This window comes from Pelmatolapia mariae, linkage group LG1 (genome assembly GCF_036321145.2).
Source record: "Pelmatolapia mariae isolate MD_Pm_ZW linkage group LG1, Pm_UMD_F_2, whole genome shotgun sequence".
Taxonomy (NCBI): Eukaryota; Metazoa; Chordata; class Actinopteri; order Cichliformes; family Cichlidae; genus Pelmatolapia; species Pelmatolapia mariae.
Window position 1 is genome coordinate 26,325,977 of NC_086227.1, and position 53,944 is coordinate 26,379,920.

A 53,944-nucleotide genomic window follows, 5' to 3' on the forward strand; every position below is an offset into this window, starting at 1 on the left:
CACCTGTTTACAGTTAGCCATCAGTCTCCTCAGCGTATATATACCTGAATTTGTTCTTCTTACCTGCCAGAGTGTGTTGTCTCCTTCAAGCTTTCCAGTATTCCTAGGGTTTTTCATGCCTTTTTGGTGCTCGTAGTTATTTTCTGGACTTCAGGTACTTTCTGTGGAGTTTGGACTTTTGTCAAACTCAAAACCATTCTGCATTAAAGCGATGGTGCTAAAATGCTGCATGCCCTACTGCCCTCATTTCAAACATGCATTCACCTTAAAATGAAACCTCAGTCTTGTTTACAGCCTGTGGGAGTAGAGTTTATATACACACACATTCTCAGTCTGCCACTAAGCACTCAAACACAACATATTTTTATACCAAATATTCTTTATTTCTCAGGGTATAAAACGTCTGTACAAATATATCAAACACAAACCAAAGCCCTCGGTTAAACAGAGAATTGCAGCAGTGTTTTTATATGCAGAGAAAATGAAAACACTGGCGCTTCACACAGGCTCAGTGGACTGGTTTCCTAAGAGAAGCTTTCGGCTGGTGTCTCATGTGAGTGAGCTCAGGTGTCCTCTAGGGGGTATCAACCTCAGTAAAACAATCGAACCTCAAAAATGAGACCTTCTGTTGGCAATGCTTCTGTTTACACTCACAAAACCACGTGGTGCAGTCTTGTGCAATCAGAAATTAGGTCAACATGGGCATTTAGTGCCCAGTTAGGTCTAAATGTGCATGAAGTTGCACATTTAGACCTAAAGTAAACAGAGGATCAGTTCTTGTTGTAGTCTGACTCAAACATTTTCCTATTGGATGACTTTAACTTGCTATCCAATAGCACTACACAAGTTACTTATTGATAAGTGTCCTCAGCAGAGATAATTAGGTCACTCTGGAATCCAGTTCCAGCACCAAATCTACTGATCTACTGAACTCAACCACATCTCTGAAAACTCATAGCTCAATAACACCTATAAAACTCCTGACTTTGGACCTGCTCCAAACACAGAACATTTCTGTCTTAGCTTTAGAAGAATACCAGCACACCACATGTCTTCTCTGACTGTCTTTAAACACTGTTCACTTCCAGAGACCGATCTGTTCTACATTGCAAAGCCTTACATCCATCATACAGTGCAGGGTGCATGCTGCTGTTGAACACTTAGGGGGGGAAAGCAGCTAAAAGAAGTAAAACTTAATCTATGCTGTTTTCTGGTAGCACAGTCATAGTCTTACACATTAAAGGTTGTATCACATGACAGCAGTTTGAATTGTAATATCCTATTAATCAGTCAGTCATGAACAGAGTGGCATAATTTGCATGCTTTATGGAGTCACATTTTAATGTATGAGGAGGAGAAAAAAAACATCAAGGAGGATTTACCCTGAAATCCAACTCAGACCTATGTAAGAATATGTTGATTTAATGTATTTCAATAGGTATACATTTTTTTACTGAAAGACTGCAGTGAGCAAACATCCTGCTTTCCAGAAATTTTAAACTAGGTAAAAGCTGATAAAGGGAAACACAAGCTATGATAAAGACTCTGCATGACCTTTAGCCTACTTTACTGCACCATCAGCCAAGACTGCACACAAACAGCAAGACAAGTAACCTATTATGCCTTTTCCCCTGCAAGAAACAATGCGTTTGCTATCAAGCCTAAAACACCGTGAAACAGTGAAACCATTCAGTCTCCACTGTAACATCTTCAATAGAAAGCTACCAAGCAGCTCTAGTAAAACCCATTCTAAAGCTGATCTGTTTTGCTTTTCCTTATTTTCTGTTATACATCAACTGTTACACTCATGGATGCTCGTATTAAACACAGCCAAATTTTCAAATAATGACATCAGAGATCCCTGTGAGCCCAAAGGCTGAGGCTGTTTTTTTTACTCTTGGATCTTTATGATGTCACTGAGAGGTGATGACTTTAATATGGTAATTTCTGAGCACAGCTCCACCCACCTGCCAACCTGTTCAGACCTTCTGTTTACAAGAGGAATCCAAAAAAGGTTGAAAGGGCCTAAAAACAGTTTGTTTCAGACAGAAGATGACAGAAGGCCCAATGCAAGAAACATAAGGATTATTTTGAACTGTGACTCATGCAAAGCTACTCTAGAGTCCAAGAATAAATATGAAGCTGAAAATGAGCACAAGAGTGTAATTTACAAATTGGCTGAAAATATGCAACTCTGACAGAAAACACTACGTGGATTCCAAACTGTGGATATTTTAATCTAAATAAAACATTTCTTATTTTTCAAAGTTTCATTATTAAAATGAATTGAACTTCCCAGGCACAACATGGCTTACTCTGTTTCACACCAGTAAAGAACCCAACAGCCACAGATTAGAAAATGTGATGCGGGGTAGTTCTTTGGGGGAAAATGCTTATTTTTGAGAACTGTACAAGGTTTTCACGCCACACTTAAAAGCCAAAATACCTGTCAGTTACATCTTACATGGGCCTGATGTCATTGTAACTTCACACATCCACAGCCTCAGTTATTTTTATGTCACTAATAATACAAGAAGCAAAATATCTCATTAAATCAAATCTTTTAAACAATTTTAAGACCCTGAGCTTTAAACCATTTGCCCAGGCCATCCTTTTTGGTGCCTCATTGGTGGATATGTATGCTGGCTCTTGTATATATTTTTACTGTACTATTTACTCTGTGCTGTTTAGAATCTGGTCTGTGATATGTTTTATGAAGGCCGCAAGCTGAAATGCGTCAGTCAAATAATAAATCTGTTTTTCATAATATAATTATCTTTTTTCTAATAAATTCTGACTTTTAACCGGGAAGTGAGATAAAACTTCCAAATTTTAAAATGCAGCTGTGACAGTGTTCATGTCTGATCTCTATGAATAATTGTGTTTTATGCTACAAAATGGCATAACAAACATTGCGCCGTTTCCTGTCTGCTGCAGTGACTTTAATACAATGAGCCTTTTTAGACGGAGACACCGAAGAAAAATAAAACAGATCCTGCTGGTCTGTGCTCTCGGTTTAGTAACTATGGTGTACGAAGGAAGGTGTGGCAGCTGAGTGTGTGACAGCCACATGTTTTCCATCTTCACTTTTGTTTTTATTGCTGCTTAACAACACATAAAGCTACATCTATTTGAGAGAGGACAGCCTGCAAGCACTATCACAGAAAACAGTAAACACAGGGTTGGCTATAACAGTGAGGGCAGAAAAAAGGATGGTTAACATTGCTAGTACAAAATTCAAACTTCACAGTCTTAATTGCATTGAAGAGAAAAGGTGAAGTCACTTTCTTTTTTTTCTTTTTTTTCTTTTTTTTTTGCAAACCTACAGAAACAAGCACATGCAAAGAGCACTGGGTTGGTTTAATTACATTATGTGCTCATAGTTAAGGTTGTTTAAGTGTCTGCAAAGATAAATCAAACCCACATCAAGCAGAACAAATATCTAACATCAATCTGCTTTTATTTGCCTGCCTTGCAGCTTGTGCCTGTAGATGATTTAGATCGAATGTCTCAGTTTTAAACTGAATTCTTCATTTCCATGTGAAAAGAGCCACTTGAGTACTGCACTGAGCAACGTTCTCGTTTGTGGAACAATGCGATCATGAATTACAAAATGTCCTCCTGCCCGATTAAGGTCAAGCACCAGTCACCAGCACAGTGCAGAGATTTATATTTAACCACACCACACTGGTACCACTCTATTTTAACAGTTTGTTCGGTCTTTCAGTAATAATGGGGGCTAGATGAAGATGATAAAATACCACAGCTACCAGTGGAAACCCAAAGTGGGTCACTGAGTCCTGGATCCAGGTTGTATCTTCTTGACTAAAGATACAACTTGCTGTTAGAGAGCAGTGGACATGCTTTTTAACATATTATGATTTTTTTTTTCATTATCTGGCTCCTTATTCTTTGAAATCTCACTTTTGATCAAAGCACACGAAGAAAGACGTGATTGGCACCTATCCAAAGCCTAAGCCTCACCAAACCTTTTGCTGTCAGGACATGCTGAAAACTATGCTTAATTTCATGCCAGACCTAACAGCATAATTGTCCAGATCAGCACTGCAATTAAAGGGGAAACCCTGATCCAGGTTATAGACAAAACATGTGTGTCACCAGGAAATACTTAACAGTTTAATAAAGGTTTTTTTTTTCATTATGAATAACAATGGCCCCAGTTATAAAAAGCAGCTCTAAAATTAACTGAGGGTTGGACTTGTTCTGACTATAATTATATCCACTGATCATTGTCTGGGTCAGAAACTCCAAAATGACAACGTTTGGTCTGGTCTGGTCTATTTCAGTCAGCAGTTCTTTCTAATCATGGGCATCTGAAACCAGACTAAATTTAGAAGCAAGTTAAAAAAAGGACTAGGAATTGGACGCACAGTTTTTAAGCCACCAATAATAACAATTATATTCTGAAGACAGTCCAGTTCCCCTCCAGGGTACGTAACCAGGCTGCATAAATCCATTATAGGTTGGATCTAACTCCAGAGAAAACACATTTCCAAGTTCCTGTTCAAATCTGTACCAGTCTAATCCTGAACAATATTATCACATCTTCTGCTAGTCCCACAATAGAACTGGTTCATGCCAGTTTAATTCCAGGAGACACAGCACCACCTTCTCCTGCAGGGAGGCTCAGTAGTAAATCTCATCCAGAATCCAGAATGGGGGCTAAAAACAAAATATTTTACATCTGTGACACTTCCCAGCCGCAGTCCAGGAGAGGTCCTGTATCCATCTCCTTTTAAAGAGAAAACCACCTTTCTGTGCTTGTCAACTAAAACCCGGCTGAATCAGACAAGAATAAAGTCTCCTCTAGGCCACACAACAATACCTTCTCCACCACGACTTTGACAGACTTTTCATCTTGTCCGGTGTCTGTCTTTGCTTTTTTCTGCATTTCTTTTTCCCCCTTTGGTGCTTATGGGAGCTGTAGTTCTGCAGGCTGGCCAATATGGCTGTGTCAAACACTTCCTTGAGATTTTTTTGGGTCAGCGAAGAGCACTCTAAGTAGGCCACAGCTCCAATCTCCATCGCACAGTCCTGGGCATCCACTGGGTCCACAGGTCTTTCACGGTACTTCGCCAGATCAATGAGGACCTAAAGAAAATTACAAAAATATGAAATAAATATACTTACTAGTTTAAGCAAATAGCATCACATCACCCCAATACTATTTGTCTTAGAATTGCTTTTTACATTTTAATTGAGCCTTTTAAGGTATATCTGGATCTGACTTTAAGTTATATCTCTTTCCCCCTTGGACGCCTATTATAGTCAAATCTCATCTTTATGGGGGAAAGACATACAGCATAAAAGTAGATCCAGGTGTGGCCCTTGTGGCTGTTTTAAAGTCAAGAGGGTGACTGCATGTTTGCATCAGCACCGGCCTGAGGAGATCCTTCTCACAGAGTTAGTTATTGTTTTCCCTTTTCGGTCCTCTTAATCTGTATTGCCTGCTTTTAGTCTTCCTTTTTATATTTTTTTACATTTTTGCCTGTTTTGTATGTTTTTTGTCTAACCTCTTGTTTTTCTCTTTTTTTAAATGAATTAGTCTTATCTTTTTGCCTGTCTGGCAATTGCTACTTGCTGGAAATGGACTGACATTTGTACTGATCATTCAAAGTGCTTTAGACTACAACATATATATACATATATTTATATATATATTCCAACCCAGCATCATGGAAAAACGTGTAAGCAAAAACGTGAAATCTACGAGAGTCAAAATGTGAAGTGGACATGAAAATGGACATGGTGGACCAGCGTGTTTATTACACGCTTTGATATCAGGTTGCATCTTCATACTTTCATTAAGGGTAAATTGCATCCATGGTCAATTTTAGAATTGCCAGTTAAACTCACATATCTTTTTACTGTGGGACGAAGCCAGAAAGATTAGAATCTGACAACACTGACGTACAGCAGGAACACATTTGCAGGAACCTGCTTGCTGTAAAGTGACAGTACTGACCTCAGCACACAATCAGTTGAGGAGACAGGAAAGATGCATCTGTACAGGCTTTAGCGTTTTTATGCACTGGGTAAGTTGCACGAAAAGGTTTTATAATCCAAACAGCTACAGCCCTTGAGTATACATCCATGTGCTTTTTCCTACAAACACATTATGCAATGCCAAAATTGCATTTGGTCATAATGTCGAAAGTTGCAACATTACCAACTTGTGACATTGCGACAACTCTTCTCTGTGGTCACAAAAAAACATCTAGACAGCACGGAGACTTGGACATTTACGAGGCTCCAGTTTGTGGTGCTGCTGAACGATGCTGTGTTTCTAATATTTACTCTACCCTGACTGATTTAAATGGAGCAGACAAAATGTATAAACCTCGACAGTGGTATAACTAAAGCTGCCAAAATGACCATAAAGGTGAATAAATATTTCTCTACAAGAGAATCAACACCAGCTGAATGTCATAACCTTCAAAATGTTACAGTTTAATTCTAGATTCACAACCAAGCTGTGCAATAACTTTAATAACGCTTCCATTTAGTTTGTGCATGGTGTCATTGGTTTACACAATGATAAGAATGATAAGAAAGAGAAACAGGCAACAGAATTACATAAATCATGATTTATGTACAGGATAAAAATCAACACCTTGACATCCTCTCTGAGATCACACTGCGTCCCGACAAGAACCAGCGGCGCAAAGGGGGCGTGTTTCCGAATCTCTGGTACCCACTTCTCAGGAACGTTCTGAAATGAGGCAGGGCTGACGACGCTGAAGCACAGCAGGAACACATCTGCACTGGTGTAACACAGAGGGCGCAGCTTGTCGAACTCATCCTGGAAAGGTTGTGAGAGATCGAGTGTTCACACAGAGATACTGTGATTCATCACTGCCTACCTCTGCTTCAAGGCAGTGGTTCTTGAACTAAAGGGCGGGCCCCACTTTGATCTCCAACTTTATCTTTCCTCTCTCATTCAATGTTCCACTGTTTTTGAGGGCAGCTGATCATTGTAGTGATAATCTACCATATTATCCCAAAAGTGCACTTTGCTCTATAAGTGCAGGTTTAACTTTTGTTTCTTGAGTTTCCAGAATTAGAATGGGAGGACCTATCAGCTATCAGGACCCTCTTCTGTTGGATTTATGAAACAAGCACTGTCTCTAAAGTTTGATTAAGCTTCAAGGTTTTATTTTTGACACGGCATGCTATAGCATCCCCCTAGTTATGCTGCTATAGGCTCTCACTGGTGGCAGACTTTCCACGAACAGAGCATTTTCATTCTCCTCTGAGATGCATTTTTTGTTTGTTTGTTTGTTTGTTTGAAACTGTCATACATGAATTCATGAAACAGTGATGACCTCTAAGTTTCCAGGTTTTTTGTTTGTCTGTGAACACGGTTATTTATCTGTCTAGATTAACCCATTCTTTATGAAATTAGTCATTTAAATTTTCAAAGTAAAAAACAAAAAAGAAATTAAATACAAATGTCTACATTCAGAGGCTGAAGGGAATGGTAGTGAAATGAATCGTTTTGCCACTCACACAAGACCACACTTTGAGTCATACACATTATAGATATTTTACTTTTCTTTTGTCTAATTTTAATATGTAATTAGTTGAAAATATGTTATAAATAATCATTAGAAACTACTTGATAAGGTGTATAAAAAGATGATGGTTTGGCTTCCTCTTCTTTTTAACCTCCATTTTCTCAGTTGCCACAGTGATGTGTTCCCACTGTAGCATCTGCACAGCAGAGACCTGAAATGTACTGTAGTGATTAGTTTAACAGTTAAAGAAAAAAGAAAATCATTTCCATCAACGTGGACAAATAAATGACCTTTTTGTGATTCTTTTACCATTTGCTATAGAACCAGGGTGATTGTACAACTGATGATGCTACATGTCATTAATGTTTGTCTTTTCTCTCCCAGAGTTTGTATTTTCTGTTGTTTTTTGTTTGTCTGCTCCTCCTTTCTCCTTACTCTTCTCTTTCCCCTCATTCTTTATCTGGTTGTACCAGAAGGCTACCACTTTCACTGGCTACTAATCAGATCTAGGTTCCATTTTAAAATTTTTGTTTTAACCTTTAGAGCACTACATGGACAGGCCCCTCCCTATATTGCTGATTTGATTCACATATACACCTCTTCACGTAACCTCCGGGGGACCACAGTGGTCCCCCATACTCGTTTCAGAGCTTAAGGGGACCGATCTTTCCTTGCATCCAGACTGTGGAATGCACTTCCTATATTTCTACAGCGTTCGGACTCTGTGGAGACCTTCAAAAAGCAGCTAAGGACATTTTTATTTCAAAAAGCTTTTAATTAGACCAGGGCTTTTATGATGTATTTATGATTGTATTGAGTTTTTGTTACCTCTCTTGTGAAACACTTTGTGACATATGTCTGTGAAAAGTGCTATATAAATAAACTTTTACTTACTGATTTACTTTACTGCTTCTCTTCCTGCTAAAAATAAGTTATTTCTCCCCATTGTTACCAAATCCTTTCTCATAGGGCATCAGCTGATGGTTGCAGTTCCAGATACTACAAACTGTCTTACATATAAATACAGCTGAGGTGAGCTGAAAAATAGTGAATAGTTTTTTTGAGACTCTATTTACAAGACTGTGAGTTGACTGTGAGTTAAAATGTTTTTTTTTATTGTTATACCTATAGTAACTTTCCTAAATCTTGCCTCAGATTATTATTATTATGCCCTCAAAAATAATACTTAAAAAACTAACACTGAAACTAATAAAACATAAATTAAAACTAAACATTTTTGAACAATAAAAACTAAACTGAAATAAGAAAATCCACTCTGGAAACCTACTGAAACTAAACTGAATTAAAAACAAAAAGTCAAAATGAAGTAAAAATAAAAACTCATTAGAAAATTAAAAAAAAAAAAAACTATAATAACTCTGGTGCATGATTATGTGATTATACTGCATGTGTGGTGATTTTTTTTTACCATATTTGTTTTATCTCTATCAGCATATACCCTCTGTTTGATGTTTAACCAGTTGTAGCCTATCACAGTGTTCTAGATCTTCCACTATCTTCAAACAAACATCTACTCCTTCGCAAATGTAGACAGAATTACATCACTTCCTGTGTGCCAGAGAGTTATTCCAAGGAAAGACCTAGAGATACACAAAACACTGATTTATTTTTAGTCTGTGAGTCCTAATCTATGTTCCTGTCATCTATGAAACATCCCTGCAATGTAGAACCTAATGAACTTCATGTTTTAACCTGTTTACATGTTATCCCACTGACTAGGGCTAGGATGTGCATTGTCCTGTTTCAATGCAGCCTTTTCAGCACGTCTTACCCCTCTTCCCTCCCATTTCCTTTGTAGCTCAGGCAAAAAAAAAGGCATTTGTCTTACTGGATGCTACTCAGACAGGCAAGAAAGAAAGAAAGAATAATTTCCTTGGGAGAGGCATTGTGTCCAACATGAATTTTTTTTAAAAAAAAAACCCAAAAAAACAACAGGAAACACTGCTCTGTGAGTGTCTAGTGTTAGTTTGTACAGAGATCACTGACCTGTCCAGCTGTGTCACAGAGTTGTAGTTTAACTGGCTGCCCGTCCACTGATACCACCGCTACACGCACGCACACACACGCACACACACAGACACACACAAATCATCTTGAGGTTAGTATCACCAATGTAAGGTTTACTGTTGTAATAAAATGACAAACTTTGACTTTGATGACAACACAACACAAACTGGCAAAAAAAGTCAGTATGATAAAAAAAATTAAAAGAATATGAAAAACTGAATTTTAATATATTAAATAAGTCAAGTAAACACATAAATCAATCCCTTGAGACAGCTTCTAGGCAAAACTGTGACTGTGTGAAATATGATCATTAAAGCCAAAGACATTATTTCTAACACTTGATGAACTGAAACATAGATCATTGAATTTATTGGATCCTATGAACCATGTCATTAGTTTCTCCTCTTTTTTACCTGAGAAGTTGTCAAACGCAGTCGGAACGTACTCGGTTGGATAGCCGTTGGTGGTGTAGCTGACCACCAGGCTGGTTTTCCCCACAGCCCCGTCCCCGACCAGGACGCACTTCACCCGCTTCTCCGCTGCTCCGGCTCCCGCTGACCCTGCCGCGGATCGCCGCGTCCTGCCCGAGCCTCTGTCCCGGCTCCGGACCCTCCGCGGGGGCACAGGCGGAGCAGGGGACACCGGTGCCGGCTTGTAGCAGCCATCGCCCCGCTGGGGCATCTGGCACGGAGAGGAGGGTGACATGGAGCCCGAGGAGACCCGGGCGGGAGGTTCAGTCTTGTTGAGGGCCAGTTTTCACTCCGTCCATTCTTCCGTTAACGTCCGCCACAGTTTGTCAACTGACTTAATGTGGTAGCCGAAGCCCTCTTCCTTTTAGTTACCATGGTTAAATCACCAAAGTTGGACCCGAGGCTCACCTAACACAGCCCCTTTAAGCGTCATGATTTATTAAATTATTAATGAGAGTCCGATACAAAGAGCGGAGGATGAATTAACGTTGGCCGCCGGTCTGAGTCTATGTCCGTCCAGACGTCCAACGGACAGACCCGCCGCTAACTCCCCTTCAGTGACATCACGGTGCCTCTGTGTGTGTGTGTGTGTGTGTGTGTGTGTGTGTGTGTGTGTGTGTGTGTGTGTGTGTGTGTGCTTGGATTACAGGTGTTGTGGGGACACATAGCGGTTGCACGCACTCACACTGTATGGACTTCGGAGGACAAACTATGTCTTACAAATCCATTAAGGTTTAGATTGATGTTGGGGTTAACTAAGTAAAAAAAGTAGTAGATGATGGTTTCATAGACTGAAATTTGATTTATTTTTCCTTCCTTTTTCCTGTTGCTTTTTTTTCTTTGTTTGAAAATGCTCTGCTGCTTTCATCAAGCATTATTGTGGCGTTTTCTTTGTATGAAATATCAGCATTATTGTCTAACATCTTTATTTTTATTTTTTTAAAGTGAAAACCATGGTATGTGGTTTTCTCTTCTTTTTGTCTGTTCTGGAGTACTTACTGCAAATCACATACCACATCTTATCACACCACAGGAACGCTGGCTTACTGGTAGTCTATTATGTACTTTACTACTGGAACTTAAAAACAAACTGAAGTCAAACATAGAGGAACAAAAGATCCCCAGTTCACAGAGACACAAATGCCTTGTGGTTTGCATATATATATACACATGGATATACAGTATATGAGGGGAAAAAGAGTTTTGTCCAATTGTAATGAGTTGAAAGTCAATATTTGGTGTGACCACCTCTATTCTTCAACACAGTCTGAACTCTCATAGCCAGCTTTCTTGTGATTTCTTTAAGTAGTCTTCAGGAATAGTTCTATAGGCTTCTTGAAAGACATTCAAAGTTCTTTTTTGGACATTGGCTGCCTTTTGTTCCATTTTCTGTCAAGACGATCAAGTGATGCTGAACCCTCCCTTATTTACGTTACAATAAGTCTAAGCTGATGGGGGCTTCCCACGATGTACTGAGCATTTATTTTTCGCTCATCTCTTTTCACTTTCTGTGTATTGATACACCACTTTGGATTTAATCATTACTTATAATTAATCTCTGGCTCATTTCCACAGTGTGTCTTTTGTCCTGTCCCCTTCCTCTCACCCCCAAACGGTTGCCCTTCCCTGAGCCTGGTTCTGCTGGATGTTTCTGGATGGAGTTTTTCATTCCCACTGTCACCAAGTTCTTGCCTATAGAGGGTCATCTGATTTTTGTTGTTTCCTTCTGTATTATTGTAAGGTCTTCGCCTTACAATAGTTATAAAGCACCATGGGATGGCTGTTGCAATTTGGCGCTATATAAATAAAATTTAACTGAACTGAATGATCCCACACTTCTTCAGTAATGTTAGGGTCCAGGTTCTGGGGAGACAATTGTGTGTTTTTCTATCCAGGTATGCATATGCTGCATTTTTAGTATGTGTGGGATCATTACTATGCTAAAAAAATAAATGAACTGTAGCTGCTACCAATCAGATGCTTTTTAAAACTGATGGTACTTTTCTGCGTTCATAATTCCATCAATTTTGACAAGATCCCAACACCAAGGCTGAAATGCAGCTGTAAAACATAACAGTATCTCCACTGTGTTTTACAGTTGGCTGTAGACACTCAACTCTCTTGAACTCCTCCATTGATGATGATTCATCACTCCATCAGACCCGCTGCTACTGATTTTGAGTCCAGTTCTTGTGTAATTATTAATACCTCCGCCTTTCCCCCCCTTATTTCCCCTTCTTAAGAATGAGAATGAATGAGGCATTAGTGAACAGTGCGTGGAGGAAAGGCCAGACACAACACTGATTCATCCCCTGAATTCTGTTGTTTTTATGCTTGCCTGACTCATAGGGCAGTGTTAAGTAGCTTAACAAAAAACAAAAACAAAAAAGCACTCCTGTGAATATAGTCAGGTACAAGGTCTGTACTGAAAATGGGTGAAAACTTTGAAAGACCTCCAGAAAACCCGGAGAACTGTGTCTTAAGAACATGGATGGGTTACTGGCGTTCTGGGTAGCACTGTTTCTTTTTGTATGGAGTTTTCATCTTTTTCCCCCCTCTGCCTCTTGTCTTATGACAGCTGGAATAGCCCCAGCTGGAATAGTCCCTCCAATTCCAATTTAAAGCAAAATATAAATATTGAGGGGAGCCTGCAGCTCTACGCTTCCGTACTTTTGCATTGTAATGTTGATTACTTTTACTTCATTTACTTCGTTACCTCCCATCGCCCTAAGAGGTAAATTACAGAGCACCACCAGAGTCCATGTGACTTCTTGTAAAACTTTTTAGACTACGGGTGTGACATTTGCGCCATCTGGTGGACACAACAAAATACAACTAAAGTTAAATTGCTTATTAAAACATATTAAAACTCTACTTGTAGAATAGCAGTCAAACGTGTTAATTCAAGCCACCAAGCACTATCATAAATTTATGAGTATTTACCAACAGAGTGACAGTTTCGAGGCCCACGGAACTAAAGTCTGGACTGTGTTTCCTCACGGACGAGTTTCAGAACTGTAGCAGCATGTGTTTTGGTTGTGAGATGTAGAAGACCCTCCGCTAGTGAGGGTTAGAGTCTGTTCGTTAAATACTGTTCATTAGATATTCTGTAATACCAACATGTCCTCGGCGGAGGTAGTTCTGGGTTTCCTGGAGGATGCGGAGCCGTGGCGGCTTCGGTCTCCTCAGTTCCCGAGTAAAGTCGGAGGGAAGCCGGCGTGGCTCAGCCAGAGAGGCCTGCCCTCTCTGCCCGGACTGGAGTGTGAGATATGCCGTCTTCCTATGGTTTTCCTGCTGCAGGTGAGCCTCCATGTTATCCTACCTACTTCATAAAAATATTTACTTCACTTCACTGTACTGTACTGTTATAAGTCTGAGGTATAGAGAGATGCGCTGACATTATAATATAAAGACTGGAATAACTTGTAGACTACAGCTTTGGTGTCCTGTATAAAGAGTTAAACAGTAAACATATTAACACAACATTTTTAGCAGCATAAACACAGAGAAAGGAAAGTGGCACACATATCATACATTTGTATTTTGTAAGCCTCCTAAAAAGGTACATACTGAAATATATCCTTAATGAATTAGAACCCCCCCCCCCCAAAAAAAATATATATATATATATTTAATTGCATGGTTTAGGTACTAGACCTTCATTAGCCGGCTGGTTATTGATATATATTCTGATATAAGAATCGGAACATATTACCCAGGTGGTGTACAATGTGTGAGTATTTTTCAACTTTAATTAAGTACTTTTTACAAGCCTGATCTCTCTCTCTCTCTCTCTCTCTCTCTCTCTCTCTCTCTCTCTCACACACACACACACACACACACACACACACACACACACACACACACACACAGAACCTATACCTAAGTGCACACATACTCAAATCTGGGTCAACTCCGATTTAACTTCTGCATCCCACCTCAGCCTTACTCACTATAAATAAATAAATAAATAAATACTAGATTTACCTGAATTGTTGCAGGTGTATGCACCAATATCCGGTCAGGACAGAAGTTTTCACCGAACGCTCTTTCTCTTCTGCTGCAAAACTCCAGAGTGCTACACGCGAAACGACAGCCGCTGCATGAAAGGTAGTTCTTCACTGTTTGATGTCTGTCACTTCCCAGGGGTGGTGTTGTGAGATGTTGTCTGATTCTACTCATTTTTCTCAATAGATTTTGCAGTATTTCTTAAAAAGCTGTGTTTTCCTTCATGCCAGTTTTCAGAAACCAGTTACAGAGGAGGAACGAGTTCTACCCCTATGACCCTCCACCAGGTTTGTGAATTTTTGCTGCCTAACTCTTAATGAAGTATTCAAGATTCAATTTCTGAGTATTTGTAGAGGAAGAAGAATATGGTGGTGGTAGCATCATGCTCTGGGACTGTTTTGTTGTTAGTGGTGCTGAATGAAATAATGAAGGAATGGAATACCAGCTAAACCATTTGTCACACTTGGATGTTCCTTCCAGCTACCAAAAGTTTCTGGTTGAGGTGCAATTTGCTAAAGAACATTTAACAAAATATACAGAGTGTGTATGTATATATTTGAACCTTATACTATACTTTTGACCCTGTGTGGATAATAAAAAAATCCAAGAATTAATACAAACTTGTGCAGCAAGTTCTTGTTTTTTACTCTCATTAAAGATGTTTGCTGTACAATCCTTCCACTGTGGAAAAAGAACAATTTAAAGAAATCATTAAAAGCCCCAAATTACCCTGACACTCATGCCCAATGTATGTGAACCTTTGACCACAACTGTATGTCTGTTTGTCAACAAATATAAAATATCATCTTCCCTTTAGAGGATGAACCACCCTGCGATGCTGAGGAGGGCCAGAGTGTGTTGCCCGTTTCGGGAGTTAAACTGTGTTGGGTGTGCGGATGCCCCGGTAACAAAGCCTGCTCTCGGTGCCACACTGTGACCTACTGTGGAAAACACCACCAGACTTTCCACTGGAAACAATCTCACAAGAAGGAGTGTTGCAGCCAAGGTGTGTGTGGGATATTTACTGGAGCTGCAAAAATCATAATCACATTTTTTTCACTATTGAGTTTAATGATTGTGTTCATTAAACTTTCCAAAGAAGAAATCTGTTTCTGAAATTTAAATAAATGAATACATAAAATTAATTTAGAGTAAAAAAAAAATGAAAGGAGTGAATTTGGATTTTTATAAAGAGTCAAAAGTAAAGAAAGGTGAAGAGTTCAAAATCATAAAACAGCACAATAAACCTTTTATTAATTGATTGAAGCTAAGGTTGTAATTGAAAATAATATTTGAGTAATTTCACAGCCCTCGGTACATTTAGATTAATTGGTGATTGTAAAATGGGTGTCAGCGCGTGTGGTTCTCTCTGTGTTAGCCCTTTAATGGGCAGCCGATCTGATCCAGAGTGTATCTATATTTAGAAAAGCGATGGATAAAAAGCTAAGTGGTCCATAATCCTTTTCCCTGAGTTAAGAGAATTATGACTGTCATTTCTCATCACTAGAAAGACTAAACTTGTCCGTCTCTGTCTAGAAGGGTCTCCTGTTACACCCTCCCTGCTCCTCTTTCCTGAGACTGAGCTGGTCACTGAGCCAGAGGAGGAGGAGAAAGATGTCAAAGAGGCTGAAGGAGAACAAGAAGAAGAGGACGGTGGAGGGATCATTACTCAGAGGAGTGTGGATTGTCCCGCCTTGGCAGAATGTAAGGTTAAAGGTTAAAGTTTTTCTCAGTTTTCAATTGAAAAGTGAACTTTTATGTAGAAAAGTCCAGTCTTAGTGATGTATATATTTATTTCATTATAATTTGACCAGCACCAATCCTGACCTTCTGTTCTCTATCAGCCCTGGCAGAGAGCGACCTGGAGGAGATGGCAATGCACGAGACTGAAGACAGTAAAGTGTTCCAGAGGTTTAAGAAGAAGATCGCACCTGAACCTCACCAGGTAGAAAATGGAAGAGCTAAAAAGATCCAGACGGTTGTTTTCTTCTGTCCATATCTCACAGTGTTTGTCATTTCTAGGTGATACGTTACAGTCGAGGGGGCTCTCCCTTGTGGGTCTCCTCTCAGCACATCCCTTCAGATGAGGATATCCCACCATGCACCTGTGGTGCCAAGAGGACGTTTGAGTTCCAGGTAATCGACCTGCTGATCTGTTGAAGACCTGCTCGGGTCTTTAATCTTTCACTAATGACTGATTTATTCACAAGTTTGTGCTGTTGCTATCCTGTGTGTGTTTAGGTGATGCCGCAGCTGTTAAACAGTCTAAGCGTGGACTCGACTGGAGCTAGCATTGACTGGGGGACTGCAGCTGTCTACACGTGCTCTGCCAGCTGTGAACGCAGCGACCAGTACTGCCCCGAGGTCATCTGGAAGCAGGACTTCAGCTCAGATCAACACACGCAGACTGAACGAAGATGATGGGCGTCCCTTGTTTCATGCATAGCAGGAAAAGCACAGGTGGTGCTGATTTCATTAATATGTTTAGGCGACTCCGTTTCAGTGTGTTCGTTCACCCGCGTGGCTTGGTGGGAGACCTGATGTTGACATATCCAAATGTTTCACCTGAACTTGTCATTCAGTCAAAAAGCTGCGTGGTGCTGCAGGTAAGAGCTGACTACTTATGCTGACTGAGCTAATCACATGGGAGTAATGCTGCCTCTCCCTATTAAATGGACTGGAGATTTAACTAATCATAAACTTTGTGCAAATATAAACATCAGTGTAAAATGCCATCTCCAAATGTATAAAAGACGTGTGTACAAAAAGACGTGTGTGTTGCATCATTAAAAACAAATTTAGCAAAACAATGTTTAAAGAAACATCTGGATTTTTCCACTAATCACCTCACAGCGGCTCACCAGCGTCCACCCCCACAGTTTCATAACCACAGCAATAAGTCACCAATTGGGACAAATTTTTTTTAACACAGCAAATTCTGGCATTTACCAGCAAGACTCACCTCAAGTTACTGACCACGAAAAAAAAATGGTATTTTCCCCATCTTTCAGACTCTACATATTCATAGTTCAGGTTAAGTATCTTAGCCAGAACATTTAAGTAATTAAAATGTATTTAGATACAGAAAACTGAATGTTTTAATGAACGAGTCTGATAAAGGGCTGCACAGGAAAAATACATCAAATACTTGATACCAGCTACAGTATGCTATGATGCATGCTCCTCCACTGCTATATCATATGAAACAAGGATGAATGAAATGCATAGTGTTTGATTTATTTGTAGCCTGCACTTTGCAAACCCTGGCCTAGAGGCTTTGCATAGTTCAAACCCATTTAGACCTCTGGATTTAACCTAAAATTAGTTCCATATTATCCTAGTAAGAGCTCTTCCCTCTCAAACTGCTGGCTCATTTGTGGTTCCTAGAATTTCCAAAAGTAAAATGGGAGGCAGAGCCTTCAGCTATCAGACCCCTCTGTGGAACCAGCTCCCAAGTTGGGAATCAGGAAACCCTCTCTACTTTTAAATCTAGGATTAAAGCTTTTAAAGTTTACAGTTATGGCTGAATTGAGTGACCCTGAACAACACTACGCAGTTACGCTGCTATAGTCCGAGGCCCCTCCCTGAGCCTGGTTCTGCCAGAGGTTTCTTCCTGTTAAAAGGAAGTTTTCCTTTCCCACCATCACAAAGTGCTTCCTCATAGTAAGTCATGATTGTTGCTTTTGTATTTTTAATATTGTAGGGTGCTTAGCTTGCAATATTAAAGCACTTTGAGGTGACATATGAATAACATTGAATTCAAAACACAGGGGTTTAACCAAACAAAAATGGTGCTTAATCCAACAGAAGACCCAGATCCAACAAAGGAGTCCGTATGTACATGTTTATTAACGCACTGAGAAGTACATTAACAGTTTAAGAACCATGTAGATGCGACAGGTTCTGATTGATTTCCATACATACAGTCGAGGCTTAACTGAACATGTGAACCAAACGATCTGCCAATCAAATATTCTGAACTGGTTAAGAACTACATGTTAACACTGGTGTGAAGGATGTGCCCAGCTGAACCTGCATGAGATACACAAGCACATCAAAACGTGACCAGAATTTAAACACATTTAAACGGCTTTTTTTCCCCAGCTGTGTGTCTGAGCACAGCTCACCGGTAACCAGGACAGTCATATTTTTCTATGCTTGTAAAAAGTACCTAAAAAAAACTTTTAAATATAGGTTTGATTAGCCAAAAACAAATTATTAAAATTAAAAATAATAAATATGCAGCAACGTGATGCATATTTTACCTGCCATCAATCACTAGATGTAAATTCAGGATTAGGTTGGCAGCCGCTTCTTGTACTCAAAGCTAATAGCGTCTTTCTTGCAGGTCACATTTCAATCCTGGCTAAACTTAAATGCCAGTGATCTTACAAACACGCTGTCCTGTTAGTCAAAAAAACAAAAAGAATATCTGCAGAGCAGCATCCCCTTCAAGGTCGGAATCACTTATTTACAGTAGAAAAAATATTTCTCTATGTACATACACATGAAAGTTTGAGCATTAAAACACTTCTTTCAAAAATTACAACATGTTATCTGCTCCCGAGAAAATTTTACACCGACTCCAAACAATCAAAGAATTAAGCAGGATTGGAACAGGAAGCCAAACTGATGAACTACTCAACTTCAGCTGTAGGATTTGGATCAGTTCAGTTCAACTTGACGTGTTTCAAACTTTAAGAGAATTCACCGTCAAGAACTGAACTTACCGGCCTTAAATTTAGAAAGAAATCTACCTTTGCAAAGTGGGCCAATTCGGTTTTGAAGTCTCTCTCTGATTTGGGGCTTACAGAGCTGATTATGTCAAAATAAAATATGAGCAATTAATAAAAACCAGAAGTAGAAAACTAACTGCAAAAAAACAAAAAATAAAACAAAACAGTCCAGGACTGCCCCTTTTCTAATTAGCAGTTTTTACACTTTCTTACAATCTTATGTACAATCGAAAGAGGACTTAAAATGTGTATGAAATAAACTGACTTTTAAATATAGAAACTTGTGGGATCATAACACAGAAAAGACAATCCTTAAAACCCTGCTTATAAGACAACTTGAAATACTGTAGGGACAAAAAGTAAAAGTGAGGAAATCACTTCATTGTAGCACATCTCTTACAGAGGTCCACATGAGAAGGTCAGCGTAAGGCTGATGCTTGATGTGAAGCTTAAAAAAGAAAAAAAAAAAAGTTAGAAACAGGGTTGTGGGGACAATAAAAGAAGAGATGCAGGGTCTACGTTGTCTTCCGAAAGCCTTTGAGGATGGGGTATATGTTTTCAAAAGCTTCGTAGATCTCTCCTCTCACTTTGGCACCTTAAACAAAAACAGGGAGTATAGTAAGTTACAAAAGTTAATTCACAACAATCATTAACAGAGTTTAAAAACTGAACAAACTGCCCCATCGTGGACATCCCATCTCGCCTGTCCAAGTGCTTCAGGAAATGCAATTTACTTAATCTCAGTCTTACTTTTTACTAATATTTAACTAAAACTTTAAAATGTTTGCACCCTCACAGTATAACGTCCTCACTATGCACTGTGGCACTTTAACTATGCTGTTTGTTTATTATAGATTTATTGTATTATTTTTATCCCTTACCCCTTTAAAACAATTTCCTGTTATGGAATAAAAAAAAAGCATCTATCCATCAATCTTTAGTACTATTATAGTTTTTGATTAACATGATAATGGGATCAAGGAGGTTATTTAAAGATATTTTGTCAATTTGATTTTCCCCAACTACACAAATCAACTGACTGGAACTCCCTCAAACGTTATCATTTACGACTGGAGAAGCTATTAAATCAAATCCTTTCTGTCTATCCGACAGTCAGTATATGTTGGACAGACAGTATAATTTAGAAAAGCAGGGTCTAAACAATGTGAAAATCAGACTAACAAACTTTAACTTCTCCTCCTGTGTTTAATACACACAAAAAGAAAAATGTTTTGTTTTTTAAGCAGACAGGATCTTACCTGTGAGTACAACTTTCCCAGACACAAAGATGAGCAGGACAATTCGGGGTTTGATCATTCTGTAAATGAGTCCTGGAAACAGCTCCGGCTCGTAGCTGCAAAACACAAGTCGGTTATTTTAGTTCTTAAAAAGCAAAGAGTCCAAAATCATTAACAATCATTTTTAATTTTGCAGTTCACGTGCTTTCAGTCATTTTAAAACAAACAAAAACTACCTGCTAAACTGCTGATGTGTGAGGACCAATCCCTCCAGCCGAATGGGGAACTTCACGTCACAGCTGCCCACCATGTTCTGAATCTTGAAGTCCAGGAACTTGGCGGGAAAACCGAGCTTCTGCACAACACGCGCATATTTTCTGGCTGCTAACCTCGACTGCTCCTCACTAGAAAGATAAATGTCCAGGGGAGTGGTCAAATATTAGTAAAGTAAAGCAGAAAGACTTTTTTTCCCCCTTTTTTAAAAATAAAACAAACAAAATTAACGGTAATCTGACCTCTTGGCTCCTGTGCAGACCATCTTTCCAGAGCTGAAGATCAGAGCAGTGGTCCTGGGCTCTCGTATTCTCATGATGACAGCAGCAAAACGCTAACGAACGGAGACAACGAGGCTGACCATTATTACAGACATTACTTTTAAAATACAATAATTTCTGCTTGAATTTGATCCAAGCTGGGATTTTAATTCTATATAGATATTTGAGTTCGGTAGAGGAGACATGTTTAAATATTTATTTTTTTAAAGTGAGTTAAACAGGGGGCTGAAGAAGAAAAGATGTTGAGACTAGAGCTGTGTGCAACTAGTCGTCTACAAGAATAAACAAGAACACAAGTCTGTTAACTAGTTTTTCAGTTATGACTTCAGTTTCAAAAGCAGTTTAACTCTCCTCCCACCAGCCATCTCTTACAGCTCTTCTAGAGGTGGTGGCTGACTCAGAAGAGGGCATCCCTGCTTAGACTGCCGCCCCTGAGTCCCACACCCAGATCACAGGCAGAAAATGAACGCTATGGACAGCTGGATGGATTTACAACACCAGATAACCATTAGTTGTAATATGTAATGACATCACTTTCTGCAATATCTCTATGTGATGGGAAGTTGTAAACAGGGTGGAAATTAGATAGCTGACAGCTGTGTGTAGTAGTGCAAATCTACACGACCAATCATCTGAAGCATTGTGCAACAAAATTTACCTAACTGTTTCAGCTGGCTCTTAAAAACCCACAGAATATATATAAAGACAGTGCACCCTGTCTCTTTTGACCATTTTAGACTAATCAGCTGATGAGAGTTTCTCTCTCTGGTTTATTATCTAGTACAGTGTGGGTCGAAGTAATAACAGAAATTCAGTTTGAAATCACTCACAAGTATTTACAGTTACATATTTGTATTAATGAATTTAATTATATAAAAATGAATTAACACTGGAAATATGAGGTAGTTCATTTGTTATATTAATCATTACACTGACCTTAATTTACTCCTCTTGTACTGAAGTTTGTGTCACTTTGCATATGATTGGGTAGCATTAGCAATTTATAGCCAACAGCCTGTGTTGTTTAGTTTTTGAATACAATTATCAAGGAAATACGCCACTCTGTCTTTTATTTTGATTAGAGTGGAGATTTAAGATTTGGTGGGCCCTGTCAGAATTCCTGGTTTTCAAGTGGGCCACAGCACTCTTGACTTTGGGATAGCCTTTCTAGTAAATTAATTACCAGGAACATCCACAGTTTGTAATTTGTAGACTGCAGCCAGTAAAGTCACATCAGTAAGCTGTAGAGCAATAAAAAGCCAAGAGCCTCACCTTTGGGTTGTACTCTGCATTTCTGGCTCTCAGGGCAATGGTCTTCAAATCCAGTTTACAGCCTAAGTTTACAGTAGATACTATATTTCTAAAAGTGAAGAGGAGAAAAGAACAAGAGAAAACAACTGAGTGAATAACATACAAACAATTAAAAATTTCATTCCCTTAAAGTACAATTTGGTTCAATATATGTGCAGGAATTTCTTTCCTTTTAAAGCAGTTATCACCAAAAATTGGGGTGGGTGGGATGAGATGTGAAACATACTGTAGCTGCGGTACTATGCCAGAGGTTTCTGAAGCAGGGGTGGCCGGCGTGATGGGGGTCATGGGGGTCAGCGGGGTGGTGAAGAGGGGAGTGTTTCCTGGCAGTGCAGTTGTGGTCGAGCCTCCCACTGCCTGGGAGTGGAAAAGTTGAGGGGTCTGCCCCGACGTCCCTGCAAAGGGAAAAAAAAAAAAAAGTGGTTATTTATGTGTAACCGGAGATTAACTTCCACCACGGCTAAATAAAACCAAGATTTCTCATAATAAATGTGGAAGATAAAAAATGACAGCTTATGGAGTACCTGAGCCGGCCTGTTGTGCCTGTTGTTGTGCCTGTTGCTGCTGTTGCTGAGCCTGCTGTTGCCTCTGCTGTTCCTCCAGTATTGACAAACTGTTGGTGTTCTGCACTGGCTGGGGTGTCAGACCAGAGCCATATGGCATCATGGGGCTGAAGAGCGGCATGCCTGGGGTCATGGCTCCCTGCATGGGGATAAGGCAAAAAGAAGGGCATAATGAAATAATGATGAAGCAGAAACTAACTACAGAGCAAAGATATAAGACAGTTCCCTCAGTGTTAGTATTCTGGTTTTTAGGTCTGACTCTTCTCTTTACACAAATAAAACAAAAAATCTAAATGACAGCAGTCTCTCGACTGACTTTAAACCCATGAAGAATATGTTGGTTCTGTTGGAAGTACAGCCATTTCCAACCAGTGAAAGAACAGAAAGATCACAACTGTGTCAGCTCAAGTTGTCTTTTTTTTCATGACATAAAGACGTAACTTTAGAAATAAATCATATTCAGTAAGGTTGGACGATATGTAAAAATTTTCCAAACGACAATCGTCGGTCAGATAAATAACGATATGTAATATATTCACGCAGGTGCAGGCTTTTTGATGGGCGGAGCGATGTAATGTAATCTGATTTGTGCATTTAGAATTTATATGTTTTGTTTAGAGGGAATATTTCACCTTCTTTTCTTGTTTGTTTCAGTATTATTATAGCTACTTTTTGAATTATTAGCCAGTATCGCTTTGTTTCCCTCCCCACCATTGTGTGTGGGGTTTTTTTTAATTTAAATATGTTTGTTTTTCTTCTTCTGAACATAGGCTACTGCCCTTCTTTCTTTCTATTATGAGTTTGAGTAAATGAATCGCTGCATTTGGGCGCACTCTGAGGAGGGTGCCGTTAAAACTATTATTTTTTCCGTTGACTGCTTCTCTTAGCTTTAACCAACATCATTAGCAAACTTATTCATAGGCAAATAAATAAATCATTCTTGTAAAAATGATCGGTGAAAGGCTCAGTCAATAGTCAATATATTCGTCCAATCACCCAACCTTAGTATTTAGTAACACATAAGATGATTTAAGGGGTGTTGACACAGGGAGGAAATTACTCATCATCCATCACTTTGTCGCTAATGGTTCATCACTGGAAAGCAGGCTCCGGTTGCATAAGTAACATACATTCATCAGCAGTATCCCTCATTCTCATTTGGTAGTCACTTCAATCAGTCGCCTCAAAATTGAGAAAAGTAAAACTTTGTGTCCACCCACTTTGCATCACCAACACCCATTTCACCCTGTATCGATTTAGGTCTTTGAATATCCCTGATTTTATATGGTCTTAGGTCATCACAGTTATTCACTTCCTGCAGAGGATGGATCTAGACCTTTTCCCTTCACCACTGATTTTCAATCCAGTTCTTGTGTAATTTGTCGTACCTCAGCATTTCCCCCTCCAGTTTCCCTTTCTTAAGAAAGGCTTCTTGACCATAATTGTTCCACTGAGACCATTTCTGATGAGGCTTCAGTATACAGCAGATGTATGAATGAAGTGAAGCACCAGACACAACACTGGTACATGCCTTGAATTAGGTACCTTTTTAATGCTTTAATGACTAATACGTCATTTTAAGTGGTTTAACAAACAAAAGAGATTCCTATGAAAACAGGGAATGAACTGAAAATGTGGAGAAATGCACCCATTTTTAAGAACTTTAGAAAGCCTGAAGAACTATTGTTTAAGACCACTTCAAAAAATAGAAGAAAGCTTGGCTCCTTGGATGCATAAATATAAAGAAACAACGGATGTCTAAAGACTTTAAAATCTGTGACTTAATTTTCAAAAAGCCTTAATGATGAAACACAAAGCCCATGTTACCTGAGGGGAAGCCACCAGCCCTTGGAAGGCTGGTATGCTGTTGTTCTGGTCCATCCCTTTAGATTCCCACGTTACTTCACTGCCACCCAGTAGAAGGCAGTAAAAGCGTGATAACTAACCCAACAGGGCTCTTTAAACCTCCAGCCTACAATGTCAAACACCAGACGCAAACACTGCAGACTCTTCTTTTTACCCCCGGCAGTAGCGTCTTGGCTGAAAAGATGACAAGAATCACACTTTACTCAGATAAAACTCAAACAAAGTGGCGTAAACAACATGCAAATGAATGAAACCAAAATCGTGCAGCAGCAAGCGGTGGCGCGAACTCATTTAAATAACTTTAACCTTTTCTAACATTACTTTAACTCTCTCGTTCATTTCTTGCCCAGTACATGAGGTGTCCTTTAACCAGTTAAGTGTGCAAAATGCCGCTAATAAAGTTACCAAACATTCCTCGCACAAAATGAAATGTGTAAGCACACGGGCTAGCTGAAGTTAGCGGCAGTTAGCATTAGCAAATTTAGCAATCATGAATCTGCAAACTAAACGTTTAAAAATTTCGGTTTTATGCGGTAAAAACAACTGCAAATAACTCAAAAATCTGTCAGCATGAACCAGAAAATCACTCTTTAGCCTACAATCAAGGTGTCGCTGTTAAAATCAACACACGAACAGCATAAATTCAGCTCCAGCTCCGTAACTAGCCCGGACTTCTTCTTGGGCGCTCACGACCTACTTCCGGAAGCTTCTTCTTCTTCCGTCGTGTCACAGTTCACCACAGACACAGCAAAGATGGCGTCGCTGAGTGACAAATCAGTTTGGGATGAAGTGGAGGATGGGATCGGCGAAGAAGTGTTAAAAATGTCCACAGAGGAGATAGTTCAGCGCACTCGTCTCCTCGACAGCGAGATAAAGATAATGAAGAGCGAAGTGCTGAGAGTAACCCACGAGCTTCAGGCTATGAAGGATAAAATTAAAGAAAACACGGAGAAGATAAAGGTGAACAAAACGCTGCCCTACCTGGTGTCTAACGTGATCGAGCTGCTGGATGTGGACCCCAACGACCAGGAGGAGGACGGGGCTAACGTGGACCTGGACTCCCAGAGAAAAGGAAAGTGCGCAGTTATCAAAACTTCAACCCGGCAGACCTACTTCCTGCCGGTGATCGGGCTGGTGGACGCCGAGAAGCTAAAACCGGGAGACCTCGTAGGTGTTAACAAAGACTCCTACCTGATCCTGGAGACCTTACCAACCGAGTATGACTCCAGAGTCAAGGCCATGGAGGTGGATGAGCGCCCCACAGAGCAGTACAGCGACATTGGAGGTCTGGATAAGCAGATCCAGGAGCTGGTGGAGGCGATAGTGCTGCCGATGAACCACAAGGAGAAGTTTGAAAACCTGGGCATCCAGCCCCCAAAGGGAGTCCTCATGTATGGACCCCCTGGCACCGGGAAGACCCTACTGGCCAGGGCATGTGCCGCTCAAACCAAAGCCACATTCCTGAAGCTTGCAGGTCCACAGCTGGTGCAGATGTTCATTGGAGATGGTGCCAAGCTGGTCAGAGATGCTTTCGCCCTGGCTAAAGAGAAAGCCCCATCCATCATCTTCATAGATGAGTTGGACGCCATTGGAACCAAGAGGTTTGACAGCGAGAAGGCTGGAGACAGAGAGGTGCAGAGGACCATGCTGGAGCTGCTCAACCAGCTGGATGGATTTCAGCCAAACATGCTGGTCAAGGTAAATTTGCCTGTTTACTCTTGAATACAGCAAAAGTGCACCACAATTCTGCTACCACTTCATTGTTATTTAATGTTCAATACTGATAAAACATTATAAACTACATCTGAGTAGATCTGAGGCACCTAAAGTGAATTTATACAACAATTCATTAAGAAAAACGTTAAAATTTCGTCAATATCCAGACCCCCACATTAATACTTTATGATGACTGGAGTTTAATTGCAATGATACTGTCTTTATTATTTAGGTGATTGCTGCCACCAACAGAGTGGACATCCTGGATCCTGCCCTGCTCCGTTCAGGTCGTCTGGACAGGAAGATCGAGTTCCCCATGCCGAACGAAGAGGCCAGGGCTCGCATCATGCAAATTCACTCTCGTAAGATGAACGTCAGCCCCGATGTCAACTATGAGGAGCTGGCCCGCTGCACCGACGACTTCAACGGCGCCCAGTGCAAAGCTGTGTGCGTGGAGGCCGGTATGATCGCGCTGCGCCGCGGAGCCACAGAGCTGAACCATGAGGATTACATGGAGGGAATCCTGGAGGTCCAAGCTAAGAAGAAGGCTAACCTTCAGTACTATGCCTGAGGACACTACCTGTGTCTGTGTATTTGTGTGTGAGAGTCTTTGATTACTATTAAAAGCTGTTGAGAAAACACATGTTATGATTTCTGATTATCTTGAGTCAATAAAATAAATAAAATGCCTCGAGTATCTTTTGTTATTTCCTCTAACAATTTTAAAAATAATGTAAGGGTACCTGGTGCTATTTAGAAGCTGCACATCTGGAATTGCATAGTAGTCATAAATTTATTCTTAACTTAAAGCAGTTAAAGTTAAGAATAGATGGCAGGGTTCAACATACAGTTGTGGTCAAAACACACACGCACTAATATTTCGTTTAATGTTCTTTAGTATAAATTCTGGGGGAATTTATACTAAATAAATTCTGGGGGAATTTATACTAAATTCAGGGGGAATGATGTGTAATAATACGACAGATTTTTGGAAAGAGGTGAAAGCTCAATAACTGTAAACCATCTCTACCATCAACTGTTGAAGGTGTTTCTGGGGCAGATAACATTGCTGCATTATGGAGACAGCATTACAGTGCGTTGTTTAACTGTATAAAAAGTGATCCATATGAGGACAATTTTGACATGAGTAATGACACAATAAGTGTAAGGACACATGAAGTATATGAAGCCATTCATAGGTTGTCTGATAATAAATCCTCTGGTTTGGATCACATCACTGCAGAACATTTAAAACATGCTAGTTTAAGGCTAGCTCCTCTTCTAGCACTCTGTTTCACTGGGTTTATGATTCATGGCATATTACCAGGCTCAATGCTGTGTATTTTATTGGTACCAGTTATGAAAGACAAAGCTGCAAAAGTGAGCTGTTTGGATAATTACAGGCCGATTGCACTAGCCAGTATTTTATCTAAGGTGTTAGAAAGAATCTTGTTTGACAGAGTTAGTGTGTTCATCTCTTCTCTGGATAATCAGTTTGGCTTCAAACCAAAGCACAGCACTGACATGTGCATATATGCACTCAAGGAAATAGTCAGTTTGTATAAGGCTAAAAATTCATCTGTCCTCATGTGTTTCATTGATGCCTCTAAGGCTTTTGATCGAGTGAACCATAGAAAACTTTTTGATAAATTGAAGAGACGGGGAGTTCCTCAATACATCGTGAGGATTCTCTCTTACTGGTACGCTCATCAGAGCATGCAGGTTAAATGGGGAAGTAGTATTTCTGCCCCCTTTGGTGTCAGCAATGGTGTCAGACAGGGTGGGATTTTGTCTCCAATTTTATTTAATCTATATGTTGATGATTTGTCCATACAGCTGAGAGCCTGTAACACTGGGTGTATATTAGGTGAAACATTGATAAATCATCTTATGTATGCAGATGACCTGGTTGTTTTTAGTCCAAGCAGTGCTGGGTTACAGGATCTTCTTAATGTCTGTACTGAATATGGTGTGCAACATAGAGTACAATGCTGCTAAAAGTGCTGTTTTGATATGTAGAACCAAGCAGGATAAACAGCTAAATTTCCCTTTGTTTAAACTGGCACAAAAAAACTATTGAAGTTCATAAAAAGGTGAAATACCTCGGTCACTTTATTACTGAGCAAATGAATGATGATGATGACATATACAGACAACGATGTAAGCTCTATGTGCAGGCAAATACTATTGCACGCAAATTCAGCTTTTGTTCACTTCCAGTTAAAGTGGCTTTGTTTAAAGCGTATTGCACACCGCTATATACTGCCCCCTTGTGGTCATCCTACAAACAATGTAGCATGCAGAAGCTGCATGTTGCATATAATGATGCGATGAGAATCCTTTGCAGGATACCTAGAAGTGGTAGTGCCAGTCAGATGTTTGTAGCTGTGGGTGTTTGGACTTTTAAAGCACTTTTAAGAAAGTTAATGTACAATTTTAGAGAACGACTGGATGGTTCGAGTAACAGTATAATTTTAGCACTTACAGATCCGACAGTGAGTGGTTCCCGTTACTCATCCAGTCTGAGAAAGCACTGGTTAAAGTGTTTGTGTATTTATCGATTTATTTTAAGTAATTGGGTTTTATGTATATTATGGTTTTATATTTTTTACAAATGTTTTATATACTTATTTATATACATATATATATATATATTAAATGGTTTATACCCTGTGTTGGGGGGGGGAGAGAAATGTTGTGTGTGTTTCTGTCTTGTTTTTATGGACATGAAGTCTGCCAATAAAGATTGAATTGAATTGAATTGAAATGGTAGAGTTCATTTATATTGGTTGGTTTCCGGTCAATTGACTTGGCTGTTAAGCATAGTCCAGAAATTTTCAAAAAGGTTGAGACTGGAGTTTTGGAAAGGCCATTTCAGAAGCTTAGCATTAGCCTGCTTTATCCTTTCCTGAATCAGTTTTAACATGTTTGGGATCATTGTCCAACTGTGTCCAAGTTTCAACCATTTTGCTGTTAATCTAAGGTGAAGTGGAAGAATTTGGAGGTAGTCCTTCATTATTCCAACAATTTTGTACAGTCGACCCCCGTATTCCCCGGGGTTAGGGACCACAACTCCCTATGAATATCTGAAATCCACAAATACTCAGTACCCCCTCTAAAAATGCTAATAACTACCTATTTCAATCTTTTCGGGATCTTTGTGTTTGGAATTTGCGCATCTTTTGTTAAGAAAAAAAAAATCAATTTTAATGATCTTTTGCTGTGTTTACATTAATATTCAAATTTGAAAAGTAAATTTTTTTTATCATAAAAAAATGTATTTAGTCAAAAAAATTACATTAAAAATCCATGAAATAATCTGCAAATATTTTGGAGTTGCGTTCCACAGAAGAATCCATGAATACCGAACCCTGGATCAACAGGGGTCGACTGTATACCATAAGTGGAAGAAAATGGATGGATCAATGAATACATGCTGACAGTTCACATTTTTGATTTTCTTTTCCTATACACACTTGTTCTGATCACGACATGAGTCATGCTTTTAATTTGACAACCATATAGATTCACACTGAGCGCTCCAACTGTTCTACAGCAACACAACCCTTTTATACATCAGCCTACGATGATGATGTCATACATTTCCTTGAAATACTTTTATAAGTACTTAATGTGACAAGCTCAGTTTATCTCCGTCAAAGTTGACCTAATTCATTTTACTGGTTTCAAGCACATCAGTTTCAATAGCTGACTGTTCACTGGGTGCCTCATTTATTTTAATATTATACAGTCACATGAGATCACTTGGGTTGTACATAGCCAACAAACTAAAATGATTTTAATCCACTGATGATGTGTATGAATTATGTATTCCTACTATGCTAACCGATGGTTCTAAATGGAAAAAGCGAAACAAAACAAAACCAAAAAAACAAACCAATTTTATTATTTAACAAGATATTGTATTAAGATACTGTTTTCATTTGTTTTCTTTTGGTCATAAAAGACATGCACAGAGGTCTATCTGAGGTGGAATGTGCAATGAACAAGCAGAGCAGACTTTTAAATTCTTTACATTTATTAAGAATGTAAAAAGAATAGCAGAGAGGATCTCCTTCGAAAACATAATGAAAAATCAGAACAGAGGCAGGGTCTAGGTATGGGCGAGTGAAGAACTTACTTCTCAGAATAGGAGTGCTGATCCAGGATCAGCCTGCCAGACCACATAAAAGAGCATGTGAACAGGAGAACTGGAATATCTGGGAAACAGGGGAAAGAAAACTAGCTCCCCAGTTAGCCACTAAGGTGGCTACTTGAATCAACACTCCTGTTTTGAGAAACCTGACGTAAAGGTGCCAAAGCCATAAAATGAATGTGCACCAAACAGAAAAACTAGAGGCAGATGGAAACAACATGTTTCCTCCTCAGTCTTTCCTCAGAGGTATAGTCTCCTCATTAATGCCCTCCTTAGTGATGACACAGATCCGAAGGGCATCTCCGGTGTAGACGTCTCTCTCTGCGGCTGAGATGAAGACGTCTTTGACCAGCTGAACTGCCTTATCCTTAGTCAGAGGAACATGCTCGACACCCTCCATGTTCTTGAAACCAATCTGTGGAGAGAGAGAGAGAAGACCGAGTCCTGTATTTGTCTGTGTTCTCAGTAAAAAATTGTTTAGTTGATTCTTTGTTCAGAAAGGACCCAAGCACAAAAAAATCTCGATCTCGATCGAGAGAGAGGGTCCAGAGGCCAGATTAGGCTCCCTTCCACCTGCAGTCTCTGAGCAGGTCCACCCTTACCATCCACCAGGTCACCAGCATCCTGTTTAGAGTTAAGTTCAGGTTTGCCTTTACCCCTTTATACAGAATTTTTATTTTTTCCATATGGCATACCTCAATGCAGGTCTTATAACAGAATAACTGGAAGGTCGAGATTCTGAAACGTAATATGTGGCTACGAAGTGGTTTGTCATGACCTGGTGGATGCTGGGAGGCTAAATAAGCTTAAAAATACACACCCAAGATACAAGCACGTGAATATAATAATGTTAATATGGAAACATCAGTTAGTACACGCGCATGTTTTAAAAACCTGGTTATCTAGTAGCGGCTGTAGCATGGCGCTGGCTGATCCTCCGGCCTTGTAGGTGTCTCTCTGGTAGGAACCCACTGGGTCAAAGCTGTACACTGCTCCCTTACCTGTATTACAATTACACAATATTACAAACAGAAACAGGCTTTTACATACAGTAACACAGTAAAATCTTAATAGTTTTAAACATAACACAAACTAACAGTATGACACAAGAATAACATTAAAAATAACACCTCAAGCACCCAGCACTACACTACACATGAATTATTTTATTTTTTGTAGACTGTCACCTCTTTGGGATCACTGTCATTTTTTTTTGGGGGGGGGGGGGGTTGCCCGTTTGTTCTTATTATTTTGTGCATGTTGTCATTAGATTATAGTGGTGGATTAGAGAGAATAATAATAAAGTTGTTAAATATGAACACTAAAGTAAGTAAACCTTAAAGTTTTGGTTAAAAAAGTGTGATCAGATCAAAACCTCCCTCCTTCTTTGTCTATCCTGCACGACATGTTCATTTATCAGTTTAACTGAGAGAGGAAAAACTTACGTAACTGTATCCTGTACCTTTTACCCAGTTCATTAGCACAAATTATCATAATAGCCTGTCCACTCAAGCTTTAGCTCGATTATTTTACCTTGTTAATAAAAGTTGTTTAATGAAGTCTCTTGGCAACTTTTAGTTTGTTTCCCAAAGTTGTTATACAAACTAATGTAGTCTCAAACTTTATTCACTTAAATTTGTCTTCTGCACAAAAAATAATCTATAACCATAGCAAGAAAAAAAGATCTGCAGCCCAAACACAGTTTAAAAAAATGTAGTCATCATAATATCAGCACCCACCCTCTTCATCCAATCCTCCAATGATGTTGTAGACGTAGTAAGGAAAGAATCTTCTGCTGTACAGGATGGTGGACAACATGGCTGCAATGGCTCCGCTGGTCATCGTCTTGTTGTTCGAGTGTTTGTACATCTGAAAGGAGAGAAAACATTAGAACAGCTGTGTTTTAGCACGACGATGCTGACTGAGAGTCCTGAAGTGGGTGTGGATGACAGCCTGTTATATTATCCATCATGCAATGTGAAAACAAAAGTCTTTCTGCACCACTTCACCTTTAGTCTGGCATCAATTATTTTTGTCAGAGTCAGGCAGTCGCCATGGAAACCGCTGCAGCCAAGTACAGTTGTGTCTGTCCTGTAAGAGGAGAACATTCTGATCAATATATTATTTATCTGGTAGCTTTATCCCCAGAAAACAACAGCTGCTTTGTGGCACAAAAAAGAAAAAATATATAAATTTACACACTATTAAAGGCCTCACAGGGCTCTACCCATAATTCATAACCTGTTGTTTCCCAGTGGCTTCACAGAGAGATGACAGTGCACTTACAGCTTATAGCATTTTGGGGAGTCCCGGCTGTGGATTGAGTAGCCTTCACTCAGCCTGGTGTCTGAGGCTACAATGGCAAAGTCTTCTCCGGCAACAGCCAGTACAGTTCTGAGGAAATACACCACAGAGGTCAGCCTGTTCACCACACAAGAGCGGAAAAAAGTCTGCTGCACCAGGAAACGGCTAATGCCAGCTACAGGCTACTGATCCGAAACTGAAACTGTAGGTTTAACTCATCTCTAACAAAAATCTCTGGCTCATAATATAACTTTTTTCCACTAAGGTTAGATAAATATATAGGTATACAGTTATATCGCAGACAGGATCAGAAACTTTTCATTATCTCAACAACTGCTTTGTTGACAGTTCATTTTCGGAGCGGGTTAGCTTGAGTCCAATGTAATAGGATGTAAACGTTAGCAAAGAAGCAAGCTAACTACACAGGAATTGAAAATAAGCTCTCACCCTCCGTTGTAGGCGTATGGAGAGAACTTGTGCTCTACTGGACCAGTATAGTGATAATCTTTCATCTTCCCAGGATCCCCGAAATGCTGAGAAGAAAGCATATTTGAAGGAAAAAGCCGACGGTGCTGAAGCTTCTTTCAGATAAACTCGCTGTATCACTGCAATATGGCAGCCTCTTCTTTTACGGTCGTCACAACCGAGTCTTCAAAGCGCCTCCGTGTGACAGCGTCTCCACAGGCCGCTCGAAGTAATGCACACCACACGTTTAATGCGTTCGCTAGCCGAAAAAATATCTCCGAAATTGAAGAAAGAAAGACAAATTGTAATCGAAAGATCAAATTTGCTCCGTTTTTTTCCTGCAACAAGATACTTTAGAATCCTAGAGTCTCAACTGACTTGAAGCGCATTTTTTTTGAGCAATTACAGAGTTTTAGTTTATTTTAGGCTTGAAATACTGGGGATACTGGCTTCTTGGAACTTTTGTGCATCACTTGCATATTAATGTAAAGAAACAGGAAGAAATTAATAAGAATCTAAAATCAGCTGGAGATCTGACCCATATTAATATACATGGCAATGCCATTAGACAGCTTATAATGTACAAATACTCAGGGGTGCAAATTCATAATGCACTTACCTGGAACATACATGTGAAAAGCGTATGTGTCAGAGTTCATCAGCAGCTTCATTTTCACTGGAGACTTTGAGTTTTTGGGGTCTGCTGCAACACTGTGTCATTTTTTTTATAGAACTACTACAAAGTTTGTCTTAAATTTATGGCATCAGCAACTGGTTTGGAAATTTACCACTCAAGATCAAATTTTAATTTGATTAAAACGGCAGGAGAAAAAAAATCACAGCAACAACACTCCTCAGTCACCAAGATATTTTTGTACAGTCTGCTGTTGAGCAGGCTACCAGGATTTTATCCGACCCCTCACACGTCCTGTTCTCAGAGTTGATGAACTCTGGCAGAAGGAACAGAGTCCCCAGTGTAAGTATAACTGTTGTAAACATTATTTGTTCCACTGTCAATTAAACTGATAAATGAGCAGCTCATGAGTGAATGACAGAGAAGTGTCGACGTTTTTGAAGTTAGTTGTTTTTTAATTATCACCTATTCTTAAGTCTGTGTGTGACTTTTTAGTGCAGCAGTTGCCTGATCCAGGATGATTTTCTCTTATGGGAGAGTTAAAAAAAAGTTATCCTGTATGGTGCTGTGGCAGACCACTTTCTCCAACATGGCTCAGTGGATGAATCAGATTACTTCAGCCTCATCACACTGCTGAACTGCTGTGAGCATGTCTCAAATTTATAGTGTTTCTGCACAAAATACCTAAATTAAAATCACGCTTAGCGATAAAAGCACGCTTGTTGGTACATACTGAAACTTTTATTAGTAATATATGAACTATGGATATACTTCTCTATAAATAATGCAATGTACACAATGTAACCTTACAGTATTAACTAAATTGCCATCTGTCTATGCAGTGGTAAAGCCGTTTGGCTCTGATATTTAAGAGATAAAATAATGCAATGCTGAACTGAGACCGTTTTTTCTGCTCAGCCTGTGAAAAAAATAAATGGAAAGGTAAAGCAGGAGGACGTGACTGACAGGGACTCCTTTTAACATCACAAAAAACTGATAGAACAAAAGATAAACTGTTCTTTTTTTAAAGCTTTTATTTAAAAAAAAACAAACAAACAAAAAACACATTTAACTTCAATAACCAAAGCATTATATTCAACAACAAATACCCCGTTAACAACCTGCTTATTGCAGGACAGCAGAAAAACTTTTCAAGTTGATTGCAGAAACATCAATTAACCATCGAGCTGATGGACGCTAAATTCAGTGTAATCACAATTCAATGTAATTACAAGTGGTTCCATTTTTCTGAGCCTTTGTTTCGTTAATAAAGACTCACTCCCAAAACCTGAAAACTCCTGCAGCTATGAGGTCTGACAGCCAGTGTCTTTTACATAAGCACCATGTCGTTATTCACTTGAATAAGATTTTACTGGCCCGCCTCTGTGAATCACACATCATCAACATACAAACTGTAATTCAAAAGATATAAAAAAAAAAAAAAAAAAACACCAAAAAAACAAAGACAAAGACAGAATTTTGAGAGAAAAAAAGATCAGCTGTTTCAGTAGTGAAACCATCAAAAGCACCATTTTTCTTTAACTGAAACAATTTCCCAGCAAACAAGTTATCACTGAAGTAACATAACGAGGCACAAACTGCACGAATTAACAATGAACGGGCGACACTGTTAGTGGTTTGGTCAAAGGATTCAGTGCAGCAAATCTGGATGGATCCGAGTTCCAGTTTAGCTTCTACATTATTTATGTATGTGGAGGTCATTCTGCCGAGCTGCTCTGTTGAAGGTAATCCCTAATGTGGACACATACATAAGCTAATAAAACCGTAATGCACTGATCTTGTTTATTGGTGGGAATTAATTATGTTTTAAATTATAGGCCTGCAGCAGAAAAGTCTTAGTCTGTATATTAAAGACACACCAAACAGCAACAGCAGGTTAAACATTCAGTTTGGATTTTTTAATATTTGGAAGGAAGCTTCACTACTGTGTTTGCTTTTTTTTTTTTTCTTTTTAAATGGATCACAAACTGTGCATTTATCTTTTTCCGTCAAAGCTGTTTGGCCAAACACTTATCTGTCATTTTCCAGTTCCACAGCTTCTAATGGCAGTGCATTTGTCTAGAATGTGATAACAGGATTGTTATGATTAATGGAACCGCTGATCATTTCTGAGCTGACTTGTTCTTTTTGGGTGTTTTAGCTCCTCCTTTCTTCTTGGGCGTGGTGAAATTTTTGTCGCAAACTTCACATATCCAGAGACCTGAGGAGACAGAGAGAATTAATCAAAAACATGAAAAAAACTACACTCAGCTCAAGAAGTGAAAAACCTGGGATAAAACCTGAAGGTTACTTGGCTAAACCCCAAATCGTGTTTTGCAGTACAAGCCTCGGTTGGTATTTGTTGGTCTAAAAATCACCTTTGTATGTCCATCTACTCACCTGTAGGTATGGAATCCATGCCTACGCAGAAGGTGTGATATCCTCGATCGCACATGTCGCAGAACATCATCTCGTCCTCGTGGTGGGGCTGCTGGCACACGGTGCAGGTCTTACACTCCATGCACTGCCAGCGGTACGTCTGGATCATGCTCACCAGCTCCTCGCTCATGTCCAAGCAGGATGGGTGGCCTGAAGTTCACGGACATGCGCAAAGAAGCAGAAGAGCCGGAGAGACACACATGAACCCAGATAAATACATGACACATGGAAAAGACAGGCAAAATACCGCCCTGACATTTTACTGACCCCAGTAAGGCATTTATCCACCGACATACTAAAGCCCATCATCTAAAACAGTAATATTTGTGAAATTAGAACATTTTCAGGTATAATAAATAAGATGCTGAATTTTCCTACCAATGAAACAGCCTTCATCCGAATACCTGCTAATTCAATTGACAGATGACTTTGAACCACACAAGCTAAACTCTCTTACATACAGTATCATAAACAGTACAAATACTTTAAATCATGCTTACACACAGGTATATAAAGTTAGCCAGCCGTTTAACACTTAACTAAAGGTTTCCTTTGACTAAATATGGAGGTGACTTAATACATGTTAACTGCTGATGACTAACTAGACAATTTGCAGCAAAAAAACAAACAGATGTGATTAAACTGCCCTCTGGAGTTGAGTGTGTGAACTTACCGCTGTTTTCACACTCGGAGCAGTGAATGAGAGCCTCTGGCTTGCCTTTCTTGTTGGCCTCTTTACCCTTCTGGCAAATGCCACATATATCACTGGGAATGACCTTAGGCTGCAAGGGCAGAATAATGCTATAAAAATCACACACGAGCATCCTGCAGTCATGGGTGTTATTAGAAACAAAACTTTCAATATTTGGTGTCAAAGCTGCATTTAAGGTTTTGGTGAACAAAGATTTTATTATGTTTCTTATTTAACTATAAATGTGATCTTTAAATAAAAGTGACCCCAGGCTGGCCCTAAAATATCATCTGATCAATCAGCTGCAGCACCACACAAAGTTACCCTTTATGATGTTAAAATGTTCAGTAAATTTGAAAAACATTTATACACTCTGACTAATGAATGCTCTGACCCTAACATGACTTCTGTCCTCCCCACGAGTGTGCAAACTCTCTCATGATGACTTATGAATGTGGAAATATGAAGTACCTGGCTCATTCCATAGAAAATCAGTGAATGACTCCCACCTGACCCCCTGAGAATCACCTGATTTTTAATGTAGGAACTTCTAGTAACTTTAGCATATCTAATGACACCATGCAAACTATAAAAATACTGGTGGCTGGCAGTGCTACCCATCAGCCTCCTAGAAGATTTGAGAATCCTATTTGATCTTGTTTTCGAGTTATCGTGTTCACAAAGTTGTATGTCCGTGACCCCAGCCCGCCCACCAGGGTGACAACAATACCCCCAGCCTTTCAGAGTGAGGGGTAAAAACTCCCCGAACTACAGGCTTTGGACATACACAGGAGTGGGTTAAAAGGGTTTTAGCCAGTTGTCAAAATGTAAGCAAACTTACATTTGCTTACATGTAAGTTTGCTTGTAACTTGTTTCGATAAAGTTGACCCCAAAATGCACTTTTTAAAGTTTTTCTCCAGTGTACTATTAGACATCAAATCAAGCATCCAGGGTACCAATGCTTGTTTCTGTTACTTTTTACTCTACATCACAGACAGGCTGAAACTGACATCCCATTATATTATAAGCTTTAGATTTTGACCCTTGTAGTGTTATATTGATTGGGTTGCAGTTCTGAAAGGATCTTAAAGGTCGTTTGAACTCCTGTGGATATCTCCTTTACTGAGGAAGCTAAAAGGACTCAAAATAGATGACAAATGGCGGCAAATTTCAACCCATAACAATGTACTTTCTGAGGGCATGTAACTGACAGATTTCACAGTATGAGGATAAAGTTCACCTGACCTTATTAGATATGCTTAAGTTATTGTATAAATACAAACAAACAAACAAACAAACATCAAACCAGCCAATTCTGGGGAGTCAGGTCTTTTCCTGAACTGACTGATTTTACATGGAACGACCATCCTGTGAATTTACCGTCTAGTTCAAAAGATGGCAGAGAGTAAAGAAACAAAAAGAGCAGAAAGAAAGTGGCTCGGGGACATTTAAGCCCAGACATCACACAAACGGACAACCATTTAAAACTTATGAATCTTGATGTAACTGTACAGGAAGCTGAAGAAGTAAACATCTGAGGATAGAGCCACAGCTCTAAAAACAAAAAGTTGAGTAAAAGTCAACTCAGCAAGTATCTAAAGAGGATGAAATTCTTATAAAGATGAACTGAACTAATGGAAACATCCCATTAATCACATGTAGCCCTTTATTACTATTATTATATTTATTTATCCTTATAAACTCATAGCATTATGTCCAATTACTTCAAATGCCTGAAGATACAGCGTGACATCCATCATTAAAAATATCCCCTGACAGATTAGATTAGACTATACAAAAGGTGTGGTTTACTAATGGTGGAAATCAAAAACTAGAAACAGAGCAGGGAAGAAAACTAAGAGCAAAACAGCAGCAGGAGAAGGAAACGAGAAAAAACTAAGAGTAGTCTCCTGAACTGAGCCCCACTGATTATGTGTTTGGCCTGGCTGGATTACTGATGTCACCAGTAACATTTATACTGCTATTTAAAACGGACTCTTTAAACGTATTTGTTGGTTGTAGATAAGTCATGCCTACATTTTGCTTAGGCAGGAAATCTGGGTGGAAACTTACGACATAAAAGGAAACCCCTCTTACCCCTACGCCGTAACTTTAAAATTAAGTCATCGGCCTGACAGGCAGTTACATTTCCCAGGAGGTCGGGTTACGTCAGGTTACGTAGAAGATTACAGCGTGGAGTTAAGAGGGGTTTCTGGTTACGTCATATGTTACGGTGAAGCATAATTTTTTTACTTTCACACAGCAATAAGAGCAATCATGACACTTAATCTACTTTTTTTTATTGCATTATAACTGCTGGATTCACTGTTAATACAATCTACTGATTGATTGTTATGTTAATGCAATTAATGCCAATACAAGTGAACCAGCACAGCGGTGCCTTACATGTACCTTGATGTGCAGGCACATTTTTAATCCCAATCTCAAAAGAGATTTTTTTTTTTATCTCAAGAGTTAATTTTTTTCCTGGTTAAATAACGGTTAATAATAATAATTTACTATCATCCTTATTAACCTATTGACTCTTGGCTGATTGGCTTGCAGAAGGTCACCTGCATGCATAAGAAGCCAGAGAAGGGAAGGCATGGGGCTCGACTCGCACTATTAATTATTAGTTTGGTTTGGATTTATAGGCAGTCTTGTTTTTAATGTTATTTAATAAACAAAAATAATAAAACTGAGGAGAAATACTGAATCTAACTATTGTGGGGTTGGTTTACATTGTTACTCTATCGTTTGCTTTTGCCGGGGCTCCAGTCTCGCTTATTTGTGTTTGTTTGCATCTTTAAAATGCTTAAAATGCAGCAGTGTAGTGCGTCACATATTTTAGGTTCCTCTGAGCCACGTATTTAAGGACTGAACCAACGTGTAAGCTACCGAAAGGCTCTAGAGCCAAAGCTTCAGTAGGATTTTTCTCTTTTACTCACTACACTTAATTTGTTTATATTACACCAAATATTAAACGTGCAAAACCTGAACAAAAGTCTGCTGTAGAGCCAGGTATTCAACAATCTAATTCCATCTTTGGTGTTCATAATTAGCTTTTATTTGTGAGTTGCTTATAAAACAGCTTTCAAGTGAGGTCACCATTAAGCACTGCATGTCCAGTAGATGGTAGCCAAACCAGAGCGAAGTAACGTTAATCAGCTAGCAGCCTTTCACATGTGGTGACATTTGAAAAACAGTAACAGTCATTTAAAAAAAAAAATCACTCAAACTTTTCATCCACTGGGGAAAAAAATAAATTATTCATCACTTAACAGGAAGCAGGCATATTTTTACTTAACAAAATGATAGGTCATACTATATATCATATACTTTTATTAGCTGACTACTTCTAGTTGATTCTGGCTACCAACATGCCATGCCACATTTTGAGGCTCTTATGCAGAAAGTTGTGATGATAAAAATGTCAGTTAAAGCAAACTTAAAAAAAAAAAAAAACACTGAAAGTCTTAACAGGTCTTACACTATCAAAAGGACCATGCCCACACCACAAAGCTGAGCTGAACTCAACTGGACATACCCAGGTCCATTTTAACATCTGAATAGTCCTATAAAGTTGGATTGGAAAACTACAGACAAATGGAAAGTGCACAATGAGCTGTGGGGAAGCAAAGTGGTGCATATGCATCAAGTTCAAAGACTTTTAGTTTAAAATGAGGACGTTCCATGACTGTGTGTCAGTCTACTTCTAGCTCAGCTCAGCGACAGTGTGAATAAGGTCAGCAAGGCCTCGTCACGCCATGATGACATCACAGGGGCGGGTAATGCCCTTGTCAAAACAGCTGTCTGATACTTATTAACAGTACATCACAGAGTGTATAAACAAAGCATGTTACTTTACCGATACACACTTAAAACAGTAGGGTTAAGTGCCTTCTAGACTTAAGGATATAAATGTTAAAATTCTTTAGTGTTAACATTAACTACTTTTTAAAAGCAACTACAAACTGTATGTGGTTTATATTTTCTATATTAGATTAACAAAATCATTTTATCATTTTTGACCAAAAAGGAAGAAACTAGCAGCCAAAAACATCCACTTACTTGTCTTGGAAGTATTTTTTCTGACAAGTGAGGACAGACAAGAGGTATACTGAAGACGATCAAAAAGCAAAACTTTGTCTTCACCGAAAAAACATAAAATCATCATAAAAGTGAAAGTGCGGTGAAAGAAACGTGAACTGTTCCTTTAAAAGTTCTTATTGCTCACAGTCTTGTACAAAGAGGAACAAAAAAAACGGGGGCAAAAAAACCACGTGGCAATCCTAAAAACAACAACAACAAAAAAAAACCTGAAGATGGGACTCCCAGTGTGTGTTTGTGTGTGTGTTTGTGTCTGTGTGGACCAGGCTGTCCCAGATGAAAAACTGACAAACTGTAGAAGCTGGAGAAAAAAAGTGAAGAAAGCTAGGGAGGGGTGGCGGGATGGATGGAGTAAGGGAGTGGTAGTAGTAGAAAGAGGAGGAGGGGGTAGAAAAGTGCTGCTGCTGTTGTTGGAGAAGAGTTCAGGTGGTTTTGTCCTCTACCTTGTACCCTGCGGTGGCTTTCTGGGACGCAGAGTGGCGCTGGCTGCCGTCTTTTCCCGTTGTTGATGTCCTGTCTTTGGCCTTGGACTTGTGGCTCTGTCCGCCCCCGCCCTCCTGGCTCTCCACATCAGATGTGTTGCCGGAAGAACTGTCCTGTAGATTAAAAGAATTAAAAAGGTGGAGGATCAGTGAAGGACAAATGATATAGCTCTGCTGTGCGAGAGAGCATATCCATGACAAGGTAACTGTGATGAAGGTTAGTGACTTGGACATGAGACCTAGGATCAGTCGCACAGTTGGGCATTTCAGACTTCAGTGTGTTACCAAACTGTAATGTGGATCCATTGCTTCACTTTCCTTGCACTGTTTGTGTTAAAAAGCTTAGAAAGGTTTAACTTCTCCCTTCCCAGCCAATCAAATCACGCTGTGAAAATACCCAACAGAGCGAGGTAAAATGAAGAGTGAGTAATCACATACAAACATCAGTAAGAGGCAACTAGATTGGCTCATTTATGACTAATGAAAGCTTGGGTAGCTTGCCTTGTGATTAATCAAAATACTGTCTTACAGATGAGTTCTTGATCTTCTTGTCATCCTTGCCATCCTCAGCGTCGTCAGAGTCAGGCTCTGAGTCCGGTGCAGGAAGCTCTGGATCCAGTGGAGGTTCGAACAGAGCTGTGTTCAGCGGCAAGTACCGCAGCTCATTGGGAGAGTATCTGTCATACATCAAAATAACAGAGGATCAGGGCGAAACCTTTGATACATTGCACTGAACAGTAATTAGCAGTGAAAGTACTTTTTTTAGTGGGTGCCGTACTTTTTGTAATAGTCTTGGAACTGTCCTGGTATAAGAGCCACAGGGTAGGGTCCTGTCCTGGTTAGCTCTGGAGCCAGCACCTTAAACCTGCCCTGGGGCACCTGGATGATCTGGGACAACACAACACATATGAGAAATAAAAAAAAAAACCCTCAACAACAAAAAAGACAGTTTGTTGTGGCATTCATAAGCCTCTAATCAGCTATAACCACATATGTAATTATGTAATTAAATTTTACTTTTTTGACACCTGTGCACCATCTACCAAATTTTGATCTAACCAATGTGAATATATCAGTGTATAAGAGTCATTTTAAACTACATACTGCCATACCCGGATTTTCTCTTTATAGAGAAACATCACAGAGAAAGCAGTAATTATGTTTTAAGAGGAAAACCTGCACCGCTATGGCATAAAACTGGAGAATTTCCAGTTGAAGTAAGTGAAACAATAGCCTCCAAAGAGGAAGCCAAAAAAAGCTTTGCAAGCCGTTTTTGGTTTTGGGAGACAGACATCCGCTCTGCTTTCTTTTTTTGATAAATGCCTGAAATTTAAATTAAGCCATCTATTGGGCTTTTACTAAAACCCTGAAAAAAAAACCTTCAGTTTGGATTTACATGTGTCTGGAGGTCAAAGTAAGCTCTCCTCTCTTCCATGCGCTCTCTGTTGAAGTTACTGTTAAACTCTGCAGCTTTTTTTGCTGCCTTCTTTATGTACTCGGGGACTTTGCTGGCCTCCACCTTCTGAGGGTTCTGCTGTTGCATTTGCTATGAAAGAACAAAGAATGTTAGAAATATATTTGGAGATGTATGCAGAAGGTTTTCATTACACTTTAGATGAAAATAATGTGGCCCTACTTCTACGGGATCTTTTTTTGTTGCTTGTGAACTTACGGAGTACTCTTTTGCTATTCTCTGTCGCTCCCTCTCCTGCAGTATGACAGAATACTCTGAATGTTTGGTGGGATATTCCTTTATCATCAGATCGATCACCTCATCACTCCTCAGAGCTGTCAAACCTGAAGAAAAGGAAAGAAAAGGAAAGATGTTACCTTCTGATATCACAACTGGAACAGCGGTCAGTCTGAGTTTGAAGGACTGGTTTCTACCCAGAGTGCATTGTGTCTCAGTGATGACATTCTGTTCACGAAGGTAGAGCTTCTCTTTGTGGGACAAGTCTCTCCTCTCCATATCTAAAAAGAAACAGAAAAGCACAAACCAACACCACCAGTTAATATCTTAGAGTAACTCTTTACAACAAAAAACAGGTAAACACAAAAAATCTCACTTCTTACCAGGATACTTCCTCTTGAACGACGTGACTCCCAGATACTCGCTGACCTGCTCCTGCAGCATATAATACTCTCCTGTATCGTCTGGTGGCCATTTGTATTCCGTCAGGTTTTCTGCTGGGAAATACGTCGGACTGGAAAGGAAGGTTGGAGGGACAACAGAGTTTGATGATTGGAAAAGATTTTTGAGATTAATCTTTGCTGATGTAGACAAGAAAATTGCCACTGGAAGAACTAAAGAGACATCAATACTGACAGTTACAGCTTTTAGGGTTTATCATATACAAGTATATTTTGGGGATATATATTAAAATAAAAAGAATGTGACATATGGTAACAACAAATTTTCTGTCCTACTTGGTTGTCAAGAATGCTTGAAAATTATGCCAGTGGATGTTTCTTGCTGAATGCCAAACCAGCTTACCCAAGATCTTGACTTGAGGTATCACAGCTTCGAGAGCTGTCCCCTGAACCCATTCTCCTTCTCTTGGGAGGTTGGCTGCCATCATTGGACACTTCTTCTATGACATCCTCCTACAGAGGAAAAGAAAAATCAGAATTATTTTTCAACATTAACATTACATAATGTGATGTTTGAAAACTCCAGATCATGAAGTATATCCACAAAGCTTTTAAGAGCTGATTTTGTATTGGACACTTTCATGACACAGAAATGAATAGAGCCCAAATTAATTTTTGCTTAGTAAACCTGAACCCTAGGACTCATAATTGCAGGATTCATCTTCCTGTTGCTACAACAAATTTTAACATGTGTCTAGTCCTTAGGGACTAGTAAAGCGCTATACAAATACAGGCCATTTACCATTTTACCATTCTATCATCGCTTAGGACCAATTTACCTTGAGAGACCCCACTAGAGGCTCCCAGGATCACTTGGTTGACACCGTGTTAATGTGACAATTCATGGAGGGACTACGACACCTCCTAGAAGAGTTGTTTCATATTCTAAGATAAGACCCAGGATGTGCTGGAAAGATTACTTCTCTCAGCTGGCCTGGTAACAGCTTAGTATCCCACCAAGAAAAGATAGAAGAAGGGGCCAGGGAGAGCAAGGTCTGGGCATCTCTGCTCAGCCTGCTGTATCCACAAATCAGGCCCACTTAATGGCTGAGCAGTGCATACTTTTACTATAAATGAATCACAGAGTGTATTTAAACTGAGTGTGCTTTTCTGTATATACTCCTCAGGCATGAGATAAAAATCACACACAGTGCACACTACTGCTATTTTAGACATGATAGTATTTCCCGGCATGATGAAAACTTTTTAAACAACTGCAAAAGTTAACATTCAGAGATTTAGCCAGTTTAATACAGAGGGTTCATTTTGAAACACACTTAAAATGATTTCAGATAAGGATATTTCCCCTCTTACATCAACACGGAGCTTTAGTCAATATTATTGACGGTTAGATTATAGAGTTAGATTATAATTACTTTTTATGCTAAATACAGACCAAAACAAATGTATGAGTTTACACGCCAGAGCTGACTGACAGAAGGAGCACAAATTGTCAAATCACTTATAATATTACAACATTAAACGTCGCGTTTTTACTTAGATCATTCAAAAAGTACACAGACCAGATCACTGCAGATACATAAAACGAGGAAATTCAAACCGAACGAGCTAACTAACCAATTACTACACAGCTGAAAACAAAGGAGTGACGCTAATGTGGCTACTGATCATCAATCATGGACTAAAGTGTCCCATAAATGGCCAGTTAGCTATTAGCTCAGGCTATAGCCGTGCAGAGCCGAGGGAACTGAGCTAACAGTGACTCATGTTTTTATTATTAGTCTTATTAATATTGTTATGGCGTACAAATGTCACCTTTATGGATTGTGCTCCGGGGGTAGCGGGGTTGCTATCGCAGGGCGGCCTGACGGGGAGCACAGCAGCCATATTTTTTGCTAAATGATTTCTGCAGCTAGGCTAGCATACTAGCTCGTTACTTCTTCGTTGGTGAAGTTTCGCGGCTGTTGGCGAGCGTTGAAACATGGCCGACACCTGCTGGGCTGGACGGCTGGCTTCAGGACAGGACTGGGACTGTGTGGTATAATATCGATTTATCTTAATTATTATAGACAGTTAAAGTGAATTCATGGTCGTTACAGTCTGCATAAATTAAAACTACGTTTGATGAGAAGTTTGAGTTATATTAACCCTTACATGCTGTTCACGTGTCCAGTTTTGACATAGGCCAAGAATTCCCTCATGAAAAGTACCTACAACGAATTTTGAACCACACAGAAGCGGGTTTTGGTATGGGCGACATGGGCGGTTGCCCAGGTCAACATCGTGATGGGGGCGGCATCACGGGCATCGGCAAAAAAAAAAAAAACGTTGCTCGTACCCATGCTGCCCCGACATCATGCCAGCGCATTTTGGGGATGGCATAGAGACCGATCGGTGCTCTTACGGCCATTTGCTGGGATTAAGGGGCGCCCTCGGTTTGCGAGGTGCGACTGCTGCTTGCGGCACAGAAAGGAGAGGGCGGGGCGGCGGGGGATTCTTTAGCTAGAGCAGCACCAACTCGCAAAATAAAACAAAATAATAACAACAACAACAACAACAACAACAACAACAAACACGAAAACACCAGACATTATAATACATACTTATAATTTGCACCGATGTTTTTAAGAAATTCTATGCGCGAAAAGTGGACAAACATTTCTTATCTATGATTTAATTCGTTATTATTGCAGGATAGGCAAAGTGGGATAGAGTTTCTAAACTGATAGATTTAGAATAGGCTTCATCTGACCAATACATATGGATATGCACAATGCTGGACACTATATAAATTTGCAGTAGACTAAAAGACAGTCAATGCCCAAGACTTATAAAGCACACGCGTTGATTTAAATGCACACAAAGATAATGCAGATTATATCACTAATGTGTAAATAATAATAATAATTAAAAAATCTATTTAAATCATAAAAGCAAATTCTGATCAAAATTTATCTAAAGAACAATACCAGGTAAGATCATTGAATTGAACTGAATTAAACTACGTTGACAATTTAGTATAAACAAGTTACAGTGTTTTATAACTATGTGAATGGAATGATAGAAGATCAAAGGAACCTGCCTCATGACATCACAGTGCATGTGGCTTTGATCATAGAATGCGGAAAGGCTTAAATACAAGCTAAACCTTATAAAGAGGTCCGTAATTATACAGACATATTACTTTGTTCTACACAGAACATCTGTACTAAAGCAAAATTTAGCACGAGAGAATAACCACTTAAAAAAGACAAATAAAAGAAAAACACCCAGCCAAAACATGCCTAAAATGCCTGAAATTGAGGTAAAAAACAAAATTGGAATGACAGAAAAATCCAGTGCATCTGGTGAAAGCAGCAAAACATCTACCATTTGCCTGGCTTATGCCGCATATGAGATACATCATTTCTCAAATGTGGGAAGGCAAGAAGAAACACGCCTGCCTAAAATCAGACCAAACCCTGGCCAAAAAAAAGAAGAAATGAGAAATAAATCTACTAGAGTAGGACGCAACAGTCTCTGTGCAGTTCCTACTGTTTCTTTGCCTAAGTTACCACAGAACCCAGCCTGCCCTACTGGACCAAAGCCAGCAACCGTGACTGTTAAAACTAGGATGGTGCCAGACAGGAAACGGACCCAAAATAACCCAAACCAACAAAACTTGAGCAATCTATCTAAAAGACCAGGAAGCAAATGTCCAGTTGTAATTTCTACTGGTTTGTCGCCCATGTTAGCACAGAGGCCACTCCCCGATATTCCATCAAAGGCACCCACTGTGAGTGCTAACACTAGGAAAAATATACCAGTTAATCTCATGGTGCCAGACAGGAAACGGACCCAAAATAACCCAAACCAACACAACTTGAGCAATCTATCTAAAAGACCAGGAAGCAAATGTCCAGTTGTAATTTCTACTGGTTTGTCGCCCATGTTAGCACAGAGGCCACTCCCCGATATTCCATCAAAGGCACCCACTGTGAGTGCTAACACTAGGAAAAATATACCAGTTAATCTCATGGTGCCAGACAGGAAATGGACCCAAAATCACCCAAACCAACAAAACTTGAGCAAGCTATCTAAAAGACCAGGAAGCAAATGTCCAGCTGTAATTCCTACTGGTTTGTCGCCCATGTTAGCACAGAGGCCACTCCCCCCAATATCATCAAAGGCACCCATTGTGAACGTTAACACTAGGAAAAATTTACCAGTTAAACATCACATGGTACAAGACAAGAAAGTAAGCTCACCCAGTAAATCTCTACCCAACTCAGCCAAAGACACCATGAACCGTGGTAAGTCTCAAAACATGTTTACTGACAATGAGGTTGTGCAGACTGCTGCTACTATGAAAGATGAGTTGTCAGTACCAGTACTGTCAGAGAGCCCCTTTGATATGACAAAGAAAACATGCAGTCAGACGATATCGGATCATACAGTTCAAGACTTGCCAATAGAAAGCAACGAACTTGACAGGACAAATGCTGGTGAACCGATCACTGATGGCTCTTTGTCAACAAATATCAGTAAGGACAACGCAGAGGTTGTCAGTGCTGGAAGTGAACTCGAATCCACGGATTCTGAGAGTCACAATGAAAAACCGAAAGGAAAAATCGGTTTCCGAAAGTTCAAAAAAGCAGTGACAAAACAATTTCACAGAAAGAAAAAAGCCACTGGAAGTGAACTGCAATCCATAAAAGGGAAAACACGCTTCCAAAACTTTAAGAGAGCAGTGAAAAAACTATTTCACAAAAAGAAAATAGCCTCTGACGAGGAAAGTGCCTCTCCTGAGTCAATGTTGACTAATGATGAGGTTGTACAGGGTGCTGCCTTTATGAAAGAGCAGTTGTCAGAGAGCCCCCTTGACATGACAAAGAAAACATCCAGTCAGACGATATTGGATCAAACAGTTCAAGACTTGCCAACAGAAAACGATGAACTTGACAACACAAAGGCTGGTCAACCGTTCACTGATGGCTCTTTGTCAACAAATATCTGTGAGGAAGATACAACTGGTAAATCCCTACTCAAATCGGGCAAGGACAACAAAAACTATATTGATGAATCACAAAACACAGTTTTCTCAGAGGTATTGCAGAAGATATCAGGAGATCTCTATTCGCTAAAAATGCATATAGACTCTTGGAAAGCCAAATATGCCTCTTCTGTGAATGCTGATGAGTTTGTTGAAAAAGAAACCCAACAATACTTGCAAACGTTTTTTGAAAGACGCCTGGCGGAGAGCTCTTGTGACATATTAAAGAAAAAATCTAGTCAGACAACACCCAACACCACCTCTTCAGAGGCACCTGACGATGAAACTGCACGTCAGTCAAGTGGCTCTCCTGAGTTGACGTTGACTGATGATGAGACTATTCAGGCTGCTGCCACTATGGAAGACCAGTTGTCAGTACCAGTACTGTCAGAGAACACCCTTGACATGACAAAGAAAACATCCACTCAGACAGTTCAAGACTTGCCAACAGAACATGACGAACTTGACAACACAAAGGCTGGTCAACCAATCACTGACAGTTCTTTGTCAACAGACAGCTGTGAGGAGCCCTCAGAGAATGTCAGTGCTGGAAGTGAACTGGAATCTATGGCTTCTGAGAGTCATGATGAAAAACCGAAAGGGAAAACACCTTTGCAAAAGTTGAAAAGAGCGGTGAAAAAACTATTTCACAAAAAGAAAACCAGCTCTTCAGAGGCACCTGACGATGAAAGTGCACGTCATTCAAGTTCCTCTCCTGAGTCGACATTGACTGATGATGAAGCTATGCAGGCTTCTGCCAATACGAAAGACCAGTTGTCAGTACCAGTGATGTCAGAGAACCCCCTTGACATGACAAAGAAAACATCAACTCAGACATTATCAGATCAGACAGTTCAAGACTTGCCAACAGAACATGACGAACTTGACAATACAAAGGCTGGTCAACCAATCACTGACAGTTCTTTGTCAACAGACAGCTGTGAGGACCTCTCAGAGGATGTCAGTGCTGGAAGTGAACTGGAATCTATGGCTTCTGAGAGTCATGATGAAAAGCCAAAAGGGAAAACACCTTTCCAAAAGTTCAAGAGAGCACTGATAAAACGATTTCACAAAAAGAAAATAGCCACTGGAAGAGAAGTGCAATCGACGGATTCTGAGAGTCAAGATGAAACACCAAAATGGAAAACACGTTTGCAAAAGTTGAAAAGAGCGGTGAAAAAACTATTTCACAAAAAGAAAACCAGCTCTTCAGAGGCACCCGATGATGAAAGTGCACGTCAATCAAGTGCCTCTCCTGAGTCGACGTTGACTGATGATGAAGCTATGCAGGCTGCTACCACTATAAAAGAGCAGTTGTCACAACCAGTGATGTCAGAGAACACCCCTGACATGACAAAGAAAACATCCACTCAGACATTATCAGATCAGACAGTTCAAGACTTGCCAACAGAACATGACAAACTTGACAATACCAAGGCTGGTCAACCAATCACTGACAGTTCTTTGTCAACAGACAGCTGTGAGGAGCCCTCAGAGAATGTCAGTGCTGGAAGTGAACTGGAATCTATGGCTTCTGAGAGTCATAATGAAAAACCGAAAGGGAAAACACCTTTCCAAAAGTTCAAGAGAGCACTGATAAAACGAGTTCACAAAAAGAGAATAGCCACTTCAGATGCACCTGAAGACACACCTTTGACATCGAATACCTTTAAGACAGAGGCAGAAGGACTTGCTGAGGATGCTAAATGCAGTCTGAATGAAGAAATAGACATTGAAGTTATAAAGAAACAATTCACGGAAGTATGCATTGATGTGCTGCAGTACATCCGTGATTCTTCCGTAACCTTAAGCTCCCAGTCAAACTACCATCTGCCACATTAACAAAATACTTTTCTCCTTACACCTTTCTATAGCAACATAAACAAAACACAAAGCACTCTGCTCAAAAAATTTCAAGAACACTTAAATCACCAATTGGATCTTGATGAACAAAATTGTAAATTTAAAATCTTGACTGGCATGCATTGTGTGTTTGTCAAGAGTTTAATGACATAACAACAGTCAGATTGAACGAAATTAGTGCTGTCAGCATTAATCTCGTTGAAATGACGTTAACGCCATAACCGCGTTAACGCGGCAAATCTCTGTGAGTTACCACGGATCGCCCCGTGCGTGGGGCTGCACGGCATCAACGTGTTAACGAGTTGACTATGCTAACGCGTTGACGTCGTGCAGCCCCACGCACGGGGCGATGGCATTAACGTCATTTTAACGAGTTTAATGCTGACAGCACTAAATGAGCAGCTCCCTCTGCAGCTGGATCCTTAACTTCCTGTCTGACAGACGCCAAGTGGTCAGGCTGGGCAGCACCACCTCATCCCCCATCACACTGAACACTGGTGCTCCACAGGGGTGTGTACTGAGCCCTCTCCTGTACTCACTCTACACCTACGACTGCACGGCCACTAGAAACTCCAACATCATTGTGAAGTTTGCGGACGACACTACAGTGGTGGGTCTTATCACCAACGGTGATGAGACGGCCTACAGGGAGGAGGTCAGCGCCCTGACCCACTGGTGTCAAGACAACCATCTCACCCTCAACGTCGCAAAGACAAAGGAGTTGATAGTGGACTTCCGGAGGTGCAGAGAAGTACACACCCCCATCACCATCAACGGCGCTGCTGTGGAGAGAGCGAGCAGCTTCTGCTTCCTTGGTGTACATCTGGCTGAGGATCTTACGTGGTCAGTACACATAAAAAAAAACAGTGAAGAAGGCGCAGCAGCGCCTCTTCTTTCTCAGGAGACTGAAAAGATTCGGCATGAGCCCCCGCATCCTCAGGACCTTCTATCGCTGTGCCATTGAGAGCATCCTCACTGGATGCATCACCACCTGGTATGGCAACAGCACCGCTTACAACCGCAAAGCTCTCCAGAGAGTAGTGCGGTGTGCTGAACGGATAATTGGAGGTGAGCTTCCCTCCCTCCAAGACATCTACAGGAAGCGGTGCCTGAGGAAAGCGGGGAGGATCATCAAGGACTCCAGTCACCCCAGCCATAAACTGTTCAGACTACTTCCATCAGGAAGGAGGTTCTGCAGCATCCGGTCCCGTACCAGCAGACTGAGAGACAGCTTTTTCCACCAGGCCATCAGACTGCTGAACACGTCATAGACACCTCACCTTCACTACTGGAACTTCAACATTATGCACTCCATACTGTACATTAATGCCACTGTTTTGTATAAAATATGTATACACACACACACACACACACGTAGAAAAACATATTTAGTATACACATCCAGTAATGCATATACTCTTATATATTGTACATATATTTATTACTTCAGATTTAGCCATTCTTATATTTTGCTTGTTTTACGTTATTGTATTTTTGCACAACTCTGTTGCTTGTGAAGCTCGCACACAAGTGTACCTGCACATGTGATGTGACAATAAAAGTGATTTGATTTGATTTAAAAAACCCTAACCAGTCATGGCAGATGGCTGTCCCTCAATGAGCCTGGTCTGCCGGAGGTTTCTTACTATTAAAAGTGAGTTTTTCCTCCCCACTGTCGCCTAGTGCTTGCTCATAGGGAATCATGTGATTGTTGGGGGTCTCTTTATATTGTAGGGTAAACGCCCTACAATATTAAAGTGCCCTTAAGGCAACTACTTTTCTAATTTGGCCTAAATTGAATTGATTTTGAATATTAATAAAAATCTCCAAAAAAAGAAACGTGTGTTATATGCTTCTGATTGTGATGGATTATACATCCTTGAACCTTTAGCAATAATGAATAGCAATAAGAGGTTCAAAACCGTTACGCTATGCTATAGTGATGCAAGACTTCGATGAGAATTTCACCATTACTGAATATGGTGGGGCACCACTCAAGTGGCCTCTACACACACCAGCAACATGGAGCCCTATCTTCAGCTTGTGCCAGGATGGTCAGCCTATGGCTAGGTCACCCATAATGGAATAAATGTATAGTTTTCAAGTGAAGTTTATTATTTTTTCATTCCGTCGTTACTACCTGGTGTATTTGAGCCCTATGTCTTCCTCTGTTGTCGCATCGCTACTCCACGTACTGTGTGAGTATCTTCTTGAGTCTGGTTTCCATTGCTCCCAGTTCCTGGCTCCTAGTGTCCCAGTGGTTAAGTTCTTAGTTTCTAGCTTCGTGAGTTTTTGAGTATCTGCACAGTGCAATACAGCTGCTACTTTAAGTTCATCCTTTTGTGTCTGTGAGTCCTGTGTTGAGGTCCTCATCCTTGGTGGCGCTGTAACTTGGTGTTCGCTCTCTCTGCAGTAGAGTGTCACTTCCTGTTCCTGCTCAAACACAGTGGTGTTTTTGAGTAGCTTATCTGATTAGCGATTTATTTAAAAAGTTTTAGATACATTCTCTCTTCATAGCATAATCTTCACGTGCTTCATCCGAAGCACACTTTCTGTGTACTCACTCCCTAAAATATTCACTCAGTGTCTTTACTGTTTCGCCTGCTTAGCTTAGCTTGTAGCCAACTCGCTAGCAGCATGGCCTCTTCACCTGTCCCTCCTGCACTTTCCTGCTCATTGTGTCAGATATTTAGTTACTCCTGGGCCTCCTTTAGCAGTAGTGATACTTGTAACAAATGTAGCATACTTGCAGCTCTGGAGGCCAGGATTACTTAATTGGAGACTCAGCTTCGCACCCTTCATTCACCCATAGCTAGCCAGGCCCCTGTAGCTGGTGCAGCCGAACATATCGTAGGCCCCGCTAGCTGTACCCTGGCAGACCCCAAGCAGCTGGGGAAAGAGGGCAGCTGGGTGACGGTGAGGAGGAAGCATAGTCTTAAACAGAAACCCCAGGTACACCACCAACCTGTTCATGTGTCTAACCATTTTTCCCCACTCGGCGACACACCCACCGGGTCAAACTCTGGTAATTGGTGATTCTGTTCTCAGACATGTGAAGCTAGAGACACCGGCAACCATAGTCAATTGTCTTCCAGAGGCCAGAGCAGGCGACATTGAGGGAAATTTAAAACTGCTGGCTAAGGGTAAACGTAGATTCAGTAAAATCATAATTCACGTCGGCAGTAATGACACCCGGTTACGCCAATCGGAGGTCACTGAAATCAATATTGAATTGGTGTGTAACTTTGCCAAAACAACGTCGGACTCTGTAGTTTTCTCTGGTCCCCTCCCCAATCAGGCCAGGAGTGACATGTTTAGCCGCATGCTCTCCTTAAATTGCTGGCTGTCAGAGCGGTCTCCAAAAAACGATGTGGGCTTCATAGATAATTGGCAAACCTTCTGGAGGAAACCTGGTCTTGTTAGGAGAGACGGCATCCATCCCACTTTGGATGGAGCAGCTCTCATTTCTGGAAATATGGACAAATTTATTAAACCCCCCAAAATATGACTATCCAGAGTTGGGACCAGGAAGCAGAGTTGCAGTCTTACACGCCTCTCTGCAGCTTCTCTCCTCCTGTTACCCCACCAAATCCCCATCTCCATTGAGACTGTGTCAGCTCCCAAACA

General features: G+C 40.1%; 7 protein-coding genes across 10 annotated transcripts; 3 read left to right on the plus strand and 4 right to left on the minus strand.

The window, feature by feature from the left end:
* Positions 1-359: 359 nt before the first annotated feature.
* rhoua (ras homolog family member Ua) lies at positions 360-10,584 on the minus strand. Its single transcript, XM_063477346.1, has 4 exons — positions 9,980-10,584; positions 9,546-9,604; positions 6,635-6,823; positions 360-5,112 (listed from the first exon to the last, which is right to left on the minus strand). Exons 1-4 carry the CDS (start codon positions 10,269-10,271, stop codon positions 4,828-4,830), a joined length of 825 nt encoding a protein of 274 aa, XP_063333416.1. The 5' UTR covers positions 10,272-10,584; the 3' UTR covers positions 360-4,827.
* Positions 10,585-13,054: 2,470 nt separating this feature from the next.
* On the plus strand, positions 13,055-16,854 carry pdcd2 (programmed cell death 2). Of its 2 annotated transcripts, none has more exons than XM_063461447.1 (8): positions 13,055-13,336; positions 14,038-14,146; positions 14,275-14,331; positions 14,862-15,050; positions 15,581-15,748; positions 15,889-15,989; positions 16,067-16,180; positions 16,286-16,854. In XM_063461447.1, exons 1-8 carry the CDS (start codon positions 13,157-13,159, stop codon positions 16,463-16,465), a joined length of 1,098 nt encoding a protein of 365 aa, XP_063317517.1. In that variant the 5' UTR covers positions 13,055-13,156; the 3' UTR covers positions 16,466-16,854. The 2 variants fall into 2 exon arrangements, with proteins under 2 accessions (XP_063317517.1, XP_063317603.1); XM_063461533.1 differs by having other exon boundaries at positions 15,584-15,748.
* Positions 16,855-17,880: 1,026 nt separating this feature from the next.
* Positions 17,881-25,024, minus strand: tbp (TATA box binding protein). 2 transcript variants are annotated; one of them, XM_063477363.1, is made up of 9 exons: positions 24,912-25,024; positions 24,274-24,486; positions 22,408-22,585; positions 22,110-22,278; positions 21,845-21,932; positions 20,534-20,625; positions 20,255-20,422; positions 20,040-20,134; positions 17,881-19,375 (listed from the first exon to the last, which is right to left on the minus strand). In XM_063477363.1, the coding sequence occupies exons 2-9, from the start codon at positions 24,325-24,327 to the stop codon at positions 19,296-19,298; spliced, it is 924 nt and encodes a 307-aa protein (XP_063333433.1). In that variant the 5' UTR covers positions 24,328-24,486; positions 24,912-25,024; the 3' UTR covers positions 17,881-19,295. The 2 variants fall into 2 exon arrangements, with proteins under 2 accessions (XP_063333433.1, XP_063333425.1); XM_063477355.1 differs by having other exon boundaries at positions 24,947-24,972.
* A 19-nt stretch (positions 25,025-25,043) lies between these two features.
* psmc3 (proteasome 26S subunit, ATPase 3) lies at positions 25,044-26,714 on the plus strand. Its single transcript, XM_063477364.1, has 2 exons — positions 25,044-26,010; positions 26,261-26,714. Exons 1-2 carry the CDS (start codon positions 25,066-25,068, stop codon positions 26,597-26,599), a joined length of 1,284 nt encoding a protein of 427 aa, XP_063333434.1. The 5' UTR covers positions 25,044-25,065; the 3' UTR covers positions 26,600-26,714.
* A 3,246-nt stretch (positions 26,715-29,960) lies between these two features.
* On the minus strand, positions 29,961-33,120 carry psmb1 (proteasome 20S subunit beta 1). The gene is made up of 6 exons (XM_063461655.1): positions 32,936-33,120; positions 32,471-32,578; positions 32,194-32,275; positions 31,924-32,053; positions 31,079-31,185; positions 29,961-30,599 (listed from the first exon to the last, which is right to left on the minus strand). Exons 1-6 carry the CDS (start codon positions 33,034-33,036, stop codon positions 30,414-30,416), a joined length of 714 nt encoding a protein of 237 aa, XP_063317725.1. The 5' UTR covers positions 33,037-33,120; the 3' UTR covers positions 29,961-30,413.
* A 1,548-nt stretch (positions 33,121-34,668) lies between these two features.
* Positions 34,669-45,368, minus strand: phf10 (PHD finger protein 10). Of its 2 annotated transcripts, none has more exons than XM_063477367.1 (12): positions 44,985-45,079; positions 43,805-43,914; positions 43,384-43,514; positions 43,198-43,281; positions 42,983-43,107; positions 42,707-42,856; positions 42,089-42,198; positions 41,840-41,987; positions 41,272-41,424; positions 36,700-36,808; positions 35,988-36,176; positions 34,669-35,808 (listed from the first exon to the last, which is right to left on the minus strand). In XM_063477367.1, exons 2-12 carry the CDS (start codon positions 43,855-43,857, stop codon positions 35,711-35,713), a joined length of 1,350 nt encoding a protein of 449 aa, XP_063333437.1. In that variant the 5' UTR covers positions 43,858-43,914; positions 44,985-45,079; the 3' UTR covers positions 34,669-35,710. The 2 variants fall into 2 exon arrangements, with proteins under 2 accessions (XP_063333437.1, XP_063333435.1); XM_063477365.1 differs by lacking the exon at positions 44,985-45,079 and adding an exon at positions 45,238-45,368 and having other exon boundaries at positions 34,670-35,808.
* A 2,273-nt stretch (positions 45,369-47,641) lies between these two features.
* LOC134625780 (uncharacterized) lies at positions 47,642-50,296 on the plus strand. The gene has a single exon (XM_063471105.1). The coding sequence runs from the start codon at positions 47,642-47,644 to the stop codon at positions 50,294-50,296; it is 2,655 nt and encodes an 884-aa protein (XP_063327175.1).
* Positions 50,297-53,944: the final 3,648 nt, after the last annotated feature.

Bases quoted from the DNA above. Each gene is read 5' to 3' on its own strand.
- rhoua (XM_063477346.1), bottom strand. From the start codon at position 10,271: ATGTCACCCTCCTCTCCGTGCCAGATGCCCCAGCGGGGCGATGGCTGC. The intron at 9,605-9,979 runs GTAAAAAAGAGG...GCGTGCGTGTAG, and splicing joins TGCGTTTGACAACTTCTCAG to CGGTGGTATCAGTGGACGGG. The intron at 6,824-9,545 runs GTCAGTGATCTC...CAACCTTTCCAG, and splicing joins TCTGTGACACAGCTGGACAG to GATGAGTTCGACAAGCTGCG.
- pdcd2 (XM_063461447.1), top strand. From the start codon at position 13,157: ATGTCCTCGGCGGAGGTAGTTCTGGGTTTCCTGGAGGATGCGGAGCCG. The intron at 14,332-14,861 runs GTTTGTGAATTT...TCTTCCCTTTAG, and splicing joins CCCCTATGACCCTCCACCAG to AGGATGAACCACCCTGCGAT. The intron at 15,051-15,580 runs GTGTGTGTGGGA...GTCTCTGTCTAG, and splicing joins GAAGGAGTGTTGCAGCCAAG to AAGGGTCTCCTGTTACACCC.
- tbp (XM_063477363.1), bottom strand. From the start codon at position 24,327: ATGGACCAGAACAACAGCATACCAGCCTTCCAAGGGCTGGTGGCTTCC. The intron at 22,279-22,407 runs GTACTCCATAAG...TTCCCTTTGCAG, and splicing joins GGCACAACAGGCCGGCTCAG to GGACGTCGGGGCAGACCCCT. The intron at 20,626-21,844 runs GTGAGGCTCTTG...TCCGTTCGTTAG, and splicing joins ATGCAGAGTACAACCCAAAG to CGTTTTGCTGCTGTCATCAT.
- psmc3 (XM_063477364.1), top strand. From the start codon at position 25,066: ATGGCGTCGCTGAGTGACAAATCAGTTTGGGATGAAGTGGAGGATGGG. The intron at 26,011-26,260 runs GTAAATTTGCCT...TTTATTATTTAG, and splicing joins AGCCAAACATGCTGGTCAAG to GTGATTGCTGCCACCAACAG.
- psmb1 (XM_063461655.1), bottom strand. From the start codon at position 33,036: ATGCTTTCTTCTCAGCATTTCGGGGATCCTGGGAAGATGAAAGATTAT. The intron at 32,276-32,470 runs GTAAGTGCACTG...CTCCTCTTACAG, and splicing joins TCCCCAAAATGCTATAAGCT to GACAGACACAACTGTACTTG. The intron at 32,054-32,193 runs GTGAAGTGGTGC...CTCTCCTTTCAG, and splicing joins TAATTGATGCCAGACTAAAG to ATGTACAAACACTCGAACAA.
- phf10 (XM_063477365.1), bottom strand. From the start codon at position 45,309: ATGGCTGCTGTGCTCCCCGTCAGGCCGCCCTGCGATAGCAACCCCGCT. The intron at 43,282-43,383 runs GTAAGAAGTGAG...GTTTCTTTTTAG, and splicing joins GTTCAAGAGGAAGTATCCTG to ATATGGAGAGGAGAGACTTG. The intron at 41,988-42,088 runs GTACGGCACCCA...GATGTATGACAG, and splicing joins TTCCAAGACTATTACAAAAA to ATACTCTCCCAATGAGCTGC.
- LOC134625780 (XM_063471105.1), top strand. From the start codon at position 47,642: ATGGTACAAGACAAGAAAGTAAGCTCACCCAGTAAATCTCTACCCAAC.